At 41.9% G+C, this 72,089-nt stretch overlaps 5 protein-coding genes across 5 annotated transcripts in view; 3 read left to right on the top strand and 2 right to left on the bottom strand.

Annotated features, from left to right (window-relative positions):
• LOC140070106 (olfactory receptor 11L1-like) overlaps nucleotides 1-392 on the bottom strand; it is a 921-nt gene extending 529 nt beyond the window's left edge. The window contains exon 1 of the mRNA XM_072116439.1: nucleotides 1-392. This exon is cut by the window's left edge and continues 529 nt beyond it. Within this exon, the coding sequence (XP_071972540.1) occupies nucleotides 1-392 (392 nt within the window).
• Nucleotides 393-9,854: 9,462 nt separating this feature from the next.
• On the bottom strand, nucleotides 9,855-10,778 carry LOC140070105 (olfactory receptor 5P76-like). Its single transcript, XM_072116438.1, has one exon. The coding sequence runs from the start codon at nucleotides 10,776-10,778 to the stop codon at nucleotides 9,855-9,857; it is 924 nt and encodes a 307-aa protein (XP_071972539.1).
• Nucleotides 10,779-54,587: 43,809 nt separating this feature from the next.
• LOC140070104 (olfactory receptor 12D1-like) lies at nucleotides 54,588-55,538 on the top strand. Its single transcript, XM_072116437.1, has one exon. It carries the CDS (start codon nucleotides 54,588-54,590, stop codon nucleotides 55,536-55,538), a length of 951 nt encoding a protein of 316 aa, XP_071972538.1.
• A 7,453-nt stretch (nucleotides 55,539-62,991) lies between these two features.
• Nucleotides 62,992-63,936, top strand: LOC140070102 (olfactory receptor 12D1-like). Its single transcript, XM_072116436.1, has one exon. It carries the CDS (start codon nucleotides 62,992-62,994, stop codon nucleotides 63,934-63,936), a length of 945 nt encoding a protein of 314 aa, XP_071972537.1.
• A 5,096-nt stretch (nucleotides 63,937-69,032) lies between these two features.
• Nucleotides 69,033-69,995, top strand: LOC140070101 (olfactory receptor 12D1-like). The gene has a single exon (XM_072116435.1). It carries the CDS (start codon nucleotides 69,033-69,035, stop codon nucleotides 69,993-69,995), a length of 963 nt encoding a protein of 320 aa, XP_071972536.1.
• The last annotated feature ends 2,094 nt before the right edge of the window (nucleotides 69,996-72,089 follow it).

Below are 72,089 nucleotides of genomic sequence, written 5' to 3'. Positions count from 1 at the left end.
TTCAATGGGTTAGTAATGGCCAAATGTCTATCAAACGCCATCACAGTGAGAAGGAAACATTCAGCTTCACCAGCTATAACTGCACAAAATAATTGTAGGAAGCAGGCGGCAAAACTGATTCTGTTTCCATGTGCAATAAGAATATCTAAGAGTTTCGGGACAATAGTAGAGACAAATATGATTTCCAAAATGGCAAAAACACTAATAAAATAATACATGGGTGTATGGAGAGACGCATCAAGCTTAATAAGTAAATAAATGATTATATTCCCGGAGACACATGTCATATAAATCAACAAAACAGCCATAAAGAGCAAAATCCGGAACTGATGGAGGTTTCCAAAGGCCAGTAAAATAAATTCTGTCACAATTGTCTGGTTAATGCCGGACATAATTATAAACAAGACAAATTTACTACTACTAAGAATTAGGAAAAAGTTTATTTAGTATTGTGTTGCAAAATAGAATGTATTGTATAGTTTAAGATTTGATTTATTTATTAATAAGCACCGTTAGACTTATTGTTAATAGAAATTATTCAAATATAGGTGTCAGTAATGTTTTGGACACACGTTTCCTGAAATTATAAAAAATAATTTATGTTTTGTAAGTAAATTATAAAACACTGTTGTTGATTGACATTAGAGAGGGAATTCTTTGTAGCGCCTACACAAACATGGAGCTTGTGGAGTGTTCATGAACGAATTTTGAGGTTCTCACAGTATCAGATTCTTCTTTTGTCATGTGGTTTTCATAGCATGTTAAAGAATAATAATTCACATCATTCTAAGATAAGTCTACCAGTGACTGTCTGTAAGGAGTTTAGGAAATGTAAACAACGTCCCCTTGTCCCTCAGCTGTCTGTTTGAATATGAAGTTAATTCATAGACCCCATTTCTACCAATTTAACCAAAATGGGCCACATTTGAATCACTATCCTGTAGATTCAACTTGTGAGTGCACAAATTGCAATAACGACGTGCCCAGTATTTTTCTCGTGCACTCAGTTTCTGTGCGAATATGCACCGGAACGCCCCGTTCTGTGCACAGTATTGTGTTGCAGCATGCATAGTGCAGCTGCGACATAATACTGTTGGAAACACCTAAATACATGTGCAACCAGTTTCCTAGAAAAGAAAGCAACAATTTTTACAAAAATTGTTGAATACTTACTAAGTACAAGGCAAAATAACAGATGATGTAGAGGACCACTGGTTTTTTAAAGGTTAAAAATATTTTAAAATGTAATTAAAGAAAAATAATATCAATCATAATATTAATCTTCCTTTATTATCAACACAAATGTAAAAGGCTTGTTGAGAGAATACATCAATCAATGTTCCTATACATGTTTCTTGCCTTATTTTACCTGCTGGAAATGTTCAGCGATTTTCCAATGTGTTCCTCATAAATAGCTTAAGCTTGAAAGTGTCTATTGGATGCATAGACCATTAACAGCATCCTACTATGGCTGTTTTTGAGGGATTTTTCAGAGCCAGTCCAGGGTTATTTTATCTAATGTTAAGTTATTTAATTAAATTGTTTTTATTAGAATGCAGTTTGCCAAATTAGAACTATGTTAAGTGGTGGGTGGTGGGGGTTATATCTGTAGTTGCAAAGGTACCTGCAAAGTTGTGATCTTCAAAAATACATGGAGCTGTTTCTTTTGTTCATGAAGTAGAAATCTGTGATGATACAAAATGCCAGCGTATTTATTGTTGTCAAAATCCCTTGGTATTTTACTACAAATTATCTGGAAGATCACAATGAATTCTCCTGCTTGTTTTTATCCCTGGGGAAATATCTCCAATGCCTTGTGCCTTTTTTAAAAGTAGTTTAAACTTCATTTATTGCACTTAAAATATTATACATATAAAAATGTGTGTTAATTAGAGATGAGTGAGCATACTTGTCCGAGCTTTATGCTCGTTCGAGTATTAGCATACTCGAAACGGCTTGTTGCTCGGACGAGTATTTCGCCTGCTCGATAACGAGCTTTCACTTAAGGAAACACAGTGAAGAACAGTGAAGAACACAGTGAACACAGTGAACACAGGATCATTTAAGGATCATAAGGATCATTTAAGTGAAGAACACAGTGAAGAACACAGTGAACACAGTGAAGAACACATTGTAGATGTTTCCGTACATCTGCTAACTCATCAGAAGACATTATTGCAGAAAGGTGTTCTTCACAATAGTATGTGAAGAACAATATGTGTGAAAAACACATTGCAGATGTTTAACATGGGTCATTCTCCTTTTTGAAGTTCCACGAATATTCCATTGAATAAAAAAAATGAAGAAACAGGACTGACTTCCTTATTTCTCAATAAAATGACACATTTTATTGGTCACCTGGTCCCTTTGAAAAATGCTCAAGTCTCGCATTGACTTCAATGGGGTTCGTTATTCGAAATGAGCACTCGAGCATTGGAAAAAGTTTGACTCGAGTAGCGAGCACTCAAGCATTTTAGTGCTCGCTCATCTCTAGTGTTAATAATATGAAAAATTGTAAATTAAAAAATGTAGTTTCCAATTTGATAAATCTAATGCAATGCTATCCATTTCCCGCATTGATATGCCACTTGCAGCTTTGAAAGTGTAGGTCTAGTGACCAAGAAGGAGAAATAATGCAATATACTGATGCCCATAAAAGAGATTTGTCATCACAGCCCAGATCCGGGACTAATACCCGGGATTGGAAAAACTCTGTTCCCAGGTGTTTAACCTCTTACACACAGCAATCAAGCATGACGGCGGCATGTAAGTGTGCCCCTTGTGGATCAGCCTCCATCCCCCCTATGAGCTTTCCAGGGGTTCCGATCTTTCCTGCGACAACCCAACGTCCAGCTTGTGCCCCGAGGCTGCTGGATCCTCTTCACGCCAGGTTCTGTCTGCTCAGCAAGTTCAGTTACTTACATTATACACTGCAATACAATTGTATTGCAGTGTAAGGTCTTAAACAGGCGATCGGTTGAACGCTTGTTTAAGCCCAAGTCTGAAAAAATTACAAAATGTAAAAAGATAAAAAGTAGAAATCATTTTATTATAAAAATTACTTAAATAAAATAATAATAATAATCAACCCAGTTACATATAAAATCCAAATAAAGTATATAAAACACAAAAACACAAACAAGCGTATTTATTCTATATTTGGTATCACTCTATGGCCCCTTCCACACTTGCGCTGCAGATCACGTCAGAGTCTGATCAGGGGGCGATCAGGGTTTGGTCAGTGAAAAACGCACATTTTGCATCAGAGTGCAATCAGTTTTCAGTCAGAGTTTGTTCAGTATCTCAGTTTTTCCCGCGCGTTTTCAATGCAATTTCAATGCAATTTCAATGCATTTTTCACGCGCAGAAAATGGACTCAGGACTGAGCTCCATCTTTTCTATGGCAATTGATGCGTCTCCATATACTTGTATGGTGCGTTTTTCACGCGCGTGACTTGCAAAAGTACAACATGTCGAGATTTAAACGCGCATTTAAAAAAATGCGCGTGTGTGCGTGAAAAGAAATGCAAGTCTGAAAAGACCCATTGATTACAATGGGTCAAAGTGCAATGCAAGTTCTGCACGTCAAAAGCACGCACAGAAAACGCGCGTGAAAAACACAAGTGTGGAAGGGGCCTATCCATATTAATCTGTACAATAAATCTAAATGAATATTGAACCCGCTCGGTGAATGACGTAAATAAACACAAATAATTTCCATAATAAACAATTTTTCATCAAATACCCTCACAAAAATATCCCAAAAATGGATCCAAAAAGGTTTACGCGCCCTAATATAATATGACTTAAAAGAACAACTTTTTTCACGAAAAATAAGCACTCGCATTACCCCAAAAATGTAAATTTTATAGCCCGTACAATGTGACAATACAAATCTGCTCTGAATGGCGCTGCTTTCAATCTATGCCCGGTTGTGTGCTCATATAGTAGTTTACAACCACATATAGGGTTTCAGTATACTCGGGAGAATTTGGGCATAAAACTTTGCAGAGCATTTTATTATTTAATTCATTATTAAAATGTCATTTTTGGCTGAAATAAATGTATTTTCCAAAAATATTTTAAATTTTCTGAATCGCACTTCCAAGTTAGTTTTATCTCATGTGACACACTTTAAGGGTTAATAGACTTAATAGAAGTTGTTTTATATATGTAGAGGTGTGCCGTTTCTATAGTGGGGTAATTTAGGATATTTTACTATTATTTAGGCCTTTCCAAGTCAGTTGAAAGCTGAGATGTCCCTCAAAATGTGAGTTTTAGGGATTTTCATGAAAATTAGAAAAATTGCACCTAAAGTTCTGCGCCTCATAACATCCTAGAAAAATGAGAAGATGCATATAATAAAATCCCAACATAAATCAGACATTGCCGAAATGTTAGTCATCAAGCTTTTGGGTTTTTTAACTCCCCACCTTCAAAAATCTATAACTTTTTTATTTTACCATGTAAAGAGCTGTATATGGGCTTGTTTTCTGCATAACAAATTGCACTTCATAGTGATGGTATTTATTATTCCATATGGTGTACTGGGAAAAAAATTCTGAATGCAGTAAAAATTATGAAAAAACTCATTTGCTCCATTTTTTTGTGAGCTCGGATTTTAGGGCTTTCATTGTGCGCTCCAAATGACAGGTCTACTTCATCCTTTCGATCAGTATGATCATGGAGATAACAAATTTGTTTAGTTTTTATAATAATTTCATAGATATTCAAAAATGAAAACCTCATGTAAATAAATTCTTCATTTTGCCATCTTCTGGCACTAATAACTTTTTTATACTTAAATGTACAGAGCTGTGGGTGGTGTCATTTTTTGCAACTTTTGATGAGTTTTCAATGCTATCCTTTTTAGAACTGTGTGACCTGAAATCATGTTTTATTGAATTGTTTATATTTTTCTAAATGCCAAAAAAGTGCCATTTGCGACTTTAGGCATTATTTACCATTGCAAGGTTAAACACAGTGAAAAAAACATTATTAGATTTTGCTAGATCAGGCATTTTTGGACACGGCGATACCTAATGTGTTTATGACTTCTAAGGAAATAGGGTGATTTGAATTTTTAGGGTTTTTTAAATATATATATATTTTTTACTTTAATTTTTACTATTTTTCAGACCTCCTAGGGTACTTTAACCCTTGGTTGTCTGAATGATCCTACAATATACTGCTATACTGCAAATCACACATTGTAATAGATAGCCTAAAACATGATAGCCTCGGATCTTTGTGTGATCCAAGTCTATCATGGCAACGGATCGGATACTCCCCCCTACGCAACAGGAAGTACGGTAAGTCTGCGCTTTTATGCCCCCAAATTTTTCAATATTTACCAAGCAATACACAGTAAATAAATAAAAACTATTTTGTTTGAACAGTTTTATTTGCACAATAAAAAACATTAGGAAAAAAACATATTTTGCATTGTTGCCTTCCAAGAGCCGTAACTTTTGAGATTTTTTTAGCAATTGAACTATGAGGTCTTGTATTTTGCAAAAAGACCTGTAGATATTCATTGTAAAACATTGGGGGTTTATAAAACTTTTTGGTCATTTTTCATATAAATGAACGATGAACAAAAAATGTAAATTATGCCAATGTTTTTCTTTAATTTTATCATTTTTATCATATCGGATTAATGCTATTAGCAAGTGCGTGGAAGTACCAAAATGGAAGTGCTCTTAATTTCCTCTCTTTTGAAGAGATGGCCAGTTTAAAGGGGTTTTCCTCTTTCAGCAAATAATTGATATGGCTTCTGTAAGGAAAAGTTATACAATTTTCCAATATACTTTCTGTATCAATTCCTCACAGTTCTCTATATCTCTGCTTGCTGTCCTGCTATAGAAAACTTCTCTGTTTACTTCCACTGGATAGAAATCGTTCCATGGTCATGTGACGTCACACAGGTGCAAAGCTTGTTAGTATCACAGAGAGTCAAAGCTGTGTGATATAACAAGCAGTGCACCTGTGTGACCATGGACAGATTTCTATCCACTGGAAGTAAACATAAAGCTTCCTATAGAAGGAAACAGGGATCCAGAAAATCATGAGGAATTAATACAGAAAGTATACTGGAAAATTATCAATTATGCTGAAAGTGGAAAACCCCTTTAAGTTTGATTTAAGACTTATGATTTTTTTTTTATAAAACTGTGATTGGACATGCATGATTTGTGCTCTGGTCCTTCTACACACCGTTTTTTACAATTCGGTAGCACAAAGCTTTTGTTATCCTAAAAAAGCCGAGTCAGCACATGAATTTATCAGTGATGCCTCAGACACATGGAAAAGCAGTGGCGCCTGCTGCAGTGGTTGGGGAAGTCTGGTAGCTTGTTCTCTCATACTTTACCTAGAATTAGATCAAATGGCTACATGGGAACAGAGGAGAGTTTTAGATAATACATATTTTTATTAAACTGTGTGGCTATGCGTCGAATTGCAGAATGGGTGCCGAAGAATTAGAATACCCACAGTAGAAGTAAAAAAATAAAGTAAAATTCAATCACTCATAAGGAAGTGCTAAAACTTTGCTTTATTTTGATGAATATATTTAGTTTTTTGTAGGATAAGATAACATATTTTTCGATACTTTTTTTAGCATACATCAAATTGATTATTTTTTTTTTTTTGCATATTTAATGTTTATCTCCTTCACAATACAGACATAATATAAACATAATAATATAAAAACATTATTTCCTCTTAGTGAAGGCTGCTATATATAGGAGATTTTTTAAAATAATTTACATTAATTTGACCTAGGATTTTTTCAATTTTGCCGACAGATGGTGCTGTAATTGTTAAAAATCAAAATCTGAACAATAACATTGAAAAAAAAATGTATGCAATATTCTTCTAAAAGCTCTCCAATGTTACCATGTTTGAACACCTAATGTAGAGCACTCAATATTTGAAAATTTGTAGAAAAAAAAATGCCATTTTCAAGTTTTGTGGGAGGTAAGGGGAGTCACAGTAAACCAACACCCTAAAGAAAACAGAAAACAATTTGCCCATCCAAAATGTTGTCACATACTTTTTCGCTTTTTAGATCCGATGTGTATTTCTCAAGATAACCCCATTTTTGACCAATTGTTTACCCATATTTAATTTTTGGCAATTTCAAAGCCAGCTGTAAATGAAAATGACTCGAATCAGACATCAAACTCAATGTAATTAATCCTGGGGAATCTGAATCTGAAATAAAAAATGGGGGTTCCCTTATAAGATTTTAAAATTGACCCCAATGGTTGGGTTAGATGGTCGAGTTTGGTATCATCGGATAGATCTTTGAAAAATATTTGGCATGCATATTTTTTATTTTTTTTATTCAATGTGAATGTCACAAGATAATCCACTGTATATGAACTGAAATGTTGCATGGACACTTTGGAATAAAAGGGATTTTGGATTTTGTAAACTTGTTTTGCTAGGTCTAGAGAGAATCCTCCAGAAACAATAAGGTATCTTTACTAATAGGAAAAATAATAAATAACAAAATTGTGGGCACTAAAGAGAGAAGTTTGCAGAAATATTTATTTTATTCAAGAATTACATTTTTATAGTTAAATTCATTATGGTTAAATTAATAAAATATCATAAAATACAATTCATATTTGCTCAATTCCTCAATAGTTGTACACAGCATTTCATAAAATATATAACATGCAAAAATGTATAATATCATTTAGGAAGTAGGGCCCTATTTCTGTTATACTGTTGATAAAAGTACTTTTTCACCTCTTTGATATAGATACTACCGTATATACCTGAGTATAAGCCGATGCCCCTAATTTTACCACAAAAAAACTTGGAAAACCTATTGACTCGATGTCTAGGGTGGGAAATACATTGGTCACAGCCTCTCCTCAGTATATAGATAGCCAGCCCCCTTCCCCAGTATATAGCCAGCCCTCTGTCCCAGTATATCGCCAACCCCTGCCCCGTTATACAGGCAGCCGCAATTTGCCCATTTCATTAAAAAACTTTTTTGTGTGCTGAAAAACTCGGCTTATACTCAAGTCCATACACCACTGGATTAGTTAATCACAATAAACGTTGGATTTAATTGTTCTATAAGGAAAGTCTTGTGATAAGAGTTTTTCTTCAAAATATTAGATCCCAATAGTTATATCCAAAAATGGCAGTTGGAGTTTCTAAACACTATCTTAAGGATTTACAACAATTCAATCCAACTTTTATTGTGAAATCAACTAATCTAAAATAGTATCTATATGAAGGAGGTGAACTTGTACTTTTATCTACAGCATAACAGAAGTAGGGCACTATTCTCTGTATATTTGGTCTCACTGGATTATATATAAAAGTTTTAGATGTTTTATATTTTGTGACATAATGGGGCGCATTTACTTACCCAGTCCTGTCCGACGAAAATTCAGGTCCGGCGAGATTCACTAACATTGTGTATCCGAGTTCCTGCAAGTGTCGCAGCTGCGCCGAGGTCCGCCAGAGTTCACCTGCTTCCTCCTGGTGCGTGTGAGTGCTTGATCTTGCGACACAAATCCTTTTATAAATTCCGTGGTTTGTCCGAATCCGTCGGGTTGTCCGACGCCCCCCCTCTCCGATTTCTGTCACATGCAAGCTGGCGCCGATGTGCCTAAATCCGATCGCATGCGCCAAAATCCCAGGGCAATTCGCACAAAAACAGAAATATTCGGGAAACCCAACAAAAGTGCGGCGTTCGAACCCTAAGTAAATGAGCCCCATTCTCTACAACTATTGATGAATTGATTACATAGGGATTATATTTTAGGATATTTCATGAATGTAACCATTATGAATTATACTATGAAAATTTTATTATTGCCCACAATTTTGTTATTTTTTATTTTTCCGTTTTAACCCTTTAGTTAGAGAAAAGTAACGGTAAGGGGCACTCATGTAAACCACAAGGCTACTTGTACAAAATAAATGTCTGAGATTTACGCATTTTAACATTATCACGTCTTAACCATGATCTCCAGGGATCGAAAAGCGTTGCTCTCAGACGTTTATTTTATCCATGTATATATGCACCTGTAAACGCAAAGTAAAGAAGAACTTTTTTTGCAAAAGTACCCTCGAGGTTTACATGAGTGCTGCTTACCGCTACTTTTCTCTACATTTGGGATTGCTACAGTCAAGGATCCGGTGGCGTGTACCGCCACATTGTCTGTCTGCAGGAGTGTATTCAGGTGATTGGGTGAGAGATCCGATTTTTTTTTCTATGTTTCAGCTTTAGGTGTTAGTATTAATGTGGTACCACATAAGATTGGGTAAGAATAAGAAGTGCCACTTTATTTCAAAATTTTGGATCTATACTATTAGAACTGTGGAACCTGAAAAGCTAAGCTGAAAAACTGGTCACAGCAGGGACAATAGAGAGCTAAACAATTTTAACAGCAAAACAACATTGATGGTTATTTAATTGTACAGAATTGTGTTATCCTGCCCATACCTGTGACATAAGGTAATACTGCTGTAATAAAAAAAGTGTGTCATCCTACTATAAGGCTTATTGATCAAAGTGCAAAGAAGATAATTGAAATAATTAATAAATGGTCAACAAACTTACTCCTGCAAATCAGTACCGATCAATGGTGTTAAAAGCCGCTGTATTATATGGTAGACTCCCACCCTGTATGGAAAAGGCTTAGCTTGTAAGCCCTTTTGAAATGGCCTTAACACTACTGTACAGTTCTGTTGTGGCACTCATTGTTATGTGAGGAAACTAGAACACAAAAGGTTATAATAATAGATAAAATAACAAAATCCAACAGTTCGATAAATAGATTCACACTACTAACAACCAAGGGCATGCAGCAACAAGTAAAGCTTTATTGTTTTTGCTTTTTACCAAGCAATTTTATAAATGCATTTTTCACATCCTTATTCCTTAATGTATAAATAAATGGATTTAGCACAGGAACTATGACGAGATATATGAAAGCCATGTACTTATCATAATGCCTATTACTTGGGTTGATATAGACGGTCATAGCTGTACAAAAGAAAAGGCCGGATACAATAAGATGGGAAGAGCAGGTGGAAAAGGCCTTTTGTTTTCCGCACTCAGTCTTAATAGCCAGGACTTTTATTATAATATGTATATAAAACCCTATAATTACACTAAAGGGAACAAGAAGACCGACGACACCAGCAACACTTGTAGCCATACTACTCGCATAGCTATCGGAACAAGACAATTTCTGTAATGGAGCCAGTTCACAGAAAAAATGGTTGATTTTATTGGGTCCACAATATTCTAAAGAAGCTGTGGAAATTGTGAGAATAGAGGAAGATACTATACTAGAGATCCAAGGGAATAATGCGAGCTTAGTACAAGCCTGACTCATTATACCAAAATAATGCAATGGGTTAGTAATGGCGAGATGTCTATCAAACGCCATCACAGTGAGAAGGAAACATTCAGCCTCACCAACTGCAACCGCACAAAATAATTGTAGGAAGCAGGCAGCAAAACTGATTCTATTTCCACCTGCAATGAGAATATCTAAGAGTTTGGGGACAAAAGTAGAGACAAAAATGATTTCCAAAATGACAAAAACACTAATAAAATAATACATGGGTGTATGGAGAGACGCATCAAGCTTAATAAGTAAATAAATGATTACATTCCCGGAGACACATGTCATATAAATCAACAAAACAAAAATAAAGAGCAAAATCCGGAACTGATGGAGATCTCCAAAAGCCAGTAAAATAAATTCTGTCACAATTGTCTGGTTAACCACGGACATAATTATAACAATAAAGTTTAAATAATCATAAAGACAAATTTTTTACGACAAAGAGTTAGGAAAACTTTTTACACTTTCTACAGTAATAATAATATTAATAATAATTAGTGTATAAGTCACCAATCTCGCAGATTTTCTTTATTATTCCATAAGCATGGCTAGACACATTAGCAATATAAATGGTTAAGTGTTAGCATTGTCTTGGACACATGTTTTCTGAAATTAGAAGAAAAAAATCACATATTTTAAGCAAAATGTAAAACACTGATGTTGAATGACATTGGTGGGTCAATATATTGTAGCACCTACACAAACATGGAGCTTTTGGAGTATTCATCAAACAATTTCGGGGCTCTCGGGGTATCCTAGGCTACTCATGTGTTCAGTAGTTGACATGGTAGATTAAATAATTATAATTCATATAATTCGAAGATAAGTCTACCAGCAACTGACTGTTTTACATGTAGACTAGTGCAGCCACTCCACAAAAGGGTCCCACAAATGTGGCGCAGGCACTTTTCAAATACCTGTGCAAGCAGTTTTCACTAAAAAAAAAAAAAGTGTAAAATAGACAGAAAACTGGCACATAGCCCTTAGTAAATGTGCAGCGATGACTTCATTGGTCTTGTGGTCATTAAAAAATGTAAAATGACTCAGCTTCAAAAATATGTGAAGACTATTATCCATATACAATCCCAACCAGAGGATGCTATAGTACTATAAATGGCATAAGAAAAAGAAAGATTAAATCTGTTCTAATGGCATCACATTAAAAAAAATAAAAAAATGTAAACAAATATGATAATAATAATAAGAGTTATAGTAACAGTAACAAAAAATAGAAAACTAAGTAAATAATTACTAAGTATAAGGAAGAATTCCTGATAATACAGACGACCACTAGTAATTTTATTGAGGTTCCAAATATTGAAAAATGTAATAATGGTGTTTCTTTGTACTAAACACCAATGCAAAAGATTTCCCTATCTACAGATATACCTATCAATTCAATTAAATTGGCTTTATCAAAATGCAGAAGTTGCAAAACTATTAAATTATGTTAAGGTGTGAGGTGGGGGATATATGTGTTGATGCACAGGTACCTGGGAATTTGAGTTCTTCAAAAATACATGGAGCCGTTTCTTTGGTACATGAAGTAGAAATTTGCTAAGACACAAAATGCCAGCGTATTTATTGTTAATAAAATCCCTTGGTGGATTATTATGGATTATCTGGAAGATCACAATGAATTCTCTAGCTTGGGTTTATCCCAGGTGAAATATCTTTAATAGAGATGAGCGAGCACTAAAATGCTCGGGTACTCGTTATTCGAGACGAACTTTTCCCGATGCTCGAGTGCTCGTCTCGAATAACGAACCCCATTGAAGTCAATGGGAGACTCGAGCATTTTTCAAGGGGACCAAGGCTCTGCACAGGGAAGCTTGGCCAAACACCTGGGAACCTCAGAAAAGGATGGAAACACCACGGAAATGGACAGGAAACAGCAGGGGCAGCATGCATGGATGCCTCTGAGGCTGCATAATCGCACCATTATGCCAAAATTATGGGCAACAGCATGGCCATGACAGAGTGACAGAATGAAGCTAGATAGCATCTAAAACATCCAATAATTGACCCTGACACTATAGGGGACGGCATGCAGAGGCAGCAGGCTAGAGAGTGGCATGGCGACATACCCTAAATGGACTCAGGCTTCAAACCAATGGGTGGCAGAGAGGAACCAAAGGAGGTGAGCAAGAAGCGCTCAAATAATATCGGTACATGATAAAAGTTTGCCAGTATATTTTGTGGATTACACAGCAGGGTGGCGACAAAGTTAACATGGAAGCCATGAAAACAACCCAAAATTCTGCCTGACACAGCTCGTTTGATAAGGGGACCATGTATGGAGGCAGTGAACTAGTAGTAGATTAAAGGTGCTGCAGTTAAAACTATGTTAGTTGGATCTTGGCATGGAGCTGGCGCTCCGCTGCCAGGCGGGCTTTCGCCAATCCAAGCCCCTGTCTCTAGGCTACTCCCCAAACAGCACTTCTAAGAACCTTTTGTATAAGATCAAGTGTAGTAGCGTTCTTATAAGTTTAGGATATGCCGGGTGAGGGGAATGTAAACAGATGCGCAAGAAGCGCTGAAATAATATCGGTAAATGATAAAAGTTTGCAAGTATATTTTGTGGATTACACAGCAGGGTGGCGACAAAGTTAACAAGTTTGATGTGGAATGCCCTGTAATAGCTCTTGGGCGGTGTGCCTTTTATCGCCTAGGCTCAGCAGTTTGAGCACCGCCTGCTGTCGCTTAGCGACGGCACTGCTGCTGTGCCTAGAGCTACCGACTGATGGCGCCATGCCCAAGGATGGTAATTCGGAGGAGGAGGAGGGTTGGGAGGAGGTATAGTAGGCCTTTGAGACCTGGACCGAGGTAGGCCCCGCAATTCTCTGCGTCGGCAGTATATGACCAGCCCCAGGGTCAGACTCGGTCCCAGCCTGCACCAAGTTAAGTGTAGTAGCGTTCTTATAAGTTTGGGATATGGCGGGTGAGGGGAATGTAAACAGATGCGCAAGAAGCGGCTGATGCGCATGGAGCTGGCGCTCCGCTGCCAGGCGAGCTTTCGCCAATCCAAGCCCCTGTCTCTAGGCTACTCCCCAAACAGCACTTCTAAGAACCTTTTGTATAAGATCAAGTGTAGTAGCGTTCTTATAAGTTTAGGATATGCCGGGTGAGGGGAATGTAAACAGATGCGCAAGAAGCGCTGAAATAATATTGGTAAATGATAAAAGTTTGCCAGTATATTTTGTGGATAACACAGCAGGGTGGCGACAAAGTTAACAACTTTGATGTGGAATCCATGAAAACAACCCAAATTTCTGCCTGACACACCTCGTTTGATAAAGGGACGATGTATGGAGGCAGCTATATGGACGACTTTTGGAGGTAGCAATGGAGACAACGTGTGGAGGCTGCTATGGAGACAATTTAATTTGGATAGTGCCTGTATGTGGCAGTCCCAAAAATTTTTCAAACCAGAGGAGCAGGTAGGTGGCCCTCCAGTAAAATGGAATAGATTGAGTGCCTGTATGTGGCAGTCCAAAAAAATTTTCAAACCAGAGGAGCAGGTAGGTGGCCCTCCAGAAAAATTGAATAGATTGAGTGCCTGTATGTGGCACTCCCAAAAATTTGTTTAAAACAGAGGACCGGGTAGGTGGCCCTCCAGAAAAATTGAATAGATTGAGTGCCTGTATGTGGCACTCCCAAAAATTGTTTAAAACAGAGGACCGGGTAGGTGGCCCTCCAGAAAAATTAAATGCATGAAGTACTATAGCTAGAGCCAGTGGGCCCTGTCAAAAAATAGCCAGTTTCCTCTGCTTTACTGTACAAAGAGGAGGAGAAGGAGGAAAATGAGGAGGAGGAGGAGTGGATCAATTATTCAGGTTGAGCTTCCTTCACCTGGTGGAGATTGGAAATTATGAGAAATCCAGGCTTTATTCATCTTAATAAGCGTCAGCCTGTCAGCGCTGTCAGTCGACAGGCGTGTACGCTTATCGGTGATGATGCCACCAGCTGCACTGAAAACCCGCTCGGACAACACGCTAGCGGCAGGGCAGGCAAGAACCTCCAAGGCGTACAGCGCCAGTTCGTGCCACATGTCCAGCTTTGAAACCCAGTAGTTGTAGGGAGCTGTGTGATCATTTAGGACGATGGTATGGTCAGCTACGTACTCCCTCACCATCTTTCTGTAAAGATCAGCCCTACTCTGCCGAGACTGGGGACAGGTGACAGTGTCTTGCTGGGGTGACATAAAGCTGGCAAAAGCCTTGTAAAGCGTACCCTTGCCAGTGCTGAACAAGCTGCCTGCTCGCCTACTCTCCCTCGCTACTTGTCCCGCTGAACTACGCACTGTGCCGCTAGCGCTGTTAGAAGGGAAATACTGTTTCAGCTTGTGCACCAGGGCCTGCTGGTATTCATGCATTCTCACACTCCTTTCCTCTGCAGGGATGAGAGTGGAAAGATTTTGCTTGTACCGTGGGTCCAGGAGAGTGAACACCCAGTAATCGGTGCTGGAATAAACTCTTTGAACGCGAGGGTCACGGGATAGGCAGCCTAGCATGAAATCTGCCATATGCGCCAGAGTACCAACGCGTAAGAATTCACTCCCCTCACTGGCCTGACTGTCCATTTCCTCCTCCTCCAACTCCTCCAACTCCTCTTCTTCTGCCCATACACGCTGAACAGTGAAGGACTCAACAATGGTCCCCTCTTGTGTCTCGCCAACATTCTCCTCCTCTTCCTCCTCATCCTCCTCCACCTCCACCTCCTCCGATATGCGCTGAGAAACAGACCTGAGGGTGCTTTGGCTATCAACAAGGGAATCTTCTTCACCCGTCTCTTGTGACGAGCGCAAAGCTTCCGACTTCATGCTGATCAGAGAGTTTTCCACAGGCCAAGTAGCGGGATGGTGAGGCTGATGATGGCGGCATCGCCACTGACCATCTGTGTTGACTCCTCAAAGTTACTCAGCACCTGACAGATATCAGACATCCACGTCCACTCCTCATTGTAGACTTGAGGAAGCTGACTGACCTGACTACCAGTTCTGGTGGAAGTTGACATCTGGCAGTCTACAATCGCTCGGCGCTGCTGGTAAACTCTGGATAACATGGTCAGTGTTGAATTCCACCTCGTGGGCACGTCGCACAACAGTCGGTGAGCGGGCAGTTGTAGGCGGCGCTGCGCTGCCCTGAGAGTGGCAGCATCTGTGCTGGACTTCCTGAAATGCGCACAGATGCGGCGCACCTTCGTGAGCAAATCAGACAGATGTATGTCTTGAGGAAACGCTGAACTATCAGATTTAACACATGGGCCAGGCATGGCACATGTGTCAGTCTGCCGAGTTGCAGAGCCGCCACCAGGTTACGGCCGTTGTCACACACAACCATGCCTGGCTTCAGGTTCAGCGGTGCCAGCCACAGATCAGTCTGCGCCGTGATGCCCTGTAATAGCTCTTGGGTGGTGTGCCTTTAATCGCCTAGGCTCAGCAGTTTGAGCACCACCTGCTGTCGCTTAGCGACGGCACTGCTGCTGTGCCTAGAGCTACCGACTGATGGCGCCGTGCCCACGGATGGTAGTTCGGAGGAGGAGGTGGAGGAGGGGTGGGAGGAGGAGGAGGCATAGTAGGCCTGAAACACCTGGACCGAGGTAGGCCCAGCAATCCTCGAAGTCGGCAGTATATGACCAGCCGCAGGGTCAGACTCGCTCCCAGCCTCCACCAAGTTAACCCAATGTGCCGTCAGCGATATATAGTGGCCCTGCCCGGCAGCACTCGTCCACGTGTCCGTGGTCAGGTGGACCTTGTCAGAAACGGCGTTGGTCAGGGCACGGATGATGTTGTCTGACACGTGCTGGTGCAGGGCTGGGACGGCACATCGGGAAAAGTAGTGGCGGCTGGGGACCGAATACCGAGGGGCGGCCGCCGCCATGAGGTTGCGAAAGGCCTCGGTCTCTACTAGCCTATAGGGCAGCATCTCCAGGCTAAGCAATCTGGAGATGTGCACATTAAGGGCTTGGGCGTGCGGGTGGGTTGCACTATATTTGCGTTTCCGCTCCAGCGTCTGGGGTATGGAGAGCTGAACGCTGGTGGATGCTGTGGAGGATCGTGGAGGCGACGATGGGGTTTTTGTGGCAGGGTCCTGGGCAGGGGGCTGACTATCAGCTGACACAGGGGAAGGAGCAGTGGTGTGCACGGCCGGAGGTGAACGGGCTTGTTGCCACTGAGTGGGGTGTTTAGCATTCATATGCCTGCGCATACTGGTGGTAGTTAAGCTAGTAGTGGTGGAACCCCTGCTGAGCCTGGTTTGGCAAATGTTGCACACCACAGTCCGTCGGTCATCCGGTGTTTCCTTAAAGAACCTCCAGACTTCTGAAGATCTAGCCCTCGCCGCAAGAGCCCTCGCCACGGGAGCTTCACTAGTTGACACATTTGGCGCTGATGCACCAGCTCTGGCCCTGCCTCTCCATCTGGCCCCACCACTGCCTCTTCCAACCTGTTCTGGTCGAGGACTCTCCTCCGTCTCAGAAGCACTGTGTTCACCCGGCCTCTCAACCCAGCTTGGGTCTGTCACCTCATCATCCTCCGATCCCTCAGTCTGCTCCCCCCTCGGACTTCCTGCCCTGACAACAACTTCCCCACTGTCTGACAACCGTGTCTCCTCATCGTTGGACACCTCTTTACACACTTCCACTACGTCAAGAAGGTCATCATCACCCACAGACTGTGACTGGTGGAAAACCTGGGCATCGGAAAATTGCTCAGCAGCAACCGGACAAGTGGTTTGTGACTGTGGGAAGGGTCCAGAAAACAGTTCCTCAGAGTATGCCGGTTCAAATGCCAAATTTTCCTGGGAGGGGGCAGACTGGGGGGGAGGAGGCTGAGGTGCAGGAGCTGGAGGAGTGCCGATTTCGGTGACATGGGTGGACTGCGTGGAAGACTGACTGGTGGACAAATTGCTCGAAGCATTGTCAGCAATCCACAACATCACCTGTTCGCACTGTTCTGGCCTCAACAGTGCTCTACCACGAGTCCCAGTAACTTCAGACATGAACCTAGGGAGTGTAGCTCTGCGGCGTTCCCCTGCTCCCTCATAAGCAGGTGGTGTCTCACCCCGGCCAGGACCACGGCCTCTGACCCCTGCAGTAGTTGGACGCCCACGTCCCCGCCCTCGTCCTCTACCCCTAGCCCTCGGGTTAAACATTTTTAAAATGAGAGTTATAACTTTAATTTTTTTTTAACTTTTTTTTGTGTTTTTTGTTTTTTTTTGTGTTTTTGAGTTTTTAAAACCAAACGATGCTATCCTATTGCTATGGCTATTTTCTAGCCAAGTATGAAAGCACACTACTATGCCAGATGAGATGACGCAGAGTTATGAAACAAAATAAACGTAAAATAAAAAAGGAAAAATGGCAGACTGTGCCTAATTGAAATCCAACCCCTACTAAATTTTCCCACTTCGGTCTTTGCAATGGATATGTGCGTCACTAAGCGCAAAACACACCGGTCGCAAGTCTCACTACAAATTGCTCACAATTGGCTAGTAGATGCACTGCAGCAAGTACAGCCACCAGCAGATCAACCAGAAATCAAATATATATAACGCTACTGTAGGCGTAAGTAAGCCGTTTAGATTCTCCTATGGCTATTTTCTAGCCAAGTATGAAAGCACACTACTATGCCAGATGAGATGACGCAGAGTTATGAAACAAAATAAACGTAAAATAAAAAAGGAAAAATGGCAGACTGTGCCTAATTGAAATCCAACCCCTACTAAATTTTCCCACTTCGGTCTTTGCAATGGATATGTGCGTCACTAAGCGCAAAACACAGCGGTCGCAAGTCTCACTACAAATTGCTCACAATTTGCTAGTAGATGCACTGCAGCAAGTACAGCCACCAGCAGATCAACCAGAAATCAAATATATATAACGCTACTGTAGGCGTAAGTAAGCCATTTAGATTCTCCTATGGCTATTTTCTAGCCAAGTATGAAAGCACACTACTATGCCAGATGAGATGACGCAGAGTTATGAAACAAAATAAACGTAAAATAAAAAAGGAAAAATGGCAGACTGTGCCTAATTGAAATCCAACCCCTACTAAATTTTCCCACTTCGGTCTTTGCAATGGATATGTGCGTCACTAAGCGCAAAACACACCGGTCGCAAGTCTCACTACAAATTGCTCACAATTGGCTAGTAGATGCACTGCAGCAAGTACAGCCACCAGCAGATCAACCAGAAATCAAATATATATAACGCTACTGTAGGCGTAAGTAAGCCGTTTAGATTCTCCTATGGCTATTTTCTAGCCAAGTATGAAAGCACACTACTATGCCAGATGAGATGACGCAGAGTTATGAAACAAAATAAACGTAAAATAAAAAAGGAAAAATGGCAGACTGTGCCTAATTGAAATCCAACCCCTACTAAATTTTCCCACTTCGGTCTTTGCAATGGATATGTGCGTCACTAAGCGCAAAACACAGCGGTCGCAAGTCTCACTACAAATTGCTCACAATTTGCTAGTAGATGCACTGCAGCAAGTACAGCCACCAGCAGATCAACCAGAAATCAAATATATATAACGCTACTGTAGGCGTAAGTAAGCTGTTTGGATTCTCCTATGGCTATTTTCTAGCCAAGTATGAAAGCACACTACTATGCCAGATGAGATGACACTGAGTTATTAAAAAAATAAACGTAAAATAAAAAGTAAATGGCAGACTGTGCCTAATTGAAATCAGACCCCTAATAAATCTTCCCACTTTGGTGTTTGAGGTGGATATGTGTGTCACTAAGAGCTAAACACAACGGTAGCAAGTCCCCCTGCAAATTCCTCACAATATGGTACTAGCTGCAAATAAAAAAAAAAAAGTATAACGTTATTGTAGCCCTAAGAAGGGCTGTTGGGTTCTTGGAGAATCACTCCTGCCTAACAGTAAGCTAATAGAACACCCTAACGCTTTCCCTGACCAGCAGCAGCTCTCTCCCTAGCGGCATCCAGACACAGAATGATCCGAGCAGCGCGGGCAGCGGCTAGTCTATCCCAGGGTCACCTGATCTGGCCAGCCAACCACTGCTATCGACGTGTAAGGGTACCACGTCATGCTGGGTGGAGTGCAGAGTCTCCTGGCTTGTGATTGGCTCTGTTTCTGGCCGCCAAAAAGCAAAACGGCGGGAGCTGCCATTTTCTCGAGCGGGCGAAGTATTCGTCCGATCAACGAGCAGTTTCGAGTACGCTAATGCTCGACCAAGCATCAAGCTCGGACGAGCATGTTCGCTCATCTCTAATCTTTAATATTTGGTTTTTTAAGACTAGCTTTTAAAACTTTATTTATTGCACTTAAAAGAGGATATATACAATAATATTAAAGTTATCAATACATAAAAAAAACTGTAAAATAAAAAGAAATTGTCAACAATCTGATAAATCTAATGCAATGTTATCCAATGCCCACATTAATGTACCACATGTGGGGTATAGTGACCAACAGATTCACCAAAAAGGAGAAAAAAAATGTAATTTACAGTACGTCCATAGAAGAATTAGAAACCTTAGTAGCACGCCCATAATCTGCTGAGATTTCAATTAAAAAACCAGAGGACTGCAACCATTTAAGCACCAGGAACCGGCCACAGATTGATTGTGGTGACATCAAAAGTGGTCACAATGTCAACATCATCATCATCACCAACATACTATCCAGTGAATGTCTGAAAGCAGTAGTAGAACTTTATTTTTTTTTCTTAACTACCAGCTGTGTCAGAATCAGTGGATCCTCTGGACCACCGCGGGAGATGGAACTAGCCGACACTTGGGACCAGAATCCAAGTGGCACCTGGTTTTCACCAGAGCCCAAAGCAAAGCAGGTTGGACTTGCTGCGGCAGGAAACCACTAGGTCGTTCCCAGGTGCGACTAGCACGCGGTGGCAGCCGAGGTCGAGGTACCTTAGCAGAAGACAGTCTCGTAGTCAGGCCCAGGCTCGGGGTCAGGGCAGGTGGCAGAGATGCGAGGTCAAGTCCAAATCCAGGGTCAGCAACGGGAGCTCCAGGCAGGTGGGAACGGAAACACAGGCACACGGAACAGAGCAACACGGCGGAACTCGGGTAACACGGCTACATAGGACTCAGGAGCGGAGACACACAGGAACGCAGGAATAAACAGGAACGAGAACGGAGGAGCACGGATGCGCCCGCAATCTCGCATTGCAGGAGCACCCATGACAAGCTGTGTGATTATGGTAAGAAAGTTTATTTAGATGCAGTGAAGAATATAGGAAGAAAGGGGAAATTTCTGTATATACGGCTGTATTCTGACCCTAAATACAGGATGTATTGCAGCCATATGGCAACTTCTTACAACGTATGGCACCATATCAGTACCATATAAAATATGGTGGGTTGGAAAATGATGGATGGCTGACTATTGGCTAGCTGACAGAATGCACCTCCCACTGGTTCTGGATATGACAGCATACGGTGCACAATAATATGCAGCATGTATTTAGCCTGTATATGATACATTCCCATGGACTTCTATCGGCTGTACGGAATAGAAATACAGTGGAAAATAGGACATGCTCTATATTTTTTTATGTCCTGGTCATGTTACGGTACACTGGACAATACGGCCATGTACATGAATGGCCGTATTGCTCATTGGAATGCATGGGGCCATATGCCAACCGTATATACAGCCATTTTAATGTTTGTGTGCATGAGGCCTAATAGCAATGTTCAGAAAATAAGTGGACACATTTGTAAACATGGCGGCATCAGATGTATCTTTAGTCTTGCAATATGCTTTTGTCTGAGACTGTAAAAAAAGCCTTGGTGGCCACGACGGGGCTGCTTAAAAAAACAAACACTTACTGACCTTTCTGAGTGCCCTCCTGCGCTGCCATATTTCTGGACCATGCCCCAGGTAAACAAACAGGGGCATGGAAGCCGCACTGCTTAAGCTTCCGGCTGGCTGAGGTGGCTGGCCACACTCACCCGTCCCGCATATACAGCACTGGAAAAGGGATGGGTGGGTGTGGCTGGCCACCTCGGGCAATCAGAAGCTGAATACAGGACAGTTTCCGTGCCCCTGTTTGTTTACATGTGGCACAGACTGGAGGGATAGCAGCGCAGGACGGCGAGAGGGCGCCGGGAGGTAAGTAAATGTTTATTTTTTTAAGCAGCCCACTTCCGGCCACCAAGGTTTTTATCACAGTTTTAGACAACCCCTCTAAGATTAATTATTATCCTAAGGAAATAGCAATTTTAGGCACAATTTTGGTAATTTGGACAGCCTATACAAAACTGTAGCTGACGGCTCTTGGGGACTCGTGAAGTGTATATGCAGATTGTTTTGTCGCAAATCAATAATACACTGTGTGCTGACATTTTGCCAGCAGATGAAGTTCACAGATGAATTAGTCAATTAAAACAAGAAAACCATTTCTCAGCGAGCTTCTGAGAATGCATGAAAAAAAGATCCACACAAATTTCTTTGTGCCTCCTTCCTTGCTTCAAAAAAGTGCCGCTGAGGTTTGGGACTTTTCACTGCTAAAAAGTCTCACAGGAATTTTTCTACTTATTCCTTAATCTGGAGTAACCATAGAACTACTTCTGGTGCAACCCTGTGTAACATCATACAAAGCCATATTCATGAAATAAGATTTTTGCAAAAAGTCAAATAAAAAGTCTCATAGCTAGTCCAGTCCCCTGCTGGTGTATGTGCTTTTCATGCATTTTGAGACTTTTTTGGGACATTTTGAAAGAAAAAAATTCCCGACAGAAAATAGACCATAAGAACATTTATTAACCACTCTAGGACACAGCCAGTTTACGTTAAGGCTAACTGATTTTGAGATTGTTTTCTTGTGACATATTGTAGTTTATATTAGTAGTATAATTTTGCTGATTGGTTTTTTTTTTGGGGGGGGGAGAAATTCTGCAATTTAGGAAAAATGTTTAAAAGTTAAAATTGTAAAAGTTTCAATTGTTCTATTTTTTTTAGAGAAAAGTCACAAACACATTTTTTTTTGCAGACAACTTTTTTCATTTGCCTTTTTTATATTTCCATAATTTGTTTTACATTTGCTTATTTTTTACAAATGTTATAAGGTTTATAGTTTTAGTAGCAAGTTTTCAAACTGTGTGCACTACTACTTCTTCCAAACACATGTGCACTACTACCTCTTCCACATACGGCGTGCCCTGCTAGCTCCTCCACACACCACGTGCACTACTCCTACTACTACTATCACAACACACTTATAAGTGTGGTTGGGAGGGAAGGAAAAGCGGACGATAGGGGGCATAACACAAGGAAAATTGGACGGTCCTGGGAATAATACAAGAAAAAACTGACAATGTGGGGGGGGGGGGTGATAGTGTTTTTGTAACAGTATCTACAGGACAGATCACAATTATTCCACTCTCCAAAACCAAAGACAGACATAGAGGGAATTCATCAGTAGACCGGCTCCTTATGATATTTGTCTTTGGAGTTCCATTGCAGTCAGATTCATTAAAATGGCTGTGGCTCTTGATAAATCTGCTGGCAGTGATTTCTCTGTGTCAGTTGTTTGAGACTGTCGTATGAAAAGTCGTAAAAAACCCCATCAAAAGTGATGACACAGACCAGATTGGGGACTGGCATACATTTTCTCCAAAATGAAAATTTGTGCCAAATCGCAAATCATGATTTCAGTTGTATTGTGAAAACTAGACTATGCAAATAATGAATTTGGCGCAAGCAGGGTCTATTTTAATGTAACTTTGCACTGGTCTATGCGTATTTGGTGCAATTAAAAGGCGCAAAACAGCATTTGTACCACAACTGCAACAAAACAATGCCAAACATAGACAAAAAAAACATAAAGATAAATTGCCTCCATGGAACTGGAGCCAGTCTAATGATGAATTCCCCCCACTGTATTTATTTAACAAATCCAGATGTTTAGACTGCCAACTGGGACTTTGTAAAAAGTCGCAAAAAAGTTGCAAATGATAGACAGCACTTAAAATGATAGGTTTATTTTAGACAGCAATGCAAATGTGCAGTAAAAACATTTTGGATTTAAAATTCTTTATTTAAAAACACAAGGAGAATCCACCTAAGACAAATTAAGCTAAGAAGCTAGACAAAAAAGGGAATAAATAACTAGAAAACTAGAAAGAGAAAAGATAAATCACCCTCATTGAATCATTGAAAAACAGGGCACCACAAGTGGAGCAAATGTGGACAATTTGCAAAAAAATGTGCAAATTTAGCAAAAAGGTAGTGATAAATCTCACCACTTGTCTTTTTTTTAATATATAATTGTATTTTTATTGAAGTTTTTCCAAACAATGCAACAACAAACATTGGCATAAGAATAGGCGAAACAAAAAAAATTTTTTCAGTATAAACAATGTAAACGTACAGATACATGTCATATCAGGTCCGAAAACCATGCCCATATCCATCACTTACTCTGGCTAGGAGGTACTCCTCCAATCAATACAATGGATATACAGCAATTTTCATGTGCAAAACCACGCAATATAGGATATGGGCGATTATTGAAGCCTAAATACCGTATATACTCGAGTATAAGCCGACCCGAGTATAAGCCGAGACCCCTAATTTCAACACAAAAACGTGGGAAAACCTATTGACTCGAGTATAAGCCGAGGGTGGGAAATGCATTGGTTACAGCCTCCCAGTATATAGTCTGCCAGCCCCTGTAGCATACAGCCTGCCCAACCCCTGTAGCATACAGCCTGCCCAACCCCTGTAGCATACAGCCTGCCCAGCCCCTGTAGTAGGAAAAAAAATAACACTGTACTCATCTTTCCGACGTCCACCATAGGTCCTCTTCTGTCTCAGACTGTCCCAGACAGAAGAGGACCTATGGGTGACGTCAGAAAGGTGAGTTTTGTCTTTATGTTTTTAGTTGACTCGAGTATAAGCCGAGTTAGGGTTTTTGAGCACAAATTTTGTGCTGAAAAACTAGGCTTATACTCGAGTATAAAAGGTATAAACAGGCATGTATCCCATAGGACTAGCAGAGTAAATGATCTCATTTCCCATGCCTGTATTTAGGCACGCCGCTTTGGGTGCTAGTACCTTCACAGTAAAAACCCAGATACATTAATAAACATGAAAAAAACCAGTAATAGACACACAAGGATAACATTCATACTCACAATGACAACCAACAACATTCGGGGGAAACAATGAAGTGGGTAACTACGTCACTCCTCCCTTCGCCCTAACTCCTCAGCCCAGAAGCGATCCCATTGATCCCAAACTTTATCAAATGCCAAAGTGCGGTCATTCAGAGAGGCGGTCAGGGATTCCATCGTGCGCAATCCTCTTATTCTAGAGAGGAGGTCTAAACGGGAGGGAGGAGCCTGCCTTTTCCAGAATTGCGAAATCAAACACCTCGCTGCGGTGAGTATGTGCAGACACATCTTGGTGGTTGCCTTTGCCAAAGGCTGGGGGAGACGTTAAGTAGGTAAAAGAGGGGGGAGAGTGGGATGTCCACCGCTGTAACTGCTTGGATAAGGGCCCTCACCTCTTGCCAAAAGGGCTGAATCAATGGGCAGCACCAGAAGATATGCTGGAGGGTCCCACCAACGAGGCCACAACGCCAACAAGTATCAGGTGTATCCGGGAATAGTTTGTGGAGCAAGGAGGGTGTATGATACCACTGCAACATCAATTTATACTGGTTTTCCCTATATGTAGCGCAGCGAGAAGTCTCTGCGGCCCTACGCCAAATCAGCTGCCATGTCTCTTGTGTTATTGTCTCTCCCACTATGCTCTCCCACTTGGCCATATATGGGTGTGTGACCGGATCTTCCGGATCTGGGTGTAATAACACCATGTAGATATCTGATATAAGGCCAGCAGTGTGAGTAGCATTTTTGCAAATGTGTTCAAATACCGTGGGTATCGACACCGTCTCAGTGCTCTCCATGGATTGCAACAGGTGTCTAATTCTCATGTAGTAGAGGTTAGCGGAGGGCGGAAGATGGAACTTATCCCGCAAGATGTCAAAAGGTAAAATCTTCCTATCTCGATAGTCTACAACGTCCGCAAACCTAAATAGTCCCTTCTCATGCCAGGGCTTGGAGTCCTGCCCGACTCCCACATACTGCAAAGATGGAGTGTGTATAAAGGACTGCATTGGAGAACACTGTGACACCAAGGGAAATCTGCTTATGCAAGCTCTCCAGATTTTAATCGTAAAAGCAATGGGACCTAGTAAGAAGCTAGGCGCCGGAGGAGACTTATTGGACCAGAGGTAGGAGTTGGGGTGGAATGGGGCTAACCACAATTTCTCAATCTCCATCCACTTGGAGAATGCCCACAGGGTGGACCAGGCCGGAATGCGTCGCAGGTGGGTCGCCCAGTAATACTTAGTTACATCTGGCACCGACAAGCCTCCCCTAGATTTATGGGATAGCAGGACTGACTTGGAAATCCTGTGTCTTTTCCTAGCCCATATGAAATGTAGGATCAATGCCTGCAGAGACCGCAGAGCGCTCAGCGGGACCGAGACTGGTAATGTCTCAAAAACATAGAGCAATTTGGGCAGGATGGTCATTTTGACCGTTGCTATCCTGCCAAACAGGGACAAAGGGAGGGTGTTCCATTTATCTAGCAAGGCCCTTATCTCCCGAAAGAGTCCCGGGAAATTCTGTCCGTAGAGGGAGTTGTAAGAGGGGGTTAGCAGTATCCCAAGATATTTGATAGCGTCCGTTTTCCAATTGTATTTGAAGGTGGATTTAAGGTTATCTAATGAGGCTTGCGGTAGATTAAGTGGTAAAGCCTCCGTCTTGGAGGTGTTGACTTTGTAGCCAGATAGGCGTCCATATTGCTCTAATCGGGCTTGCAGATTTGGCAAAGAAATGAGGGGCTGGGTTATGGTGAGCAGAATATCATCCGCAAACAGTGCTAATTTGAATTCCTTATCTCTAAGTGCGATGCCATGGATATTGGGATCTTGCCGGATGATGGAGGCCAAGGGTTCTATGCAGAGTATGAACAGAAGGGGGGACAGTGGGCAACCCTGTCTCGTACCATTGGAAACACCTGGAAGCACAACCCAGTAAACCCCTGGCCCAACATAGGGGAAAAATATAACTGTAAAGGATATATATCCGGATAGGCAGACGGCTTTAATCGTGAGAGTCCCGTGAGGAGGCTCTGTTTTGCGGCCTTCGCCTCTTTTGCTGCGACTGTTCACCATCTTGCCGCTGGAGCATCGATGGAGGAAGGAGGTCTCAGTTATCCAGCTTCAGCGTCGGGATGCCCCATACGTTGCAGAATTCTTGTAAGTCCGCACTTGCAGATAGTGTTGTGGTAACTCCATCCTTAGTGGCTGACAATGCGAAAGGAAAGTTCCAGCGGTAGGAAATGTCGTGCTCACGTAGTGTATTCAACAGCGGTCGCATGATCCTCCTCTTCTGGAGGGTAATTCCGGATAAGTCCTGGTAGAGTTGCACACCCTCACCATTAAAAGTAAAGTCCCTCTTTCTCCTCGCCGAGGACATGATGCGTTCTTTTAGCTCAAAGTCATGGACACAACAGATGATGTCTCTTGGGTTTGCCCCTGCCGATTTAGGCCGCAGTGCTCTATGAGCTCTATCGAGCTTAACCTGCGTCTCCGGTTCCTCCAGCAGTGCAGCAAATAACGCTTGAATTGTAGAGCGGACATCTTCTTTTCCCTCCACCTCAGGGATGCCCCTCACCCGAATATTGTTACGTCTGCCCCTATTATCCAGGTCTTCTAGGTGTCTAGCCATGTGTAGCATGGAGGACTGGGTGTGCAAAACATGCTGTGTATGGGAGACTTGACGTCTGGTATCTTCCTGCTCAGCTTCCAGATTGTCAATTTTCTGTGTCATGGACTGGATATCTCGTCGCATCTCTGAGATTTCGGCTTTAATGGTTCCCTTGACATCAGCAATTAAGAACTTAAAGTCCTCTTTAGTAGGTAAATTCTGCAAGTGGGTATGCCAATACAAATCAGAGGCTAATGGTCTCCCATCCGCAGTGGAAGCCGTGCATTGTTGCTCGGGTGAGGACTCCCATTCGGGGGAGGGTGCCGCATAGCGTGCAAGAGCGGGGGTAGCGCCAATATCATCCTCAGAGAACTGCTTCAGCGGGACATACTGAACCCCGGGTACAAACACCCCTGGCTGTGATAGGTTAGGGGATTTGGGCTGTAGTCTCGGTGCCCGAGGATCTCCCTGTCCTGGGACCATAGGGGGCATATCATTGCCAGTGGGTGGGGGGTGGGTGATTTTGGGGCCTGCTCACCTCCTTCTTGCTGATGAGGGGATCCCTGAAGTGGCTTCTGCACGGGGGTGTCCTTCGGTGGGCGCTTCTGCACTGAGCAGGAGGCCTGCTGCGGAGTTGCTGGCTGAGCGCCAAGATGGCGTCCGGAAGCCGCCTGTGGTGTGGAAGCCTCTGCAGGGCGCCGGCATCCTACCTCTGCGTTCGGGACCCAGAGGTGCTGCGGTAGTGGAGCGAAGAAACCTGGTGAGTGGCGTGTCGCCTCTCGGAGCTGCCACTTGCGATCCGGGGGTCTTCGCTCCCCTTCTAAGGGCCTTTTTTGCTTTTGGGGCCAGGGTAGCTCCCCTCCTACAAGGCTTAAAGAGCACTGGGGTGTCGGAGCTCTCCTAGTGCGCAGCCATTATCCACGAGGTCCAGCCACGCCCCCTCACCACTTGTCTTTTAAAAGTAGTTCAAACTTAATTTACTGCACATAAAAGATGATACAGATGTATGTTAAAAATACCAAAGAAATATTGAAAAATGAAGCAAATTGTCAACAATATGATAAATCTAATAAAAAGCTATCTATTTCCCACATTGATGTAACACTTGCAGCTGTGAAAGTAATGGATCTAGTGTACCAAAAAGATGAAAAAACTTAATTTACTGATGTCCATAGAATAGTTACCAACCTCAGCAACACCATCATATACAAAGATCCACAATACACAAGCAGCGTGGCCTTTGGACAACCTGGCGGATTCGGAAAAAAACGCGGAATTTAAACAAACTAAATGTGTCGCAAGATCAAACACTTACATGCACCGAGAAGAAGCAGGTGAAGTCCGGCGGACCTCGGCGCAGTAGCGACACCTACTGGATATCAGACAACGCTCGCGGGATCGTGACAGGAACCGGCAAGTAAATGAGCTCCAATGTCTTATGAAGAGTAATATGAACCACAAGCAGATTCCACACTGATCACCATCCAACCTAAGGATGACCTTGATTCGAACAACCATAAAAGTTAAACAGGTACGGTCACAGTTGTATGGTGAATGCTGCCTGTATTTCTAAAGACAATGGGGGGAAATTATTAGGACTAGCATTTTATATGCTGCTATTAGCATAATTTATGATGAGGTGCATGATAGACAATCACAAAAGACGGTCCCTACCTATATCAACACAAAACAGAGGTCAGTTATTTGAGTCACAACAGAGATAGGTAACAAGGCACAAAATTAAAGATGCAGACAATAGTCAAAGAACGAGAGCCCAAAATAGGAAACCAGAAGTAAAGAAATAGCAATGGTAGAATGAACAAAAGATCTAGCAAAGAAGGATTTAACCAGCAATGAGTATAGCACAGACAGAATAATTATGAGAGCAGTAACTATGTTCCAACGGGAAGGAGCAAACTATGAGAGTCAGAGCATAGTAACCCCTGCCAGTCCAGAACAAAGCTTGCAGAAAGCAAGTGACAGATTCTTTTAAGATCCAGGTCACTAGAGCACTGTTCATCCTGCTGAGCCAGACAGAAATTCTTCTTCTGCTTAATCTGAAGAACTGAGAAAGATTATGAAAGAGATGTAATAGTAATAATCAATGTTTAATTTATCAAAGAAATAAACATGAAAACGTTTTGTTTTTACGATTTTTGATTTTCAAAATTGTTTTATTAAATACCTGAGGGCCGTACATAAAATTAATAAGCATTTTCGAATAGTTATTTGTTAAATTATTTCTTAGATTAAATATCTTCTACAAATTATACTCGAGTATAAGCCTAGTTTTTCAGTATAAACAATGTGCTGAAAACCCAAATTTGGCTTAAACTCACCTTTCTGGCTTCCCCCGCTGCTGGCTATATACTGGGGCAGGGGGCTGGCTATATACTGGGGGATATGGGCTGGCTGGCTATATACTGGGGGATATGGGCTGGCAGGCTATATACTGGGGGCAGGTGCTGGCTATATACAATGGTGCAGGGTCCAGCAGGCTATATACTGGGGAGGCTGTGACCAATGCATTTCCCACCCTCGGCTTATACTCGAGTAAATAGGTTTTCCCAGGTTTTTGTGGTAAAATTAGGGGCCTCGGCTTATACTTGGGTCAACTTATACTCGAGTATATATGGTATACTGATTCTTTACTTTTGACCACATGGGAAAATATGTACAGTAGTTGTTTTGAAAAAAAAAACATTATTAATTTATAAAATTGAAAATATGGTATATGATGTGTAATAGATGGCAAATTAGTGTTTGTATTGACGATCATAGTGATCTCTGCATGAATGAGCAATGATATATCACATTAACTAAAGATAACTTAATCTCTTTGTTCCTCAAAGCATAAATGAATGGGTTCAGGAATGGAACCCCAACTGTGTATATAAGGGCCAAGTATTTATCATATTGACTGGTTTGAGGTCTAATATAAAGAATTATGACAGTGCCATAAAACAGACTTGTAACTATAAGATGTGAGGAGCATGTAGAAAAAGCTTTAGATTTGCCTTCCCCACATCGTATTTTCATGACTGCGCTCACAATATGGATGTAAAAAGCCATAATGAAGATAAAAGGGACAACACATCCGAAAGCGGCAATAATACTTGTGGTAAGTTGACTGCTGGATGGGTTGGAACAGGACAAATCTTGCAGTGGAGCCAAATCACAGAAGAAATGGTTGATGACATTTGGGCCACAATAGTCTAAGCCAGCCATAAACAAAGTGGGAATTAGACCCATACCAAATCCAAAGAACCATGGAATGATGGCCAACAGAAGACAAAGTTCATGAGTCATAATGCTTCCATAGCGTAGTGGGAAATTGATGGCTAAATCTCGATCAAAGGCCATTATGGCAAGAAGACAACATTCAGCTGCCCCAAGAGAACTGTATGTGAACAATTGTAGAAAACACCCAATGTAGGAAATATACTTCTTAACTACAATTAGGTTTACCAAAAGTTTTGGAATGGTGACCGACACAAATGAGATTTCTAAAGTAGAAAACATGCTAATAAAGTAATACATTGGTGACTGTAAGGAGGATGTTGTCCCAACTAGGATTGTGGTCAGAAGATTCCCAAAGACACACACAAGGTACATGTATGAAATCATAATGAAACAGAGGATCTGGAATTCTTTGAGGTTAGAAAATGACAGGAGAATAAATTCTTTTACCGAGGTCTTATTAACCTCTTCCATCTCAACAAAAGTTTTTGATCCATGAAGAACCTACTGGGGACTTCTCAGAATGATGATGGATCATGGGTAAGAATATGGGTAAGAACATGGTGAATAAAACACAAGGTATAGAAGTCACATATCAGGGAGGACATTATTCATATAAGCACAGTAAATCTAAAAATGTTATGCTCCATAAATCAAAAAGTAAGGGGACCGATCTATCAACCTTTCATTATAGTTGGATTTTTTTTTTCATTTCTATTTTATCTGGACATCAAGGTCACTGATAAAAGATTTAAATGGAACATTTTCATATAGTTCAGTAACTAAAAATAAAAAAAACATAAAAAACATGATTAGTAAAATCTTACAAAAAAGTGTGAACCCGGACATAGGTAGTATGCAGGGTTCGCTGCTAGCAATTGAAAATAAATCAGCTTTTATGGACAAGCTGAGAAAAAAATCCACCCCTCTCTATGTTTCTGCATATGTAATTTGAAAGATCAGAAGAATCCACAATAGAAATGTATGTAAGGAAACGTAATTTCATATAGAAACAGTAATTGTAAGTATGAGATGCTTTAGTAGGAAGTGGCACAATAGTTATAGTACAAAGATAGACACATGGATAGGTTTATATATAGATATGAGATATACGGATAAATAGATATATGGATGGACCACACTGAGCACAATACATCAGTATCTGTCATAGGCTGAGAGGCTTGTGATATCCCCATCCCTCACCCCTTCACTTCACATCTGTTGGCAGGATTTTTCATTGCAATCTAAGTTAAAACCAGACATAACCTTTTCTTATGCATCTGTTATTTAAAGTGGAAATCTGGGCGGCTGCTGGATATAGATTTTTTTATTTAATAGTGACGAAAGCATCTTTAAATTGAAAAGATATACACCGTATATATGAGATAGATACATAGATAAAATATGAAAGTCCCATAACAGGTGACAATTTGCTTTAAAAAGCCTCAAAGAGCCTATAGAAACATAGCTAGGAGTTGTGAACTGCTGTATCGCGGTTTTAACACTTTTTAAAGTTTATAGCAGAAGCTGCTTCGGCGCTGCGTGCGACCGCGCTCGCGCAACGTCTCTGGTATTTCCTATGTAGGCGCGCGCACGATCGTGCGCACGCAGCGCCGAAACAGCTTCTGCTATAAAGAGGTGCTCGGTACTTACAGCTTACACCTACCATTTGAAATGGTAGGTTTCCTTTAACCTAACTTGTGTCTGGTCCTGTCATTAACCTCTACACTCTCAACAACGGATTTATCCATCACTGAGCTGATGAAGATTCAGCTCGTCATCGGAGATTGGCCAGCTTCAGTATACATGGGATGTCATCTGTACCTAACAGTGAGCCCACATCGTGGGTGTTTAACCTGTTAAATGATGCGGTCAGCACGACACCACCACATTTAATTGTCCTTCAGGGGATCTCTCCCCCATGCTTCCCCCCGTGCCGTCTTCGGGGGGTGCTTATCAATGCTGTGGCAGCCCTAATTTCCATTCATAACCCCAGACCTGTCCACAGGCAGTTCCTGTAAGATCCCATCTGTGACAGGATCTTACAGTCACAGTGTCGGCTTATGAGTGTGCAAAGGCTGACACAGCTAAAGCCATTCAATACATCAGTATTGAAGATGTCAAATTTCTCAAAGAAAATGGCACATTTTATATTTTTTAACGCTAAACCTATCCACTAAATTTTGCAACTAACATGAAGTACAATGTGTCATGAAGAAACAATCCCCAAATCCTTTTTTAAGTGTTCAAAATAACCATATAAGGCAACACTTCCCAGATTACAATAAAAAGAGGCTGAGCCTTAATGTAAAAACTGGCTACGTCTTGAAGGGGTAAAAGCTAAACTCTAATTTGTTGCCATTGGCAACTATAACTGTTCTGCTCTCAGACACTTCTGATAAATCTCCCCCATAGAGTGTACTAGAATCCAGAGCAGCACTACCAAATATTGAAGGGTGCCCACCATTAGAGTATGGCAAAAACTCCTTGCTACATAGATAGATAGATAGATAGATAGATAGATAGATAATAGATAGATAGATAGATAGATAGATAGATAGATAGATAATAGATAGATAGATAGATAGATAGATAGATAGATAGATAGATAGATAAATATTCAATCAAAGAAAATGGCAGCACTCCAAAATAGTGAAAAAAACTTCGTGTTTATTCCACACGAAGTTTTTTTCACTATTTTGGAGTGCTGCCATTTTCTTTGATTGAATATCTATGGGACTCTGACTGGTTAGGGTCAAGGATAGCACCCATTGCAACCTCTCACCAGGACTGTGCTGCTACTTTTTCGACTTTGTAGATAGATAAATAGATAGATAGATAGATAGATAGATAGATAGATAGATAGATAGATAGATAGATATGAGATAGATATGAGGGGTGCAGGGCAGCAGGTCAAGTAAGGACCTCTTGTAGCTATCTAGTAGCTTGATTATAGAGTGCTGCCAGCTTTTCTACTACATGGATAGATAGATAGATAGATAGATAGATAGATAGATAGATAGATAGATAGATTAATAATTACTGTGTTTAATGTGTTTAATCGGGTAACATACCAGCTTTTTGAAGTTTTCAGAAGATAAAGCTTCATTTTCCTCTTGATCAATAATAGCTACATAGGATGTATGGAAGAATATATAGATTTTCTGTATTGCACATGCGGTATCACCTGCGGACTCAAGGGATTGGAAGTTTTCTTGGCACACGCTACAGAAACAAGTGTTCAACTTTTCTTTAACTCTTTTCTTTAACTTTGCCAATGCTATATGATCAGCTTTGTTTCAATGTGATCTCATGAAGTCTTTATTATCATAAATTCTTAATTTCTATAGAACAAAGAACATAATGCAGTGATATAGGGTATTGTTAGTGTGATATAGGATCACTTGAAAGCCTTTACTGGAGTCTTTCATACACCATGTTTTGTGTCACTGGCGCAAGCGTGCTCCTCTGTCTGCCCCTATAAGCCAGCAGTGTCACTCACCTTCTCACAATCCAACGGTGGCTCCTGTGGTCCAGCGCTTATCCCCACTTCCTGAGAGATTTAAAGGCCCTCTTCAGTATCCACCAAGCCACTGGTGGGTCTCCCTGCTTCATACATGGACTTTGTTGATGTCTTTTCGGAGAAGCAAGTGGAGACTCTGCCACCATATCAGCCCTATGACTGCCCAATAGTCTTGATGCCGGGCACGGGGTCGAGTCTATCCCCTATCTGTACCTGAAACCGCAGCCATGTTGGCTTATGTGAAGGAGAACCTGTAGAAAGGCTTAATAAGCAAGTATTCTTCTCCTGCGGGTGCTGGATTCTTCTTTGTGGCCAAGAATGATGGCTCCCTCCGTTCATGTATCACTTACCATGGTCTCAATAAAGTAACGGTGAAAAAACGCTATCCACTGCCTCTGAACTTTTTTATCATCTACGTGTTGTCAAGGTTTTCACCAAGCTGGATCTGGGGGTGGGCGATGAATGTAAGATAATCGAGATGGACACTTTTAGTACCTTGTTATGCCTTTTGGACTCTGTAATGTGCCAGCACTGTTCCAGGACTTTTTCAACAACATTTTCAAGGACTTACTGTTTATCTGTGTTGTGGTCTATCTTGATGATATTCTTGTGTTCTCTATGGACTTTGAGTCCCACTGACCCCCGTACGGCAAGCTCTCAGGTGCCTAAGGGCCAATTGCCTATATCCCAAGCTCAAGAAGTGCCAATTCCATTAGAAGAGTCTTCCATTCCTAGGATAAATTATCTCTGACAAGGGACTACAGATGGATCCTGCCAAGTTGTCTGCAGTACTTTGTGCTATTCAGAGATTCCCGCGCTTCGCTTATTGTTCCTGGCAGTTCATGCCACATTTTTCTTCCCTCATATCTCCCATTGTAACACTGACCAAGAAGAACGCCAATCCTAAACTCTGGCCCCCGGTGTCTGAAAAAGCTTAATCTGAAGTCTGCCTTTGCTTCTGCTTCCATTGTCACCCGGCCTGATACTGAGAAACCATTCCTACTAGAGGTTGACGCCTCATCCATTGATGCTGGAGGCGTTCTCACCCAGAAAGGGTCCAAAGGTGGAACCCTCACCTGCGACTTCTTCTCTAATAATTTCTCAGCTGCCAAGAGGAATTATTCCATAGGTGATTGGGACTTCTGGCCATAAAGCTAGCATTGGGGGAATGGCATTATCCTCTGGAAGGAGCTTGTCATCCAGTCTGTATCTACACTGACCACAAGAATCTCCTGTATTTCTAGACTACTCAGCATCTTAATCCTCGACAGGCTAGCTAGTCCCTCTTCTTTTGTCGTTTCAACTTCTTGATTCACTTTGGTCTACCCAAGAAGAACATCAAGGCTAATGCCCTCTTTCATGCCTCTAATGTTGTTGGGAAAGAACCAGCTCCTCGACATATTGTACCTCTGGAACAACTAGTTGTTCCCGCTCCTGTGGACCTACAGCAACTTCCTTCTGGCAAGACCTATGTCTCACCAGTTCATCGGAAGAAGATACTAAATTGGGGACATTGCTCTTGGCTTGGCAGCCTGGGGTGCAGAGATCTGTCACTCTCATTTCTCTTTACTACTGGTGGCCAAATCTGGTCAAGGACGTCCAAGATTTTTTGAGTTCCTGCGCTTCCTATGCCCATAACAAGTCATCACATCTCAGGCTAGCAGGTCTGCACTTGCCATTGCCGATACCCAGTTGCCCATGGACTCACATAGCCATGGACTTTATTACGGACCTCCCATATACTTCCGGTAATACACTCATCTGGGTGGTAATGGATTAATTCTCCAAGATGTCCCACTTTGTTCCTCTGCCAGGTCCTCCAGACCTTGCCAGCATGCTCTTCCTCCACATCTTCATGGTTCATGGATTTCCTCAGCACATCGACTCAGACATGGGGTTCAGTTTGTTTCCAAGTTCTGGTGATCCCTGTGCAATCAACTTCAAGTGAAGCTGGATTTCTCCTCTGTGTACCAACCGCAGTCCAATGGACAATTGGAGAGGGTTAATCAGACTCTGGGCTGTTATCTTTGTCATTTTGTCTCTGCCAGTCGGGACGACTGGTCCACTATGTTGCTGTGGGCAGAATTCTCCTAAAACACCCTGGACTTTGAGTCTGCCTGTGCTTTTTTTTTGTTTATGGACAGCATCCAGAAATTGGTCTTCTAAACCACTACCAGTATATTGTCAAGCAGAGTAACACCTTCTAATTTTTGTTTCTCCTTGACTTTATGCAACTACTTCTAAACCACTACCAATATATTGTCAAGCAGAGTAACATATTCTAATTTTTGCCTCCTTGATTTTATACAACCAGTTTATATCAAGCTTCAAAATTGGTTTTCTGGATAATGCCACTACACTAAGTCATGATAGAAACATGATCTGGAAGGTGCTCAGCTGCTTGGAAACATACTGGTAGTGGTTTACTAGGTCATTTTTTACTGACAGCTTTCCTTTAAGAAGGGACTCCACTAACTTGCTCATTCTCAAACTGGAAGCACTCCAGAAGATTTATTTACTGACAAATGCAAAACATTTTCCATATGCACTGTAAAGATGTGTTTATGGGTGAATATGTGATGGTCCAAACCCCTTAAAGGTGTACAAGGTCAAATGTATGGATTTTGTGTAGCACTATAAGTAAGATAGAGTTGTCCACACAACCTTTCCTATGGCAAAATACTTGCCCACAGCCCTGAAGTGCTAACAATCTCTATTCAGGTGCCTCAGTGAAATAGATACCTGTCAAGAACCAAAGTTTCTGCCACCAGCTCCCCTTAGATATAAGCCTGATCCGTAATGGGATTATATCAGGCCATAAGACAACTCTGGTGTATATATATATATATATATATATATATATATATATATATATATATATATATATATCTGAGACATGAATGTGGAAATTTGTGGATCAAGATAAAAGAACAATGCCGGTGAAACAGTACCAGATATGTTATGGCCTTCATCTTGCCACAGAATCACATGACATACTACATTCACACAGGCCATTGGTCAGTAGGAGGTATGTGCTGGCCAACAGATGTTTCACCTGTATTTGCTTATTTATGAGCTCAATCAATAACACATGATCTGGATTCCTCTGTCAATGAGCATTTCCTGGGAAAACCCACCTGGGATAATATCTCTTGCATTACGGCTTTCTTCTCATTCTGCTTGGAGAATAAAGCTACAGTTTATGAGTACCGTGTGGTATAGTCTATTATTTTCAATATGAATTCCTAACTGGAACTGCTGCAGTAGGGCTTTGGTACGACTAAATCCACAGACACCCTCCTGAAAAGTTCTTCAATTATGGGCAGAGTTACCAATAGAGTTTGGGGTGACTGCCTTCCTCGACCCTGGCAGGTTTCACATGGTAGGCAATAGGCAGCAAAAATGCAGGTTTAGCCTGGTCTTTGTATTAATGACTCCTAAGTGTCTGACAATCATAATCTCAAGTGGTATCTGCAACAACTTCAACCTGAACAGATTGGGTACCACCGACTGGACGACACCTCCAGGGAATCCTGCAGGACTGTCACCCAGTAAAGCCTTCCCAGGGTCCTAGACCACCCACTGTGAGACTGAGTTTGAGGATGGATTAAGTCACTGGGTTGGATCCTGCCACCTACAGTTGCTACAACTGTGGGTGGCACCCGCTACTTCTCTGCTTCTGACGTAGCCTCCAAGGCAGGCAGACCTCAGTGCCCTACCACTCCTGTACTTTCCTGTCTCCATTGCCCTAAACTCCCCAGCAGTTCTTTGTCCCTTTTTCTCCATACACTATACACTGGAAGTTTCAGTAGAAAACAGGTGTCCACAGACTAATTGGCCACTACTTATTGTAGACAGACTATTTGCTGTAATGATCCCCTACCCCCTGCACAGACGCCTACATTCACAGTAGGGATGTCACGAGTGATGAGCGGTCCGAAACCCCCATATTGGGGTCTATAAAGAATTTACAGAGTTCAAGGTCACAGAACCAGAAAGCAAAGTTTATTAAAAACTTCAGGACCTAGTTCATCATTTGGTAGTAAAATTGTGTTGAACACTGCTTGATTGACAACTGAGCAGCCAATAAAGCAATGGTTGGCACCCTGAAAACTACAACCATGCCATTAACTGCCCACTGGGATAATATAGTAGCATCTGTTCCTGAGGCTCACATTCTGCCACCACCCAGAATTGCCAATCATAACTCATTGCCTCAAGTTGCCTCCTCCTGCTACTCCACTTCCTCCTCTCTTGCTTCTTCATCTAGTCAGCGCAGTGCCTACATCTGTTTTGACAGAGCCATGGAGAAATGTCAGCAGACTGTTCTCACTAGAGATGAGCGAGCACTAAAATGCTCGGGTACTCGTTATTCGAGACGAACTTTTCCCGATGCTCGAGTGCTCGTCTCGAATAACGAGCCCCATTGAAGTCAATGGGAGACTCGAGCATTTTTCAAGGGGACCAAGGCTCTGCACAGGGAAGCTTGGCCAAACACCTGGGAACCTCAGAAAAGGATGGAAACACCATGGAAATGGACAGGAAACAGCAGGGGCAGCATGCATGGATGCCTCTGAGGCTGCTTAATCGCACCATTATGCCAAAACTATGGGCAACAGCATGGCCATGACAGAGTGACAGAATGAAGCTAGATAGCATGTAAAACATCCAATAATTGACCCTGACACTATAGGGGACGGCATGCAGAGGCAGCGGCAGCAGCGGCAGGCTAGAGAGTGGCATGGCGACATACTCTAAATGGACTCAGGCTTCAAACCAATGGGTGGCAGAGAAGAACCAAAGGAGGTGAGCAAGAAGCGCTCAAATAATATCGGTACATGATAAAAGTTTGCCAGTATATTTTGTGGATTACACAGCAGGGTGGCGACAAAGTTAACATGGAAGCCATGAAAACAACCCAAAATTCTGCCTGACACAGCTGGTTTGATAAGGGGACCATGTATGGAGGCAGTGAACTAGTAGTAGATTAAAGGTGCTGCAGTTAAAACTATGTTAGTTGGATCTTGGCATGGAGCTGGCGCTCCGCTGCCAGGCGATCTTTCGCCAATCCAAGCCCCTGTCTCTAGGCTACTCCCCAAACAGCACTTCTAAGAACCTTTTGTATAAGATCAAGTGTAGTAGCGTTCTTATAAGTTTGGGATATGGCGGGTGAGGGGAATGTAAACAGATGCACAAGAAGCGCATGATGCGCATGGAGCTGGCGCTCCGCTGCCAGGTGAGCTTTCGCCAATCCAAGCCCCTGTCTCTAGGCTACTCCCCAAACAGCACTTCTAAGAACCTTTTGTATAAGATCAAGTGTAGTAGCGTTCTTATAAGTTTAGGATATGCCGGGTGAGGGGAATGTAAACAGATGCGCAAGAAGCGCTGAAATAATATTGGTAAATGATAAAAGTTTGCCAGTATATTTTGTGGATAACACAGCAGGGTGGCGACAAAGTTAACAACTGTGATGTGGAATCCATGAAAACAACCCAAATTTCTGCCTGACACACCTCGTTTGGAGGTAGCAATGGAGACAACGTGTGGAGGCTGCTATGGAGACAATTTAATTTGGATAGTGCCTGTATGTGGCAGTCCAAAAAAGTTTTCAAACCAGAGGAGCAGGTAGGTGGCCCTCCAGAAAAATGAAATAGATTGAGTGCCTGTATGTGGCAGTCCAAAAAAGTTTTCAAACCAGAGGAGCGGGTAGGTGGCCCTCCAGAAAAATTGAATAGATTGAGTGCCTGTATGTGGCAGTCCAAAAAACTTTTCAAACCAGAGGAGCAGGTAGGTGGCCCTCCAGTAAAATGGAATAGATTGAGTGCCTGTATGTGGCAGTCCAAAAAAGTTTTCAAACCAGAGGAGCAGGTAGGTGGCCCTCCAGTAAAATGGAATAGATTGAGTGCCTGTATGTGGCAGTCCAAAAAAGTTTTCAAACCAGAGGAGCAGGTAGGTGGCCCTAAAGTAAAATGGAATAGATTGAGTGCCTGTATGTGGCAGTCCAAAAAAGTTTTCAAACCAGAGGAGCGGGTAGGTGGCCCTCCAGAAAAATTGAATAGATTGAGTGCCTGTATGTGGCACTCCCAAAAATTGTTTAAAACAGAAGAGCGGGTAGGTGGCCCTCCAGAAAAATTGAATAGATTGAGTGCCTGTATGTGGCACTCCCAAAAATTTTTTAAAACAGAGGACCGGGTAGGTGGCCCTCCAGAAAAATTAAATGCATAAAGTACTATAGCTAGAGCCAGTGGGCCCTGTCAAAAAATAGCCAGTTTCCTCTGCTTTACTGTACAAAGAGGAGGAGAAGGAGGAAAATGAGGAGGAGGAGGAGTGGATAAATTATTCAGGTTGAGCTTCCTTCACCTGGTGGAGATTGGAAATTATGAGAAATCCATGCTTTATTCATCTTAATAAGCGTCAGCCTGTCAGCGCTGTCAGTCGACAGGCGTGTACGCTTATCGGTGATGATGCCACCAGCTGCACTGAAAACCCGCTCGGACAAGACGCTAGCGGCAGGGCAGGCAAGAACCTCCAAGGCGTACAGCGCCAGTTCGTGCCACATGTCCAGCTTTGAAACCCAGTAGTTGTAGGGAGCTGTGTGATCATTTAGGACGATGGTATGGTCAGCTACGTACTCCCTCACCATCTTTCTGTAAAGATCAGCCCTACTCTGCCGAGACTGGGGACAGGTGACAGTGTCTTGCTGGGGTGACATAAAGCTGGCAAAAGCCTTGTAAAGCGTACCCTTGCCAGTGCTGGACAAGCTGCCTGCTCGCCTACTCTCCCTCGCTACTTGTCCCGCAGAACTACGCACTCTGCCGCTAGCGCTGTCAGAAGGGAAATACTGTTTCAGCTTGTGAACCAGGGCCTGAGAGTGGAAAGATTTTGCTTGTACCGTGGGTCCAGGAGAGTGAACACCCAGTAATCGGTGCTGGAATAAATTCTTTGAACGTGAGGGTCACGGGATAGGCAGCCTAGCATGAAATCTGCCATATGCGCCAGAGTACCAACGCGTAAGAATTCACTCCCCTCACTGGCCTGACTGTCCATTTCCTCCTCCTCCAACTCCTCCAACTCCTCTTCTTCTGCCCATACACGCTGAACAGTGAAGGACTCAACAATGGTCCCCTCTTGTGTCTCGCCAACATTCTCCTCCTCTTCCTCCTCATCCTCCTCCACCTCCACCTCCTCCGATATGCGCTGAGAAACAGACCTAAGGGTGCTTTGGCTATCAACAAGGGCATCTTCTTCCCCCGTCTCTTGTGACGAGCGCAAAGCTTCCGACTTCATGCTGACCAGAGAGTTTTTCAACAGGCCAAGCAGCGGGATGGTGAGGCTGATGATGGCGGCATCGCCACTGACCATCTGTGTTGACTCCTCAAAGTTACTCAGCACCGAGACTGGGGACAGGTGAAAGTGTCTTGCTGGGGTGACATAAAGCTGGCAAAAGCCTTGTAAAGCGTACCCTTGCCAGTGCTGGACAAGCTGCCTGCTCGCCTACTCTCCCTCGCTACTTGTCTTGCAGAACTATGCACTCTGCCGCTAGCGCTGTCAGAAGGGAAATACTGTTTCAGCTTGTGCACCAGGGCCTGCTGGTATTCATGCATTCTCACACTCCTTTCCTCTCCAGGGATGAGAGTGGAAAGATTTTGCTTGTACCGTGGGTCCAGGAGAGTGAATACCCAGTAATCGGTGCTGGAATAAATTCTTTGAACGCGAGGGTCACGGGATAGGCAGCCTAGCATGAAATCTGCCATATGCGCCAGAGTCCCAACGCGCAAGAATTCACTCCCCTCACTGGCCTGACTGTCCATTTCCTCCTCCTCCAACTCCTCTTCTTCTGCCCATACACGCTGAACAGTGAAGGACTGAACAATGGTCCCCTCTTCTGTCTCGCCAACATTCTCCTCCTCTTCCTCCTCATCCTCCTCCACCTCCTCCGATATGTGCTGAGAAACAGACCTAAGGGTGCTTTGGCTATCAACAAGGGAATCTTCTTCCCCCGTCTCTTGTGACGAGCGCAAAGCTTCCGACTTCATGCTGACCAGAGAGTTTTTCAACAGGCCAAGCAGCGGGATGGTGAGGCTGATGATGGCGGCATCACCACTGACCATCTGTGTTGACTCCTCAAAGTTACTCAGCACCTGACAGATATCAGACATCCACGTCCACTCCTCATTGTAGACTTGAGGAAGCTGACTGACCTGACTACCAGTTCTGGTGGAAGTTGACATCTGGCAGTCTACAATCGCTCGGCGCTGCTGGTAAACTCTGGATAACATGGTCAGTGTTGAATTCCACCTCGTGGGCATGTCGCACAACAGTCGGTGAGCGGGCAGTTGGAGGCGGCGCTGCGCTGCCCTGAGAGTGGCAGCATCTGTGCTGGACTTCCTGAAATGCGCACAGATGCGGCGCACCTTCGTGAGCAAATCAGACAGATTGGGGTATGTCTTGAGGAAACGCTGAACTATCAGATTTAACACATGGGCCAGGCATGGCACATGTGTCAGTCTGCCGAGTTGCAGAGCCGCCACCAGGTTACGGCCGTTGTCACACACAACCATGCCTGGCTTCAGGTTCAGCGGTGCCAGCCACAGATCAGTCTGCGCCGTGATGCCCTGTAATAGCTCTTGGGCGGTGTGCCTTTTATCGCCTAGGCTCAGCAGTTTGAGCACCGCCTGCTGTCGCTTAGCGACGGCACTGCTGCTGTGCCTAGAGCTACCGACTGATGGCGCCATGCCCACGGATGGTAATTCGGAGGAGGAGGAGGTGGAGGAGGGGTGGGAGGAGGAGGAGGCATAGTAGGCCTGAAACACCTGGACCGAGGTAGGCCCCGCAATCCTCGGCGTCGGCAGTATATGAGCAGCCGCAGGGTCAGACTCGGTCTTAGCCTCCACCAAGTTAACCCAATGTGCCGTCAGCGATATATAGTGGCCCTGCCCGGCAGCACTCGTCCACGTGTCCTTGGTCAGGTGGACCTTGTCAGAAACGGCGTTGGTCAGGGCACGGATGATGTTGTCTGACACGTGCTGGTGCAGGGCTGGGACGGCACATCGGGAAAAGTAGTGGCGGCTGGGGACCGAATACCGAGGGGCGGCCGCCGCCATGAGGTTGCGAAAGGCCTCGGTCTCTACTAGCCTATAGGGCAGCATCTCCAGGCTAAGCAATCTGGAGATGTGGACATTAAGGGCTTGGGCGTGCGGGTGGGTTGCACTATATTTGCGTTTCCGCTCCAGCGTCTGGGGTATGGAGAGCTGAACGCTGGTGGATGCTGTGGAGGATCGTGGAGGCGACGATGGGGTTTTTGTGGCAGGGTCCTGGGCAGGGGGCTGACTATCAGCTGACACAGGGGAAGGAGCAGTGGTGTGCACGGCCGGAGGTGAACGGGCTTGTTGCCACTGAGTGGGGTGTTTAGCATTCATATGCCTGCGCATACTGGTGGTAGTTAAGCTAGTAGTGGTGGAACCCCTGCTGAGCCTGGTTTGGCAAATGTTGCACACCACAGTCCGTCGGTCATCCGGTGTTTCCTTAAAGAACCTCCAGACTTCTGAAAATCTAGCCCTCGCCGCAAGAGCCCTCGCCACGGGAGCTTCACTAGTTGACACATTTGGCGCTGATGCACCAGCTCTGGCCCTGCCTCTCCGTCTGGCCCCACCACTGCCTCTTCCAACCTGTTCTGGTCGAGGACTCTCCTCTGTCTCAGAAGCACTGTGTTCACCCGGCCTATCAACCCAGCTTGGGTCTGTCCCCTCATCATCCTCCGATCCCTCAGTCTGCTCCCCCCTCGGACTTCCTGCCCTGACAACAACTTCCCCACTGTCTGACAACCGTGTCTCCTCATCGTCGGACACCTCTTTAGACACTTCTTCCACTACGTCAAGAAGGTCATCATCACCCACAGACTGCGACTGGTGGAAAACCTGGGCATTGGAAAATTGCTCAGCAGCAACCGGACAAGTGGTTTGTGAGTGTGGGAAGGGTCCAGAAAACAGTTCCTCAGAGTATGCCGGTTCAAATGCCAAATTTTCCTGGGAGGGGGCAGACTGGGGGAGAGGAGGCTGAGGTGCAGGAGCTGGAGGAGTGCCGATTTCGGTGACATGGGTGGACTGCGTGGAAGACTGACTGGTGGACAAATTGCTCGAAGCATTGTCGGCAATCCACGACATCACCTGTTCGCACTGTTCTGGCCTCAACAGTGCTCTACCACGAGTCCCAGTAACTTCAGACATGAACCTAGGGAGTGTAGCTCTGCGGCGTTCCCCTGCTCCCTCATAAGCAGGTGGTGTCTCACCCCGCCCAGGACCACGGCCTCTGACCCCTGCAGTAGTTGGACGCCCACGTCCCCGCCCTCGTCCTCTACCCCTAGCCCTCGGGTTAAACATTTTGAAAATGAGAGTTATAACTTTAATTTTTTTTTAACTTTTTTTTGTGTTTTTTTCGTTTTTTTTTGTGTTTTTTAGTTTTTAAAACCAAACGATGCTATCCTAATCCAACCCCTAATAAATTTTCCCACTTCGGTCTTTGCAATGGATATGTGCGTCACTAAGCGCAAAACACAGCGGTCGCAAGTCTCACTACAAATTGCTCACAATTTGCTAGTAGATGCACTGCAGCAAGTACAGCCACCAGCAGATCAACCAGAAATCAAATATATATAACGCTACTGTAGGCGTAAGTAAGCCGTTTGGATTCTCCTATGGCTATTTTCTAGCCAAGTATGAAAGCACACTACTATGCCAGATGAGATGACACTGAGTTATTAAACAAAATAAACGTAAAATAAAAAAGGAAATGGCAGACTGTGCCTAATTGAATTCCAACCCCTAATAAATTTTCCCACTTCGGTCTTTGCGATGGATATGTGCGTCACTAAGCGCAAAACACAGCGGTCGCAAGTCTCACTCCAAATTGCTCACAATTTGCTAGTAGATGCACTGCAGCAAGTACAGCCACCAGCAGATCAACCAGAAATCAAATATATATAACGCTACTGTAGGCGTAAGTAAGCCATTTGGATTCTCCTATGGCTATTTTCTAGCCAAGTATGAAAGCACACTACTATGCCAGATGAGATGACACTGAGTTATTAAACAAAATAAACATAAAATAAAAAAGGAAATGGCAGACTGTGCCTAATTGAAATCCAACCCCTAATAAATTTTCCCACTTCGGTCTTTGCGATGGATATGTGCGTCACTAAGCGCAAAACACAGCGGTCGCAAGTCTCACTACAAATTGCTCACAATTTGCTAGTAGATGCACTGCAGCAAGTACAGCCACCAGCAGATCAACCAGAAATCAAATATATATAACGCTACTGTAGGCGTAAGTAAGCCGTTTGGATTCTCCTATGGCTATTTTCTAGCCAAGTATGAAAGCACACTACTATGCAAGATGAGATGACACTGAGTTATTAAAAAAATAAACGTAAAATAAAAAGTAAATGGCAGACTGTGCCTAATTGAAATCCAACCCCTAATAAATTTTCCCACTTTGGTGTTTGAGGTGGATATGTGTGTCACTAAGAGCTAAACACAACGGTAGCAAGTCCCCCTGCAAATTCCTCACAATATGGTACTAGCTGCAAATAAAAGAAAAAAAGTATAACTTTATTGTAGCCCTAAGAAGGGCTGTTGGGTTCTTGGAGAATCACTCCTGCCTAACAGTAAGCTAATAGAACACCCTAACGCTTTCCCTGACCAGCAGCAGCTCTCTCCCTAGCGGCATCCAGACACAGAATGATCCGAGCAGCGCGGGCAGCGGCTAGTCTATCCCAGGGTCACCTGATCTGGCCAGCCAACCACTGCTATCGACGTGTAAGGGTACCACGTCATGCTGGGTGGAGTGCAGAGTCTCCTGGCTTGTGATTGGCTCTGTTTCTGGCCGCCAAAAAGCAAAACGGCGGGAGCTGCCATTTTCTCGAGCGGGCGAAGTATTCGTCCGAGCAACGAGCAGTTTCGAGTACCCTAATGCTCGACCGAGCATCAAGCTCGGACGAGCATGTTCGCTCATCTCTAGTTCTCACTTATCTCCATAAGGGACGGATTAGGGATGGTCGGGGCCCTGGGCGCAAAATCTTTTGTAGTCCAGACAGGGAACAGCATTCCCTATATTCTGCTCCCAAGAAATAACTATATACAGCCTCCCCAGTAATCACTATATAGAGCGCCCAGTCTTCACTATATTTTGCCCCTAGCAATCACTATATACACCCCAGAGTAACCACTATATACAGTTCCCCCAGCAATCACTATATACAGCTCCCCCAGCAATCTCTATATACAGCTCTCAGGAATCACTATATACAGCTCCCCAACAATCACTATATACAGCCCCCCAGCAATCACTATATACAGCACACCAGCAACCACTACCTACAGCTCCCCCAGCAATCACTATATACATCTTCACAGTAATCACTAAAGAGAGCCCCCAGCAACCACTATATATAATCCCCAGCAACAATTATATACAGACCCCAACAATCACTATATACAGCTCCCCCAGAAACCACTATATATAGCCCCCCAGCAACCACTATATACAACCCCCAGCAATCACTATATACAGCCACGAAGCAACCACTATATACAGCTCCCAGTAATCACTATTTACAGCTCCACAGCAATCACAATATACAGCTCCCCCAGCAATCCCTATCTACAGCCCCAAGCAATCACAATATACAGCTCCCCCAGCAATCACTGTATACAGCTCCCCCAGCAATCACTATATAAAGCTCCTCCAGCAATCACTGTATACATTCCCCCAGAAATCACTATGTAAAGCTCCTCCAGCAATCACTGTATACAGTCCCCCAGCAATAACCATATACAGTCCCCCAGTAATTACTATGTACAGCCCCCTATAACAACTATATACAGCCTCCCTATAATAACTATATACAGCCCCCTATAACAACTATATACAGCCTCCTTATAATGACTATGTCCAGTACCCTTATAAAAACTATATACAGCCCCCAGCAATAACAATACACAGTCCTCCTATAAATATATATTTCTCCCCTATAATAACTATATACAGTCCCCCTATAATAACTATATACAGCCCCCCTTTAATAACTATATACAGTCCCCCTATAATAACTATATACAGCCACCGCTAACTATTTACAGTCCACCTATAATAACTTTATACAGTCCCATATAATCTCTATATAAAGGCCCCCTATAATGACTATATACAGCCCCCTATGATAAGTATAGACAACCCCCTATAATAACCTTATGTATAGCCCCCTATAATAACTAAATACACCCCCTATAATAACTAACTATATAGAGACCCCTATTATAACTATATACACCCCCTATAATAAATATATACAGTCCTAGGTAAAATAATAAAATAGTACCCACCTTCCATCTTTCCCCTGATGCGCGCCATCCCCATCTTCCCACATGGTATCAGGGTGGATATCGGGGGTTCAACAAGATGGCGGCGCCCTGCTGCAGGCAGCGCCGTGACTTCGTGCTGTGATGTCACAAGCTGAGACGTGAGCAGCCGGGCGCCACCATCTTATTGAACCACCGATCGTCTATGGCAGAGAAGGGAACTTGTTGTTTCCTTGCTCTAACACAGACTGTATTTGGGCAGGTCTATTGTGTATAGCCCGAATCGCCAAGCTTTGGTGGGGGCCCCTGTAAGGCCAAAGTGGTGTGGGCCCCGTGGGGTGCGCCTGGACGCCCCCTCTATGGTCCGGCTGTGGTCCCCATAGAGTTCTCATCAGACATTGAAAGCTCAGTGGAGTGCATGGGGGACTGTCAGGAAGGGTGTATACAGTGAATCTAAAGCTTCACGTCGTAAGGTTTGGTGAAACGTTTATTTGATATCTCGGGTCACAACGCAATTTGGAGTCATAAAAACTCCTTTATCAAGTGCAATGAGACTAAAAGACATGAATAAACATACAAATACAAATATAAAGTACAATAGGACACGGATAAAAATTGAAAATTAAAACAATAACAGTTGGCACGCTATACACTTCTATGGTAAAATGTGAATGCTTTTTGTGTGCATCAGCGGATTAAATGGATAAGTAGATAAATAAACAAATGAGTACCTGAATAAATAAACAAATAAATACACAAATGAATAAATAAACAGGCAGGGGTACAGTTGTATAAAATAATAAAAGGTTCTGTTTCTAGTTTCTATAAGTTCATACTGTTGCATTAATATATATATAGATCCGATTGTAAAAAAAAGATAGAAAAGATATATAATAATAATTAATATATGTATCAAAAAATGATAAAATAATTAAAATATGAGCAATTAAATAGACTCTATGGGGCTTATTTACTAATGGTCCTGCGGCCACATTTGCGTTGGGTTTTCTTACTTTTCGGGGATCGTGCCACTGGGACAGGGATTTAGTAGGGGACTGTGTCGCAGGTGATCAGATTTTGGTGCATTGGCGCCGGCTTTCATGCGACAGAAATCGGGGGGCGGACAATCAGACGATCCGACTGATTCAGACTGAGCGCGGGGTTTAACTTTCGATTTGTGTAGTAAGATCAAGCACTTACATGAACCAGGAAGATGATGGTGAGCTCTGGCGGACCTGAGCGGGGAAGTAACACATGCAGGAAATCGGGCGCACAATGTTCTTGAATCACAGCAGATGTGCATTCCAATCAGACACTCCAGATCAGGGAATGTGCATGGACGGGTAAGTAAATGTCCCTATTACTTCATTTAAACCATCTGGATATAAATTTCCTAGATGATAAATCCTGAACAATTCTCTTTTGTTTAAAATTGAGTTTCTATTATATGTTTTTTTCAGTGATTTGTTCTATTCCTTTTATTTTTATATGGTTAAATGTTTTATTGCGTTTCAATGTTAAATGTCTGGATAAACTCTGTTCCAAAAAGCCATTTTTTGTTTTGAATCTATGGCCATTAAATCGGGTCCTTTATGATTAAATTGTTCTGCTAACGTATTGCAGACCACAGCTGCAGGTAACCAAATAACCAAATAGATTACAAAAGATAAACTACATGATATTCTTTGTTTACTTTTAAATGGTTCTCCTTTGCTGTTTGATACAAATGTGTTAGACTTGTTCCCATATTTTAAACTGCAACATAGGCAGTTTATTATTGCATTTGAATGTTGCTGTCTGTTCTAATTTTTTCAATTGTGTATTAGTTTTTTCGTGGTCATGAAGTCTACTCAGAGCCACAATATTTTTTATAGATGTAGATTTTCTAAAAGTAATCTGTGGACATTTAGGGAGGTCATCCTTGAGAATCGAATTCTTAGCACATTGTATTTGGAGGTACAGAAAGAGTAAAGTAGTTGTCCACACAACCTCCGGTATGGCATAACACTCACCCATAGCCCTGAATGGCTAATAGTCCTCTTTCACTCGCCTCAGCTAACAGAGCACTGCCAACAGCTCTCATTAGATGTAATACAGTAAACCTGCACTGTAATGGGATTATATTGGCCAGAAACCAACCCAAGTAATTGGGTTTGTGGATTTGTGGTTCCAGATAGAAAAAACAATGCAGATTAAATTTATATATTTATTTGCATTAAGGGCACATTAGCACTAGACAATAAAAAACACACAATGGGGCACATTTACTTACCAGGTCCTGTTGTGATCCCCAATCCGGACAGTCCCATGAAGATGAAGTCCGTCGCGATTCACCAACATCGTGTGCCCGAGATCCGGCATGTGTCGCTTCCCCGCTGTGGTCTGCCAGAGTTCACCTTCTTTATCCCAGTGTATGTGAGTGCATGTCTTGCGACACAATGTGCGATGTTAAATCCCGCAGGTTGTCCGAATTCGTCGGATCGTCCAAAGGCCGGCCCCCTCCCCGATTTGTGTCGTGTGAAAGCCGGCGCTGATACCCCAAAATCCGATCGTGGGCGCCAAAAACCCCTGTTAAATGCGGCGCAACACGGAAATGACGGGAAACCCGACGAAAATGCAGTCCACGGACCCTTAGTAAATGAGTCCCAATATGTGGTGTATAGGTGGGTTCTAGAACACTTACTACCTGGAACAGACCCAGGACCCTCCATGGGTTTTTACTTCTCAATGGGATTATTCATAATAGGATTATGGTTTCATCAGAACCATCCAGACTACGAGTGTCTTGGAGACCAAACATGACATTCTTACTTACTCCCATTGAGAGTTCTTTGTATTTCCTCATCCAAGGCCTTCAGAATAGATTGAGATGCAGGTACAAATGTACCACGCTACCCCATTCACAGAAATATACCTGGTATCTGACTGGGATGACCCATAATTCTATAATTTAATTTGAAGTAATTGGATATATTTCCTTTGGTTTTTTAGAGCAAATTTTAAGAAAAATCTTGGTGACCCTAGTCTGCTGAGGTGTGAACTAGGACTTTTAAATTAGTTAGTATATTCAAGATAAAGCTGCGGGGAGTAAGGCATAGTAGTGACATGTGGACGGCACTGATGTACAGAAAATTACTTGACATGTGCCCACCCCCCCCACCTTGCTATATATTGGTCATATCTACCCAGTATAACATTTTATTCTACTTTAAAATATAGTAAAAAATATTATTAATAATGAGCAGACTTCTCAGAAAAGATTGTGGTAATTTCAGAGTAATGTGTACATATTATCTAGAGAACACACAGAACATTAATTGCAATGGGAATTGTTATTCCTTTAGGGCATATTTCCAGTATAGTGTATTGCAGGAATATGTTATAAATTGCAGGATGTGAAGAGATCAAGTCTCTGTGCCAATGCAAACGCCAAAATCCTCTTTCTGTACATGTACTTTAGTCATTCTAGATTTCTTTGTTTTTTGTAAGTACGTTCATTTTATTTATATTCATTGAATCCAACATATGAAGAGTTGAAATTTGCTTAACTATTTTCGGCTATTATTTGGGGTAATTTTATTTTTCATTTGCTAACGTCCTCTCCATTAATTGCAATTAGCCTCAAATGATAAACAGTGTATATTATTCACCCTATTCAGTAGCCGGAATGGCATCCATAAAAGACATCACTTATTCTTTGCATAATTTTATTTTGTGGGTTTAAATTCAACGTTCTGAATATATTTTCTTATATTTTTATATTTTTCAACATTTCATTATAAAAAATGTTTTATTTGCAATTTTTTTGCAATATTTGCATTACAAATATATATTAATATAATGTACAGAGGAGCCTACATTACATCACTTCAGCAGCATCCTTAAATCACTGTATCCTGTTCTTATTTATACATAAGAAAACATTAGTTAATTCCATATACCGGTAAATATTTTTTCTACACTATTTTCCAGCTCACTACAAACTATTGACTCTAGATCATCCATCCTATTCAGCACCAGCAATATAATGTATACTGTTTTATTTCTTATTTTCTTATTTTTTTCTTATTTTAAATATATTTTAAAATTATTTTTTACATTTTTATTTTATTAAGTATAAAAATGTAGTTATGTAGGAGGAAGCATTAGTTAAATCCATATTGTCTTTTACCAGTTGCTAGTAATCTCTGACTATGAAGTCTCTTTATCATCCACCCTATTAAGCAGTAATAATGAAATGAGTATGCTACTGCTCATTGAGTTCAATGTTTTTTATTAGAGTTTTAAAACCTTTTTATTTTATTACCTATTGAACATAAATACAGTGGGTGCTGAAAGTATTTAGATCCCTTTAAATTTTTCACTCTTTATGTTATTGTAGACAATTGGTAAGATGAAAAAAGTTTTCGCTCATTACTGTATTTACTGCTAATTTATTAAACAAGAAAAACTGAAATTCCATATGGTTATAAGTATTCAGCTCAGTATTGAGTAGAAGCACCTTTTGAGCTAGTACAGCCAGAAGTCTTCTTGGGAATGAAGCAACATGTTATTCACACCTGGTTTTGGGAATCCTCTGCCTCTTCCTTGCAGATCCTCTCCAGTCCTCTCAGGTTGGTTGGTGGATGTTGGTGGAAGCCATTTTCAAGTCTCTTTCAATTGAGATGCTCAATTGGGTTTAGGTCTGATCTCTGACTCGGCCAGTCAAGAATGGTCACAGAGTTGTTCTGAAGCCTCTGCCTTATTATTTTAGCTGTGTGCTTAAGGGCAGTTTTTTAAGGGCAACTTTCGACCCAATCTGAAGTCCAGAGCACTCTGGAAGAGGTTTTTCTCCAGGATCACTGTGTCACTGTTGGGATTGTATTTAGCAGGTGTTGAGCAGTCCATGTTTTTCTCCACACATGCAATTTAGAATTAACAACAAAAAATTCTAATTTTGTCTCTGCAGACCAGAGAAACTTATTTCTCATAGTCTGAAAGTCCTTTGTGTTTTTTTTTTTTTTTTGCAAAATATAGGTTTTTATATGTTTTGCACTGAGGAGACGCTTCTGGCTGCAGTGATAGTTGATTTTGCTGAATATTCTCCCATCTCTTTACTGCATCTCTGGAGCTCAGCCGCAGGGATCTTGGGGTTCTCAACTTCTCTCACCAAAGCTCTTCTCTTAAGATTGCTTAATTTGGCTGGATGGGAAGGTCAAGGAAGAGTTGTCCCAAACGTCTTCCATTTAAGGAACCTTAAGTGGTACAGAAATTATTTTGTAACCTAGATCTTTACAATGTCACATTTCTGTCTCTGAGCATCATGGGCAGTTCCTTATACCTCATAATTCTCATGTGCTCTGTCATGCACTATAAACTGTGAGGTATATGAACAGGTATTTTGTGCTTTTCCTAATCGAGTCCAATTAAACAGAGCTGGACTCCAATGAAGGAGTAGAACCATCTCAAGGAGGATCAGAAGGAAATGGACAGCATGTGAGTTAAATAAGTCATAGCAAAGGGTCATAATACTTATGACCATGTGATATTTAATTTCTGCTTTTGATGGGGGCAGAGTGCACATTAAAGGGGTTATCCAGTTATAAAAAAATTATTTATGGCCTGGCTGGGGTGGGCTATTTAAAAATAATAAAGGTGTAATTACCTCCACCGACACCGCCAATGTCCCAGGCAGGAAGCTCCCTGTGCACCCTTGTAATCAAACCACCGCACAGATCATATGGAGTGCGACGTGGGACATCAGCAGGGCCAGACGAGGTAAGTACACGTTCATCATTTTTAAATAGCCCACTCCAGCCCGGCCCTAAGTAAATTTTTACACCCGGATAACCCCTTTAATGAGCAAAAAAAAGAGCTTACAAATTGGCTGTAGTAAAAAAAAGTGAAACATTTTAAGGGGTCTAAATACTTTCTGTACCCACTGTATGTCCTTACCTCACCAAATGTCTGCAACACTGCAATTTGAAAGGTCATTGCTGCCTATCGTTTTTCATTGACAATAAATTTTATTAATTACATCAGAGGGAGTAATAGTTAAATCCATATAATCTTTTAGTAGTTGCTAATAGTCGCTGACTATGAAGTCTCTATTTTCTCTACCCTATTCACAGGGTTATTTTTATTTAGTTTTTTTTTCTATTAGAATATTTTATTTTTGTTTACATTTTATTAATTATTTAATATTAAAATATCCTCACCTTACCAAACTTCTGCAATACATTTGAATGTGCATCTCAGCCTTTTCACGTTATCAAGCTTTGGAAAGCTTTAGTCAAATGCCTGTTATCTTTTTATATTACTATAAAATAAAATTTGACAATAAAGTATCATCGGCCAAATTCAGTGATAGAATTTGTAAACTAAATAAGTTTTAACTTTTTTTGCTATTATATTCTTTAGAATTTATTCATGAATAAATTTCTTTTGGTATTTATACAATTTTTTTTAATAATAAAAAAACAGAACTTAAATTACCTCTCTTCTTCAACACATTAAAATGTGACCTCTGGGATTGCCAACGTGATAATCTATTTTGGAGGAAATATTACCGGTAATTAAATTCATATTGGGGCTTATTTACTAAGGGTCCCTGGGATTACACTTTCGTCAGCTTTTAGAAATTTTCGGGATTTGCGCCACTGGGACAGCTATTTAGAAGGGGATTGTATCGGAATTTGGTGCAATTGCACCGACTTTCATTCTACAGAAATCGGTAGCGGGTTGTCGGACAATCCTGGTTTTAACTTTAAAACTATGGCGCAAGACATGCACTTACACACACCGGGAAGAAGGTGAACTCTGGTGGACCTTAGCGGGGAATCAACAGATGCAGGGCGCACAATCTCAGTGAATTGCGCCGGAGTGCATGATCGTCGGACACTCCATATTTTGTAAACATAAATGTGCCCCATTATCTTTTACAAGTTACTAGTAGGCTCACCTTCTTCTAACTATGTCTGCCATTTCTTGTGTCTGCCATTTCTTGTGTTTGACCTCATATCTTGACTTATTTTGCTACCATGTTGGCCATCTGTCGTAGCAAAAACCCAAATACACTGTAATCTTAGTGAAGTCTGGGTGCCCTAGATGGAAGTTTTTCTTAAAGGAAGTTTTGCATACAGGGTGACTGCCTCCATTCTAGTTCAATGAGCTATTTTATTTCTAAATATATTTTAATGCAAAGGAAACAATAAAAAAGCATAGAAATAATTGATATTTTAAAATTGTATGACTTCATTATAGAAATAGAATACAATATATCATTTAGTTTCTTGATGTCAAGCTAGAAATTTTAAATTCTGTATTGTGTGTTGGTATTTTTGCCTTTTGACTTTTGCATATTTTGCTTGCAGATGCTAATGGAAGAGCTGAATGAGACATTTGTAAGGGAATTCATTCTTCTAGGAATCACCAACCTCCCCGAGTTACAAGTTTTCCTCTTTGTTACATTTCTCATGTTCTATCTCTTAAGCTTTGTGGGTAACTTAAGCATTGTGACAGTGGTTATTGCCGATCATGGTCTTCACACTCCGATGTACTTTCTCTTGGGAAATCTTTCCTTCCTGGATTTCTTCTATGCAACCACAACAGTCCCCAAGATGTTGTCCGGCCTACTTGTAGAAGACAAGATAATCTCCTTCCGTGCTTGCATAGCCCAGCTCCACATATTTCATTTCTTGGGAAGCACTGAAGCCATGCTTCTCGCATCAATGTCTTATGACAGATATGTTGCCATTTGCAACCCATTAAGATACCATGTCCTCATGGCAAGGGCAGCATGCATTGAACTAGCATTCACATCTTGGCTTATTGGTTTCTTATACTCACTATCCCATACAATCTTGACCGCCAGGCTTCCGTTCTGCAACATGAACAAGATAACTCATTTCTATTGTGATATTAAACCTCTGTTGAAGTTGGCTTGTACCGACACACATATCAATGAGAGTTTGGTCAACATAGTCACAGGTTCTGTTGCTCTAGGGACATTCGTTCTCATAATTATCTCCTATTTCTTTATTGCAACTAATCTTCATAATATTCGCTCTGAACAAGGTAGAAGTAAAGCCTTCTCCACCTGCACTTCTCACCTCACTGTGGTCCTCATATATTTTGGAACTGCTTTCTGCACATACTTGAAACCAGCTACGAAGAATTCACTGGAGCAAGATCGGATAACAGCAATCCTATTCACGGTTATTACACCAGCATTGAACCCTATTATCTATGCCCTGAGAAACAAGGAAGTGAAAAGAGCACTTCGAAAACTTTTCATAGGTGGCCTATTTTTTAAACAACAACACTACTAGTTGTAGGTGGAATTAGTTTAATTTTCTCAGGGTTTCCACTTTCTTATCAAACTATTTTTTTTAGCAGCATACCATACTAGCAGAAAACTCTTCCAATTCTAACAAGTTATACAACCACAAAACACCAATACAGACCAACACACCCATAGTCTTCTAGTCCTTTGTAGAATTTTTGGTCATTGCCTGTTGACAGCACTAACAAGTGTTACACTTTGAGCTGCAGTTTAAACCTGGGTCTAACTCTTACAAGAAAAGGAAAAGATTATTTAGATACTACTACATGGACAGTTGTTAGTTTGTAGGTATCTTGTTATTCTTGAGGGCTTTGCTCAATTTCAGTCATAATTTTAGAATATTTGTTTCAGAGCAAATACTGCCAGCAATTGTTTTTTATCTATAGCCCATCAACCTCATCAGAAGCTACCAATAAAACATTGCCAATGGTTTTCAACAGGTTGTATGAATTAATCACTAGAGATGAGAAAGCACTGAAATGCTTGAGTGCTCGTTATTCAAGACGAACTTTTCCAGATGCTCGAGTGCTCATCTCGAATAACGAGCCCCATTGGAGTCAATGGGAGACTCGAGCATTTTCTCGAGCGAGCGAAATACTCGTCCGAGCAACGAGATGCTCGGATGAGTATACTCGCTCATCTCTATTAATCACCCATTAGTAAAAAAGATAGAGTTCAAGGAGATAGGAATGATGTTGGTGTCCTCAGTCCTCAGTCCTCATTTTACGTAATGATGAGTTGACTCCTCCAGTAATGCCCTGCCAGTAACACCTGCTATCAATTCTTGCAGTGTCTGCGGGCATTAACTGGTAAAGGAGCCAGTGGCATAACATACATTGCTTTTGATGATGTTATCAGCGAGCTACGATCCTCCACAAAATGATTGCGCATGGGCACTAGCATGCAAGTTCCTCCATTTTGGGGAGGAGATTTAAATGCGCCTGCTGATTTTGCGTCTTTTGTGTCATTCAAAGAGTTTACAGCATGTGATCAGTGCCAGCACCACCTGCATTACTGGCAGGGAGGTTGAGCCGAACCTGGACTCAGCGCCAAATGAAGTTCAGGTTTCAGTTCAGATAGCCCAACCCAGCAAAGTTTGGTACAAACCTGAACTTGGCAGTATGTGTCCGTCCAACGCTAATTCAGTTATTCATTTCATGTGGAAATGTAAAATATATTGAAATATGGTGCTAATAGGATCCATGCTGTATGTGATTGTTATTTGCCTCCTAAACCATTAGTCTAGATTTTAAGGAATGTTTACTACCCTGAATCTCTGGAGGATAATAGAAAACAGAGCAGTGCCTCACATTGCACATAAATTTGTGTAACAAAGATGGATCGCTGCGAGGTGTGCACCAATGTAACTATGCTCACTCAGTAGAAACGATAATCAAACATTGGATAGTTAATGAATTCTGGCAGTTGCTTTAACCTCCAAGGGGTTTGGGAAATGTGGTTGCTGTCCAATAATACATACATATTGGGTAGAAAAGTGCAGGGTTAATTGCGTGGTATCGGGTCACAGGATCTTTGATCTTTTGACAAGCCAAATAACTGAAGTAAAAAGTATTCCATATATATATATATATACATAAACATATACATATACATAAATGTTATATATATATATATATAACAAGAGAGTCCAAGGCAGCACAACCTGATTGTCTGGGTGCAAAATCTGAAAATCAGTGGCAAAGGATCCAATAATGAATTCAGTAAAAGCAGCAGCACTCCAATTTGTGAATCAAGTGTGAGCAGTGCAGTTATTATGAATTCTCACATCACTATTAATTTATTTATTGCTTGGTGTGACTACACTTGTATATGATCAAGGTATATGGGATTTTACTGTAATTATGTTTACTCTGTACTTCATGAATATTTGTGACATCACACATGACACCATTGTATTGCGTGAGAAAGCTGAGACAACCTTTATTGGTTTGAGGGTTTTGGGATAGAACCCTGTAACCGTGATGCCTACTTTTTCATATTTATAGCATTGTGTGTATGTTAATTATCAAATACTTTTTGCTTTAGCTATTTGGCCTCTTGAAGGTGCCACATTGTGCTTCTACAAACCAAGCTGTTTACGGGGTCCTTTTCTGTAGGAGCAGCTGATGCCTTCATTGACATTGAAATTTTTATGGGTGGCAAAATTAGAAATTAGAGATATTCTAACATGTGGGAAATTTATGTTGCATTTTAATAATAGTAGAGGTGTCAAGAATCAGATAAATATGTAGACAAAAGAGTATTGGGAAGCAGGCACGAGATTGGGGACAATCTCAGGAAGAGGATACCGAAAACGGGGTACATAATTGGGGTACAGGGTCCAAAATAGAGCTCCAGATCAGGCAGAATCCAAGATTTGTGGTTCCATATCCATTAGGATACTGGGACAGGTATAGATTTATGGTTCCTGATCAGACTAGGTACTAACTAAGGCATGATACCGGCCCAGGCACAGGTTCACGGTTTCAGGTTCAGAAAAACACAAAGAGACAGAAGTACTGCAAGTAAAAGTATAACCAGCCTGCGTATGCTGGCGATTAGCTATTTATCCATTTCATGGGTTATGCCCTGACTGGCTAGCCCCTGCAACACTCAACCCACAGCTGAGACTAGATTTGTATAACGGGTAACACAGACAACTGGAAGGTACCTGGGAGTACTCGGGAGGAAAGTCTCTATGGGAAGAGTCCAGAGGGAGGAGTCTTTGGACCAGTGGACCCTTTGCACCACCGCGGGAGATGGTATGCGGCCTGCGGTGGCAGCCAGGATACAGGGATGTGCAGGAAACAGTCCAAGTCTGGGTTGACAGCAGGAACACAGAGGAGCACTGGTGACGTTGGCATGGACTGAAGACACCGCTGGACTGCAACTCTGGAAAGTACTGCAGGTTGAGTATGGGAACTCTGGAGACAGGAGACACGGAGGCGTCTGGGAACGCTGGAAGACAGGAGCGTCTGGAAACACTGGTAGACAAAAGCATCTGGAAACGCTGGTGGGCAATCACTTCAACACGAACCGCTGTGGGAAGCGAGGTGTGGAAACCTTGGAAGTTCCTTGGAATGCTGTAGATCCGGCCAGGAAGGTAGGGAGGTGCCGGATTATAAAGGCTGGGCTGCATTAGCCAGCGCCAATCAGGAGGACGTTGGCCCTTTAAATCTTGAGAAGTCCGGGAGCGCCTGGAAGGAAGGAGGAGTGTGGCCTACACGCCGGGACCCGGAGCACAGACAGGAACCAGGAGAGGTAAGTCCAGGCAGGGGGACTGGGACCGGCTTCCAGCGAGCACGGGTGCACCCTCGATATCGCAGGAGCACCCGTGACAATCTGATCTCCAGCTTTCCAGGGAACAGACACTACAGGGCAACCGTCATAGCTCCAAGTCCTGGGTGTTTCTCACAAGTAGAGATTAGTGGACCCGATGTCCCGAATCAGGCTCGGCCACCAGACACGGACATATTGCTGGATTGGTGGCCAAACAACCATTCAAAGATGCCTCTAGCAATTAACGAAGGCTATGGTTGTTTGCTTGACTATAATATAGGAATATAGAAAAAAAATGCTTGTATGGTCAACATTTTGTTCAGCATCCTTAGTAAACAATGTAATCATTCAAACGAAGAAAAAAACAGAACAAAAATATAACAATTATCTAGAGAATAAATATTAATTTTATTAGGACCCTGGGGTTTGTTATTCCTTTGTGGTTTTCATTAATGTAGCATAAATTGAGGATTGTGTACAGAAATAGTCTTTGTGCCAACGTGGAGGACGCAATAAATTGTTCTGAATCATGTTTGGAAAAATCTTTCCTTTACCTTCTACCTTGATTATTTCAGTTTTATTTCCAATATTTTTTATTGTTATGCCAGACCAGTCCATGGGTACTTTTTTCCCTTTACATGTAAGCTTCATTGACGTGATAAGGGCTGAGCTTGAGGGTTTTGTTCACATGTTGCAGTTACAACTGCATCTCCATCACTTTTGAGGTGGTTTTAGGTGCAGTTTCGTTAATTTAACAGATGAAAGACATGAACTCAATGGGTGAATTTGATTTTGAAGGGGAAACCTGTTCCACAAATGTCTTTCACCTGTTATATTAACAAGACTGCTCCTAAAACCACCTGAAAGCTGATTGTAATGCAGCACCCTCAGTGTGCTTTCACAAGTTGCAGTTTAAACTGTATCATGATCAGTATTTTGGAAAGTTAACAGTGAAAGACATCGGGGGTCATTTACTAAGGGCCCGATTCGCGTTTTCCCGACGTGTTACCCGAATATTTCCGATTTGCGCCGATTTCCCCTGAATTGCCCCAGGAATTTGGCGCATGCGATCGGATTGTGGCGCATCGGCGCTGGCATGCACGCAACGGAAATCGGGGGTGTGGCCGAACGAAAACCTGACAGATTCGGAAAAAACGCCACATTTAAAACTAAAAATCTGTCGCGGAGCTTGCACTTACCTTCACTCAGCACGAGCCGGTGAACTCCAGCGCGTTCCGATGCTTTTCAGCGCAGCAGCGCCACCGGGTGGACAGCGGAGGAACTACCTTAATAATTCCCGGCCGGACCCGAATCCAGCGCAGAAAACGTGCCGCTGAATCGATAATGGACCCATTATCTGAACATTTGAATTTGTTTTTGAAGGGGAAACCACATAATTCATTTGTTAAAATAAGGAATTGCTTAACAAAACAGTTTTAACTACAACTACATATCTTTCACCTGTTACATTAAGAAACTGCTTCTTACACTACATCAAAATTGATTATGATGCCATTTTAACTGCAATGTGTGAATGTATCCTCATTATCAAACTTAGGCTGCTTTCACACGACTGTATGGGGGGTGTATGTGCAGGCGTACATACGTCTCCCATAGATGGCAATGGCGGCACCGAGCAATGCTGTGCAACAAATGTGTAGCACCGTACTACTCCGTACACAGAGAAAAGATAGGACATGTCCCATCTTTCCCCGTGTGCACAGTCCATACGCTGTGTATTTCTATGGAGAGGTCACCCCTCCTCCTCTCCATCACAGCGGACATATGCCCACCCGGCTTCTGTCCTTAAGACATACATTTGTGTAAATTCAACCTCGACCTGTAGACAGGTGTTGTTATAAGAATAAAGGAGCAACCCAGTATGTTGTGATAAAGAAAAAAAAAATCTGTAAGATTTAGTAGATGTCCTGTTCTGTTTATCTTATTTTGTGACATTGCAAATTTAGTTTTTTATTAAATTGGTTCCGATGTATACTTGAAAAATATACAACTTTCCATGTATAAACATTCTGCCAATTACAAGACAGGTCTTATTTTCTTAAAGGAAATCCACCATCAAGCATCCTCAGAATCGAATTCCCAGGCATGCACTGTGACTGTGTTTATTTTCTTATATTTGTTATCCTTAGCCTCCTTCCTTCTAAATCAACTTTTAAAATTATGTTAGCAACTCTAGCCCTTCAGTGATCTGGCTTTACAGACTGTCACACTGTCTCACCCTCACCAGCTACTTTAGCACTGAGATTGATGCAGGAAGTGATAACTGTACAAGTGCTGAGGGGGCGGGAGGAGATGCGGCAGTATAAGAGTGTGAACTACATGTAAAGATGTTTTCTCCTAGCAAATGATCTCATAAAGATAACACAAAATGATATTCTAACTATCCTAAGTAATAAGTGTTTTATCACTTTCATGTTTACATACTTTCCTCTGACTCTCTTTTCAATTTTTACGCCCATTCCTGGAGGTTATTAATATCTCACCTGGATCTTGCTCCATGCTGGTTTTTATTTCATCTTTGACCAGCTAATTTTCTGGATTGGATTGTCTCTCCTGGATGCTAGACCCTTGGCATGTGTTTGGGTTCATCTATTTTTGTTAACTTGTCACTGTGGATTGATACAGTCACTGTAAAGGTTTGTTTTTCTAGTTACTGTCTTGCATGTCTAACCTCATGTTCCACATGCACTAATCTGGGCCATTCATGAAAAGAGTGTTCGCGTAAACCTCATGGTATCTGTCTCAGGTGTCCCTAGAACCCACATCCTGGGCGCACCAGTGCCTCGCTCTGGTCCTAGCTCCCCTCCTTGCTTCCTAACCTCTCCACGGTCCTGCTCAGGATTCAGCAGCCCGGCACGCATCCCTAAATCTTATGGCGCACACGCCTGCAGATGAAGATTTAGAGGACCAGCGCACTGGTGCTGGCATTCCCGGGAATTTTGATAAAGGCGGGCCTCTTCCTGCAGTCCCAGCTAGATCTTTGTGCTATATCCCTCAGAGAAATCTTGCTTTATTGCCTAGTGCCTGTCTGCTAATTTCCTGTTGTGATCCCAGGTTCCATTTGACGTTGATTCTATGCTGACCTCCTGCCTATCCCCGACCACAATTCTGCCTCACAACTTTGTACCATGCCTTGGCCACCACCGGGGGCAAATTCGCGTCTGTGGAGCGAGCTGGTGGTATCCCGCCGCATCAAGTCCATCCTGCTTTGCAGCGTGCTCTGGTGGAAACCAGATGCCACTTAGACTTTGCTCCCAGTTGTCGGCATGCGCCATCACTCACTGTGGTACAGAGGATCCACTACCTCAGATCCTGACAGTATCTTTTATTATGGTGCTGATTGGTGTTTCATGATATGTATTGTAGCTTGTTCTCTTTGTGGGCTTAGATTTTGCAATTTACTGACGTTTTGCTTTGTTTAACACTGTCTAAGGGACTGATAGTTGTGTGGGTGAAGATAGGGTGTTACATTTTACCTTTTGAAGCTCATGTCATGATATAGAAATGTCCCACTACACTGGGGAAAATCTTGGCAGAAGAAACATTTTCTGTTACTTCAGGTGGTACATAAAGTGGCACAATGTTCTCAAAAACAATAGCCCCCAAAAAAGGGACATTGCCATAAATATTTTAAAATGGTGTTGTGAAACCATGAGATATGAGAACATAAGAAAAAAACAGGTAACTAGTACTGTAAGGTGAACAATACACAGTAAAGATAAAGCATTTAAGTTGCTAAAACAAGTAGGTAGCGATGATGCGTTACAGAATAAAAGAGAGAAAATCAAATTCTGTAAAAAACAAATATATATGATATATAGAAATTAGATCATCACCCTGATCATAATTAGTCCTTTGCAAGTGCACAGATTTTAGCCATTGGGGTAGATTTATCAAGCTGTCTGAAAGTACAAACGTTATTAGTTACCCATGGCAAATAAGTACAGCTCAGCTTTCATTTTACCAGTGCTCATGAATATTTTAAAGGGGAGCTGTAATTGGTGCCACACTCTTACTTTTTGACAGCTTGATAAATCTGCCCCATTATGCAAAACTGCAAGAAGTGTTTTTGTTTGCAAACAAATAATTTTTAAAAAACTCATTCTTAGTCTTATTTTTGTATTTTCATTTCAGATAAAATGGGAAAGCTAAATGAGACATCTGTAAGAGAATTCATTCTTCTAGGAATCACCAATATCCCTGAATTACAGTCTTTCCTCTTTATTGTGTTTCTCATGTTCTACCTCTTAAGCTTTGTGGGTAACTTAAGCATTGTGACAGTGGTTATTGCCGATCATGGTCTTCACACTCCAATGTACTTTCTCTTGGGAAACCTTTCCTTCCTGGATTTCTTCTATGCCACCACAACAGTCCCCAAGATGTTGTCCGGCCTACTTGTAGAAGATAAGAAGATCTCCTTCCGTGCTTGCATAGCCCAGCTCCACATATTTCATTTCTTGGGAAGCACCGAAGCCATGCTCCTCGCATCCATGTCTTATGACAGATATGTTGCCATTTGCAACCCATTGAGATACCAAATCCTCATGGATAGGACTGCATGTATTGAACTAGCATTCACATCCTGGTTTATTAGTTTTCTTTACTCATTGTTCCATACAATTTTGACTTCGAGGCTTCCTTTCTGCAACATGAACAAAATAACTCATTTTTATTGTGATATTAAGCCTTTGTTGAAGTTGGCTTGTACCGACACACATATCAATGAGAGCTTGGTCAACATAGTCACAGGTTCTGTTGCTCTCGTGACATTCATTCTCATAATAATTTCCTATATCTTTATTGCAACTAATCTCCAGAATATTCCTTCTGAGCAAGGTAGAAGTAAAGCTTTCTCCACCTGCACTTCACACCTCACTGTGGTCCTCATATACTTTGGAACTGCTTTCTGCACATACTTGAGACCAGCCACTAAGGATTCCCTGGAGCAGGACAGAATGACTGCTGTTCTGGTTACAGTCATCACACCTGCATTAAATCCATTTATTTATGCCTTGAGAAATAAGGACGTAAAGACAGCTCTCAGAAAGCACTTCTTAGATGGACTATCTTTTACTAAGTACTAAACATTGGGGGAAATATTGGGGGAAATCTATTAAGACTCTCCCCTTAGCTCTCTTAAGCCTGGATCTACTAAGAGGCTCTGGCCTGACGTGGTGAAGATTGTCATCTGCCCCCTGCCCACCTTGTTTCCCACCCGTCACACCCAATATGGAATGCAGGGGCAGAATTCTTTGTATCCTGTGTTGCTTTGTATCCTGATCCATGTGTCTGTCCTTGCTGTGTATCCTGATTTATGTGCCAGTCCGTTCCTGATCCATGTGCCAGCTCCTGTGAGTCCTAGTGTGCCTTTTTCTCCAGCTGTCTCCCTGAGTACAGACTGTCTCCTGCATTACTATCTTGGCTGCCACCGCGGGCTATGCATCTGTGGAACGACTTTGTGGTACCCCGCCACAGAAAGACCATCCTGTTTTGCGGCGGGCTCTGGTGAAGACCAGGTGCCACTTAGACTCTGGTCCCAGGTGTCCGCTAATACCACCTAAAGCAGTGGTTCAGAGGGTCCAAAGACTCACAGCCCTGACACAAGTCCCATCAATAACTGAACATTGGGCAAATTGATGCTAGCACATATTGATTTATTTATGTTATAATTTTCAAACTTTCTGCTAAAAAGAGTTTATGGAATTACTAACCTCCCACCAAACAACTTTTGTTGAGTAGTTACCCCATTGCTATGAAAAACATATTTTATCTAAGTATTAACCAAAAATGACATGCATATTAGGGTCCTGGGAGTTCTAGCTCATACTGACCTTACAGTTACCCGTGGTGGATTAAGTGTCCCATGGGCTCCGGGCTGTTTATGCGACTAGGGCCCCCCACCATCCAAGTAAACATGTTCCCGGATGTTAGCACGTTAGCTCTATATCCTTAATTTTGTACTGTTCATAAAAGTAATATAATGACTTCAAACATAATCTTATATCCCATCTATTTAGGAAAGCCAATCACATTCCCTAACTGCATGAAACCATCTACCGTCTAGACCAGATCTCCCAGACAGTGTAGGAGATGTGAACTGGCTGACTCAGCCTCTGGGCACTCTAAACCAGCCCCCCCCCACTGTTGTCATGCCCAGCGCATAATCTCCATTGCCTAATGACACCACCGCAGCCCGTACTGGCCCCTGCCCCCACAAGTGAAGGTGCGTAGTACTTTACTTTAGAGCTGCCGGGGGAAGAGACACCTGATTGAAGACTGAGGATGGCACTGTGACTCACTGTTTGTGGTGCTGGAGCAGTAGCCGGATCCAATAGCTTGTGTACACTGTGATGACCCGCAGACATTGACATCACATCACTTCTCATCACAGGGCCAGCAGCAGGTATATGTCACTGTCAGTGGTGTCGCTGCTGCAGGGCTGCAGGATGTGAATGTGATATGTAGTTTCAGCGGCGCCACTGACTTACATCACCTGCATGTCCTCAGAAGAGCTTCCCCTCCTCCTCCATTAATTAATATCCACAGCTGTTTATGTAGTGTGTAGTTTTTAGTTCATAGTCTAATGTAGTTAATGTTTTTTTTTTAGTTTGTTAGTTCATTTAGTTCAGCTTAGAGACATGACCCCGACACCCCAACAAAAACGAGGGGCCTGTAAATGGACACCACCCTTTTCTTACTGGACCTTCGACTAATGGAGAAATAGACTGCAGTATGTCCAGAGAGGCAACATGGGCTCCAAAACATCCGTAGTCATCAGCAACTGGAGAAATCAAAGTACATAATTCTTACTGAGATTCCCAGAGCACTATTGGGCATCACTGGGTCCGTTGGAAGAGGTCAGGCACAACAGATGCCTAAGGAAATTTGGGCCGTGCGATATATTTAATACAGAGACTAGATAGAATTGTGTTACGCAATTTGTGAAAGGTACACCTAAAAAAGTTGTTGCACACTTCCCGAGCAGTGCGGGGGGGGGGGGGAGGGAGGGGTGGCAGATTAATAAAGACGAGGCGCCAGTATTCAATAATCTGAGGTACTATGCACATTAGTGAGGCAACCTGCACATAGATCACTAGTTTTGATAAATGTAGGCCATTGATTTAAATGCTCCCGGTCACATTTAAACAGAGCACAATTAAACCCGGACCCAAACTTCTGACTAAAGTTCATGTTCAGTTTTGGGAGACCCAAATCTACAATGTCCAATGTAGACCTGAAGTGACAAGTAAGCTGAAATCCAGAGTAGTATGTAGCCTAAAGATGGCAGTGCCAACTAATTTCTATTCCATAGTTATTTGCATTCACTCTTTATCTTATGGATCTCACAGCGTCTGTAGAAAGGTCTATTTTGGCTGAAATATCACGTATCTGTTGATACCCCAGCAAAACTGAGTCCTTGCCCATCTTCCCTTATGTGTCTTCCTCTGCACTGTCCCTTATCTTCATCTTTCAAACCCTTTTTCTTTCTTCCACCTTCTTCTTGGTTCTTTGTTTCCATTTGGTATCTTATATACCTCCATGGATGTGCGGGGGCCACCTACCTAGCACTACGCGTTCTTTACAGTATGATAATATTGATATGTACTTTGTTTTGATTGCATTTACGATTCCCTGTTAATTTTCATTTGCACACCTCCACTTCACTCATGCTTTGAGTCTAGACAGTTTGATACTCCTCAAAGTTATTTAACAATTGTGTCATTTTCCTTAGGTGTCATGTATTTTCTGTAATATCTGGGTCCTGCAACACCCTCCATGTTTGTGCACTGTGCTTTCACATTGCAGCTTGATGCATTTATTTTGGTGCAAGCAATTTTTTTTTGACTAAACTATATTGAATATAAAAGTTTGTGGGCCAGGCTCAGCTCAACATTCATCTGCAGATTAACTCTTTATATACATCATTTAAATGGCTTGTGTCAATAGTAGTTGGCATCAGGAATGAGGACCCTCCCCGAAATGGCAGTGCACACATGACCGTAGCAGTTTAAAAGAAATCTACCATTTATTTTTATGCTAATGAATCAAACATACCTTGAGAAATGCTTTAGCTACACTGATGCAGAAACATATCTTGCTTAATCCCTGAGCTGAGTGGTTTTGCTGAAAAAAACAATTCTAAAATTATGATAATCAGGCTCTGGAGATCTGTGGCTGCACCGGTGCTTCTCCTCTTAGCCTAATTATACACTGCTTCAGAGAATGATGTATTCACTATGTTGTCTCTGACAGGCAGAAGTAATCAATCACTACACCATCCCCCAGCTGCTGTGTATGAATCACCCAGCTTAAGTTGATTAGTCCTGTCTGGACAGTTCAGGATGCTCCATGTAATGTGTTAGCCAGTATGCTCCTAGCTTTCTCAAGGTCCTAAATTTTATAATTATTTTTTTGGAACAAAACCACTCGGATCAGAGATTACAGAAGATGTGTTTCTGCATCAGTGTAGCTACAGCTACAAGGTATGTTTGGTTCACAAAGAATGGAACAAATAGTAGAGTTCCTTTAAATGCCACAAATTTTAACAGGTCCATTTATCACTAATTACAATTAATATTCTCTTTGGGGGTTAAAGACTACAGTTGTATTATATTTAGAAAAAGGGATAAAAAGTTGCCGGTAATATTCAACATTTTAAGCAATGGATGTTTTAATTCTAGAACATTTATACAATTATCTGCAGAACTCCTCAAAGCAACTGCATTGGGACCTTTTGGCCCTTTAGGATATAATTCCCCTTTGTGTTTCAAAGCTATAACATAAATGCTGGATGTGAAGAGAACAAGTCTGGGACCATTAAGTACAGTTTTTGCTCATGTGCTGTGTGCAATCTTTTCTTTGATCTCTTTTTCCGGTATGTAAAGTCATTTGATGATTAATTTATTGACTCCTACCAGTGCTCTTAACTTCTTTTTTTTAAGGACTAGTAGTTTAGAATTGGAGAATTATTATTTGTTTACAGTATCTTTTCTATGCTGAATTGTATACTCTATCCCAGATGTGAAACGATTGATATTGATTACACTGTACGTTGATGAATTTAGATTTTTGTAGTGTGGTCCTTTATTCTTTTCTATTATTTAGTTTTTAACACATAAACCCTGCCCTATTTTTTTCAACTGTAACAATTTTTTGAGCCTCTAATAATAAAACAAATACCTCCCCACCTTGTACTTTTAATTCTGTCTTTGCATAAGTAAGGAAGATTTGTTGCAATATTGAGATTTCTCCGATTTCACTGAAAATACTGTAGCATTTATACATAGTCAACCTACATAAATGGCAATCATAAAAATTTTCTACGCACTACACTAAACCTCGTGCTACCAATCGTCGCCAATGGATTAAAAAGTCAATGACAATTTTTTTTTCCAAATATGGAGATGTGTGGGGGCTTATTTTCTGTGTCACTTTATGGTGACATCAGTTAATACTTCATGCTGTCTACTGGAAAGTAGGAAAAAAAATTCCAAATGCCGGGAAATTGACAAAAATCTAAATTGCAGCATTTTCTTGTGGCCTTAATATTTAGTTTTTACTGGGAGCTCTAAATGACACATCTTTTAAAAAAAAATTAAAAATGAAAACCTTTTGTACGGAAATACATTTAGTGTTTTGCCAAATGCTGACGCCAATAACTTTTTTGATTCTTTGGCGTAGTGACGTGCGTAAGGTGTCATTTTTTGTGTGGGATTAGATGATTCTTTTATTTCTACCATTTGGTAGTGGGACTGTATGACTTTGTGTTCACTTTTTATTCAAATTTATATGTCTTGTGAAATGGCAAAAAAGTGGTGATTTGGACATTTGGATGTTGTTTTCTGTTACAGGGTTCACCACCGAGAATAACCGTTTCCATATTTTGATCGAGCAGGCTTTTTGGGATGTGGCAATAAACAACTTGTTGAATTTTGAAGGCTGCCACATGAGTTCACTGTAAAGGGGCCCACTAAGGCCCTGTCACCCAGGGGCCTAGTGAAACATGGAGCTTTTAGTTTTTAAAAAATTGCTTTCAACTTTTTTTTTCTCCATATTTTATATGTATTTCTAGGGTCCCTATGGTACATTAGGGTTTGTGATCACATGTACAGTATACTGCAATACTATTTTAGGAGGTGATTTTTTTCATGTAAATTTTATTTTTTATTTGTAGATTTAAATGGAAGAGCTGAATGAGACATTTGTTAACGAGTTCATTCTTCTAGGAATCACCAATCTCCCTGAGTTGCAGCTTTTCTTCTTTGTAATGTTCCTTATATTCTATCTCTTAAGCTTTGTGGGTAACTTAAGCATTGTGACATTGGTTATTGCAGATCATGGTCTTCACACTCCAATGTACTTTCTCTTGGGCAACCTTTCTTTCCTGGATTTCTTCTATGCAACCACAACAGTCCCCAAGATGTTGTCCGGCCTACTTGTAGAAGACAAGAAGATCTCCTTTCAAGGTTGCATAGCCCAGCTCCACATCTTTCATTTCTTGGGAAGCACTGAAGCCATGCTTCTCGCATCCATGTCTTATGACAGATATGTTGCCATTTGTAACCCTCTGAGATACCATGTCCTCATGGCAAGGGCAGTGTGCATTGAGCTAGCATTCATTTCTTGGCTTATTGGCTTTTTATACTCACTGTCCCATACAATTTTGACTTCTCGTCTTCCTTTTTGCCACTTTAACAAAATCACTCATTTCTATTGTGATATTAAGCCTTTGTTGAAATTGGCTTGTACCGACACTCATATCAATGAGAGCTTGGTCAACATACTTACAGGATCTGTAGCTCTAAGTACATTTGTTCTAATTATTATCTCTTATACTTTTATAGTGGTTCATCTGCAGAATATTCGTTCAGAAAAAGGTAGAAGTAAAGCCTTCTCCACCTGCACTTCCCATCTCACTGTGGTATTTTTATATTTTGGCACCGCTTTCTGTACCTACTTGAGACCAGCCACTAAGGATTCCCTTGAACAAGACAGGATGACTGCGGTCTTGTTCACGGTCATTACACCAGCATTAAATCCCATTATCTATGCCCTAAGAAATAAGGAAGTAAAAAGAGCTCTAAAGAAGCCGTTTTTGCAAAGTCTTTGTTTAAAAAATACTACATTATTAACTGGCATGTAATAGTGATTGACTTATAAGGTTGTACTTACAGAAGCCGATGCAACCTGTACTGTGAAGTTTTAATATGGGTAGCACAAGGCCACATTCACTTCAATGGGCAAAAAATTCATCCACTTGAATGGCCCTATTGCTCTCTGTACCTCGAGAGACCTTCTGACTTCCTATGGAGAAGGAGGGGTGAGGACCATGCACCCATCCCTCCTGAATCTGACTGCATGCTACACCCAGGTATGGCCCGGTTGTGCAAATGTTCACTTATGTTGAGCTTTTTTGATACATATGTTCTGTATGTTTTGTATATATGATATTGTACAATTTTATTCGGCTCCCCATTCTGTTTGTGCAAATTTTTGCTATGGTTAGTGCTGGCACTGCCATATATTGTCATGTTAGTGAAACAAAAGTAAAGAGCTTTCAAGCGGGTATGTCACCATCATCATGGACTTAGTGGTAACCCAATGATAACTGGTTGTATTCCGAAGAACTTCTACATAGTGCTTGAACAAAGATAATTTGTGCAATCGGACCATACTAGACCTGAGAAAGGAGAGTAGCAGGAGTTGCAGAGTGACAAAATTCAAAAAGATCAGTTCAAAAGAAAAGTAAGAGTAATGTTGCATACACAAAACTGGTGAGCTATGTAGCTGAGTATTGTATACTGTGTGGACTGTGTATGGCTTCTTTCCTGTGAGGAACAAAATCTGGTAGTCTATGGGGGAATATGCTGGGGTTCGTTCGCCAGTGTATGATAAAGGCCAAGCCCCTTTGTCGTGGCAAATACATCAAGAGGCATAGGCCTCTTGATGTATTGATTGGAAAGCCACGCTGTCTGGCAAAATTATGCCGGATCTAACATGACATAATTTTTTAGAAAGCCCAGCCTTGCCCCCTATTGCCCCATAGTGCATAAAAACAATCACAATTCCTTGCAGATAAACTGGCATAGAAGAACTAATAACTGCCACCCCCCTATGGGCCCTGTGTAAGACTTAACCCAGTTGGAATCCATATTTAGAAGCATCATATAATCATAGTAGATAAGGTAGAAAAGCATAAGTAGATTCACCAAGTACAACATTAGCCCTATGGTAATGATTCAAAGGGAAGGCAAAAGAATCCTACAAGGGTGATGCCAAATTGGCCCATAGTACAGAATCATTTCTTTCAAACACCAAATATGGCAGTCTATGGGGGGATTCATCACCAAGTTGTCTGATTTCCTGCACTACCTTTGGGGGCTTTTTTGACAAATATTGTGTGACATGTACTTTTATTTTGACTCACTTTTTTATTCTCTTTTTTGGCAACTTATTTGGCACATGTATGGAAGTAATTATGGTTAAGTTGTACCCAGTTGTACTCCAATTTATACCTAAAAAAGAATTTGTTCAAAAATAGGTGCAAATCAAAGTCAACATTTGTTGTGCAAAGATACAATAGGAAAACTGCAATGGACACACACACCCGGGAACTTCTTAACACCCACCTACGGAAGTGCTGGATGAGACTATTTGAGTAATTATTTTGTATTCTTCCTTTTGCACAAAATACGTAATGCCTCGTTGCAGTGTATGTAAATCAAGGAATCTGTGAATCAGGTTCTCTGAATGCACTGAACTGTGGCAACATCATCTGAAATGAGTACTGTTGCCAAGAAAGGAGGTAGATGTACAGACTAAAATTCTACTAAAGGTCATGGCTTAGCAATCACATGGAATGACTAGGCAGGACACGCTGTGATATCCAGGAAAATATCGATGATGAAAAGTTATACAATTTTTCAATATACTTTGTATATCAATTCTTTTCTGGATCTCTGCTTGTTGTCTATCTATAGAAAGCTTCATTTTTTGTTTTCAGTAGACAGAAATCTGCCCATGGTCACACAGGTGCACGGCTCATTGTACCAGAGAGTAATCAGAGCTGTGTGACCATGGTCATGTGATATCACACAGGTGCACGACTTGTTGTTTTAGAGAGTAATCAGAGCTGTGTAATATAATGAACAGTGCAGCTGTGTGACCATGGTCATGTGATGTCACACAGGTGCATGGCTTGTTGTTTCAGAGAGTAATCACAGTTGTGTGATATAAT

Source organism: Engystomops pustulosus, chromosome 7 (assembly GCF_040894005.1).
Source record: "Engystomops pustulosus chromosome 7, aEngPut4.maternal, whole genome shotgun sequence".
NCBI classification, from domain to species: domain Eukaryota; kingdom Metazoa; phylum Chordata; class Amphibia; order Anura; family Leptodactylidae; genus Engystomops; species Engystomops pustulosus.
Note: the sequence above shows the minus strand (reverse complement) of the source record. Positions and strands in the feature narration are given on the sequence as shown.

Excerpts from the sequence above, each read along its gene's own strand:
- LOC140070105 (XM_072116438.1), bottom strand. The coding sequence starts at position 10,778 with ATGTCCGTGGTTAACCAGACAATTGTGACAGAATTTATTTTACTGGCT.
- LOC140070104 (XM_072116437.1), top strand. The coding sequence starts at position 54,588 with ATGGAAGAGCTGAATGAGACATTTGTAAGGGAATTCATTCTTCTAGGA.
- LOC140070102 (XM_072116436.1), top strand. The coding sequence starts at position 62,992 with ATGGGAAAGCTAAATGAGACATCTGTAAGAGAATTCATTCTTCTAGGA.
- LOC140070101 (XM_072116435.1), top strand. The coding sequence starts at position 69,033 with ATGGAAGAGCTGAATGAGACATTTGTTAACGAGTTCATTCTTCTAGGA.